Source organism: Platalea leucorodia (genome assembly GCF_965183815.1).
Source record: "Platalea leucorodia genome assembly, contig: HAP1_HAP1_SCAFFOLD_314, whole genome shotgun sequence".
Taxonomy (NCBI): domain Eukaryota; kingdom Metazoa; phylum Chordata; class Aves; order Pelecaniformes; family Threskiornithidae; genus Platalea; species Platalea leucorodia.
In genome coordinates, this window is record NW_028121262.1 from 613 (window position 1) to 66,424 (window position 65,812).

At 60.6% G+C, this 65,812-nt stretch overlaps 11 protein-coding genes across 11 annotated transcripts; all 11 read left to right on the forward strand.

The window, feature by feature from the left end:
• Positions 1-1,459: 1,459 nt before the first annotated feature.
• LOC309604042 (protocadherin beta-15-like) lies at positions 1,460-3,916 on the forward strand (the record flags this gene model as incomplete). Its single annotated transcript, XM_082338969.1, has 1 exon — positions 1,460-3,916. Exon 1 carries the CDS (start codon positions 1,475-1,477, stop codon positions 3,914-3,916), a length of 2,442 nt encoding a protein of 813 aa, XP_082195095.1. The 5' UTR covers positions 1,460-1,474.
• A 3,735-nt stretch (positions 3,917-7,651) lies between these two features.
• Positions 7,652-10,108, forward strand: LOC309604037 (protocadherin beta-15-like; the record flags this gene model as incomplete). The annotated part of the gene is made up of 1 exon (XM_082338964.1): positions 7,652-10,108. The coding sequence occupies exon 1, from the start codon at positions 7,667-7,669 to the stop codon at positions 10,106-10,108; it is 2,442 nt and encodes an 813-aa protein (XP_082195090.1). The 5' UTR covers positions 7,652-7,666.
• Positions 10,109-13,839: 3,731 nt separating this feature from the next.
• On the forward strand, positions 13,840-16,311 carry LOC309604043 (protocadherin beta-15-like). The gene has a single exon (XM_082338970.1). The coding sequence runs from the start codon at positions 13,855-13,857 to the stop codon at positions 16,294-16,296; it is 2,442 nt and encodes an 813-aa protein (XP_082195096.1). The 5' UTR covers positions 13,840-13,854; the 3' UTR covers positions 16,297-16,311.
• A 3,717-nt stretch (positions 16,312-20,028) lies between these two features.
• LOC309604038 (protocadherin beta-15-like) lies at positions 20,029-22,485 on the forward strand (the record flags this gene model as incomplete). Its single annotated transcript, XM_082338965.1, has 1 exon — positions 20,029-22,485. Exon 1 carries the CDS (start codon positions 20,044-20,046, stop codon positions 22,483-22,485), a length of 2,442 nt encoding a protein of 813 aa, XP_082195091.1. The 5' UTR covers positions 20,029-20,043.
• Positions 22,486-26,199: 3,714 nt separating this feature from the next.
• On the forward strand, positions 26,200-28,671 carry LOC309604047 (protocadherin beta-15-like). Its single transcript, XM_082338973.1, has one exon. The coding sequence runs from the start codon at positions 26,215-26,217 to the stop codon at positions 28,654-28,656; it is 2,442 nt and encodes an 813-aa protein (XP_082195099.1). The 5' UTR covers positions 26,200-26,214; the 3' UTR covers positions 28,657-28,671.
• A 3,712-nt stretch (positions 28,672-32,383) lies between these two features.
• Positions 32,384-34,855, forward strand: LOC309604039 (protocadherin beta-15-like). The gene has a single exon (XM_082338966.1). The coding sequence runs from the start codon at positions 32,399-32,401 to the stop codon at positions 34,838-34,840; it is 2,442 nt and encodes an 813-aa protein (XP_082195092.1). The 5' UTR covers positions 32,384-32,398; the 3' UTR covers positions 34,841-34,855.
• A 3,712-nt stretch (positions 34,856-38,567) lies between these two features.
• Positions 38,568-41,039, forward strand: LOC309604048 (protocadherin beta-15-like). The gene has a single exon (XM_082338974.1). The coding sequence runs from the start codon at positions 38,583-38,585 to the stop codon at positions 41,022-41,024; it is 2,442 nt and encodes an 813-aa protein (XP_082195100.1). The 5' UTR covers positions 38,568-38,582; the 3' UTR covers positions 41,025-41,039.
• Positions 41,040-44,738: 3,699 nt separating this feature from the next.
• Positions 44,739-47,210, forward strand: LOC309604046 (protocadherin beta-15-like). Its single transcript, XM_082338972.1, has one exon. It carries the CDS (start codon positions 44,754-44,756, stop codon positions 47,193-47,195), a length of 2,442 nt encoding a protein of 813 aa, XP_082195098.1. The 5' UTR covers positions 44,739-44,753; the 3' UTR covers positions 47,196-47,210.
• A 3,704-nt stretch (positions 47,211-50,914) lies between these two features.
• On the forward strand, positions 50,915-53,419 carry LOC309604036 (protocadherin beta-15-like). The gene has a single exon (XM_082338963.1). It carries the CDS (start codon positions 50,930-50,932, stop codon positions 53,369-53,371), a length of 2,442 nt encoding a protein of 813 aa, XP_082195089.1. The 5' UTR covers positions 50,915-50,929; the 3' UTR covers positions 53,372-53,419.
• A 3,680-nt stretch (positions 53,420-57,099) lies between these two features.
• On the forward strand, positions 57,100-59,571 carry LOC309604035 (protocadherin beta-15-like). Its single transcript, XM_082338962.1, has one exon. The coding sequence runs from the start codon at positions 57,115-57,117 to the stop codon at positions 59,554-59,556; it is 2,442 nt and encodes an 813-aa protein (XP_082195088.1). The 5' UTR covers positions 57,100-57,114; the 3' UTR covers positions 59,557-59,571.
• A 3,708-nt stretch (positions 59,572-63,279) lies between these two features.
• On the forward strand, positions 63,280-65,784 carry LOC309604040 (protocadherin beta-15-like). The gene has a single exon (XM_082338967.1). It carries the CDS (start codon positions 63,295-63,297, stop codon positions 65,734-65,736), a length of 2,442 nt encoding a protein of 813 aa, XP_082195093.1. The 5' UTR covers positions 63,280-63,294; the 3' UTR covers positions 65,737-65,784.
• The last annotated feature ends 28 nt before the right edge of the window (positions 65,785-65,812 follow it).

The window sequence follows — 65,812 nt, forward strand, 5'->3', positions numbered from 1 at the left end:
TCTCTATGCCAGCCTCTTCCTGTAGTGTGAGCTGTAACAGAGGGAGTTGTGAAGGACATCTTAGAGAGTCGGCGTGTCTCTCTTACTGAGATCTCAAGGAGCCAGCATCTCCGGGTGTAAAGCTGCTGCTTCTCAGGTTGCTGCAAGTCGAGGGTCTGGGTGTCTGATGCGGGTGATAACTAGATGGTTTATTGTGGTTTTTCCCCTGTGAGAGGGGGAGGCTGTTTCCCGTATCAGAGGGCCGGAACACGCTGCGGAGCTTTCCCGAGGGGCTCGTCGGAGGTGCCGTTTAGGAAGCAATGCGGTGGGCAGGACTTGTCAGAGAGCCTCTCCTGAACGCATGCATGTCCCGCGAATCCGTCAGCACCGTTCTGAGGGATGCTGGCAAGCGCGGGGCTGCAGCAGGCGCTGTTGGCTGAGCAGGAGTGGGAAGCCGGCAAGGCGGAGGGCCGCTTCCCGGCGCCGGAGCGCTGCAGGTGCTGTGTGCGGCTGCGAGTATCGCTGTTGGCCTCTGCAAAGGCGTGAGGTGGGGGCAGTGACCTTTGCAACTGACCCAAGAGCTCCAGCTGCGCTGAGGCGGGCGAGGACGAAGAAGCGCTGTGCAGCTGGCAGCCCGCTGGCGAGAGGGAAGGCAACGCGGGCCGCACGGCCCCTCCCGCCGTTGAGCCGGCGGAGTGGCCGGCCGGCAGGCGCGTCCACGCCTGAGCCTCGCCGGGAGCCGCCTGCGTTCCCCGTCGTCAGCCTGAGATTCCCGAGGAGCCGTAGTGCCGTGCTGGGCTGCTACCTGCGGAGGCTCTCGCCCGGCTGCTCGACCGGGGAGCGCGGCTCGGTGCCGCCGGGCTGAGCCTCCGCCCCACGGCGCCGTGGGAAACGGGTTGTGCTCGTCTCGCCGCCGTGTTTCTCCAAGGGCGCGGACTGGCGTCCCGGCAGCCAAGCGCGCCCGCCTGCCCGCGGGCTCCGGGCAGCGGGGAGCGGGGCAGGACGCGGGGCAGCTGCCGGCGCCGCCCGTGCGCTCGGACTCGAGCGGCGGCCCCGCAGGGCTCTCGGCGCTCCTTCCCGGCGCTTCCCGCCCCGGCGCGGTGTGCGCGCGGGTCCGTGCGCCGGGGCGAGCCGGCAGCGCGGGCAGCGGGCGGCGGCGGGCGCAGTGCCGCCGCGGGCCGCAGGGTGGTGCTCCCGGCCAAGGCGGCGCCGAGCGGCTGCGGGCGGGGAGGCGGCCGAGCCCAGCCCGGCCGAGCGCAGCCCGGCCCAGACGAGCCGGGCAGCGGCGGCGAGCGGCGGCGAGCGGCGGCGAGCGGTGCCCCGTGCAATCCGCTGCCGGGCCACGGCGGCCGCGCTCCGGGCCGCCGGCCGCACTCAGCGAGAGGGAGGGCGCCCGCCCGCCGCCCCGCCGCGCCGCCGCGCCGCCGCCGGGCGCCGCTTTCGGCGGAGGACCGCGCGGGCGATCGGCGAGGCGGAGGCTGTCCGCCGCCGCGACATGGCGATCGCAAGGCAAGTGCTCTGTCTCTCTGCTTTCCTCTCCCTGCCGCACGCTCGCTCCGAGCCCCTCCGCTACTCCGTAGCCGAGGAGGCGGAGAGCGGCTCCGTGGTAGCCAACGTGGCGGAGGACGCGGGGCTGGCCCCGGCGCAGCTCGCGGCTCGCCGCGCCCGCCTGGCCTCGGACGACGGCCGGCAGCACTTTCGCTTAGACCGCGGCACCGGCCGCCTCGTAGTGGCGGACAGGCTGGACCGGGAGGAGCTGTGCGGGCAGTCCGCTACCTGCACGCTCCCCTTCGAGCTCCTGCTGGCGAACCCCCTGCAGTTCTTTCGGGTCGAGGTGGCGGTGCAGGACGTCAACGACCATTCGCCCGTTTTCCCGGAGGAACGAGTCACTTTTAAGATCCCGGAAAGGAGCGACCCGGGCTCGCGTTTCCCGCTGGAGGGGGCTCGGGACCTGGATGTTGGCAGCAACAGCATCCAGGCTTACAGCATCTCTCCCGACAACGAGTACTTTAGTGTCTCCTTTGGCAGTCAGAGTGAGGACGACAAATATGTGGAACTGGTCTTGGAAAAGCCTCTAGACAGAGAGGAGCAGGCGGAGGTGGGTTTCAGCCTCATCGCCATGGACGGAGGCTCTCCGCCGAGGAGTGGGACCACCCAAATCCACATTGTCGTTCTAGATGTAAATGACAACACTCCTGTCTTCAGCCAGAAAGTCTACGTTGGTCAGGTCTTGGAAAATGCACCGGAGGGCTCTGTGGTCCTCAGCGTGGTGGCAACCGATCGGGACATGGGCATCAACGGGGACATCACCTATCAGTTCAGCCAAGCAGTGGGCCAGAGCCACTCGGCATTCGCACTTGACCCCACCAGCGGTGAAATTAAAGTCACAAAGCCTCTGGACTTTGAGGCAGCACAGAATCACGAGCTCAGCGTGCGGGCCACAGATGGCGGGGGCCTCTCGTCAATCTGCAAGGTGTTGGTGGAGGTGGTGGATGTGAATGACAATGCACCAGAGCTGGTGGTCAATTCCTTCAGCAGCCCCCTCCCCGAGAACGCGTTACCCGGGACGGTGGTCGCCCTCTTTACTGTCAGGGACCGAGATGCCGGTGCCAACGGGAAGATCACCTGTGCCCTTGAAGACCAGCTGTCGTTCTCCCTGCGGCCGGCCTATAAGAATTACTACGAGCTGGTGACCGTGAGCACTCTGGACAGGGAGGAGACGGCACGGTACATCCTCACTGTCACAGCAGCAGACGCGGGGTCACCTCCTCTCACGACCACCCAGACCTTCACGGTGGACATCTCCGATGTCAACGACAATGCACCTGTCTTCAACCAGACGTCGTACACCATGCATGTGCGTGAGAACAATGCCCCCACGGTGCTCGTCGGAGCCGTCAGTGCCGCGGATGCCGACGTGGGGCCCAATGCCAAGGTGACCTATTCCCTGGCACCAGCCCACCCCGCAGAGCAGCCTCCCTGCTCCTGCATCTCTGTGAACTCTGAGAACGGGCAGGTGTTTGTGCTGCGGCCTCTGGACTATGAGCAGGTGAGGCAGATGGAAGTCTTGGTGAGCGCCTCCGATGCGGGCTCTCCTCGCCTTAGTGCCAACGTCACCGTCCGCCTTGTCGTGGTGGATGAGAATGACAATGCGCCGCTGGTGCTGTACCCGTCGCACGACAGCAGCCCACCATCCAGCGAGCTGGTGCCCATGTCGGCTGAGGCAGGGTACCTCATCACCAAAGTGGTGGCCGTGGATGCCGACTCGGGGCAGAACTCGTGGCTCTCGTACCACCTGCTGAGGGCCACCGACCCCGGGCTGTTTGTGGTGGGTGCGCAGAGTGGGGAGGTGCGGCTGAGGAGGCCCGTGACAGAGAGAGACACCGTGAAGCAGAAGCTCGTTGTCCTGGTGCGAGACAACGGGCAGCCACCGCTGTCGGCCACCGTGGCACTGAGCGCACTGCTGCTCAGTGACTTCTCAGACATGCGCCTACCGCACAGCAGCCTGGCCACGGAGGATGACAGCGGCTCCCTGACAACCTATTTAATCATTTCATTGGTCTGTGTCTCGCTCCTCTTCCTCACGTCCACGGCAGCCTTCGTCGCTCGCAAGATGTGCAAGAGAAAGGAGCTGAAGGGTGGGCATGTGGTTTACGGCGCTGGCAACTTGCAGAGCGGCCTGGCTGATTCAGCTGCTGCGGGGACCCTGTCCCACGCCTATTGCTACGAGATCAACCTCACGACAGGCTCGGGCAACAGCGAGTTCAAGTTCCTGAAGCCCATCCTCCCCAGCCTGCCACCACAGCACTGTGGCACGAGCGGGGACACTGACGGCGAACGAGATTTCCCCCGTGGCCCTATCACCACGGAGGACATGGCACCAGACAACGCCGGCATGCTCTCTGCAGAAGAGTTCAATAGTCTTTCCTTTAACTAGCATGGAGTCAGCCCAGCCAGAGGCTTCATGCCTCCTGATCGGAAGGGAGCTGGGCTACAACACGGGGCAATGGTTCCTCCAGACTAAATCTGCATTTGCAATTGGTGTCACTGATTTCCCTCCAATTCTAAGTCAGAAGAAAGGTTGTCTCCCCCTCCAAACAAACAAACAAAGAAAGAAAGAAAGAAAGAAAGAAAGAAAGAAAGAAAAAACCTAAAGGCTCCCTCTCTCAGGCAATAATATCTTTCAGCTCTGCTGCAGCCATTTCTGAAATGCTTTGAGAGTGGGGTTAGTCCCAGGAGCCCCCGGCTAAGTTCTTGCCTCACTTTTTTTTTTTTTTTATTCTGTGCTGTGTTGCGATGGCAAGGTCAGGCAGACAAATCACATGCTCAGTGAAATGCACGTAGCTCTTGTTCCTTGTCAGAAAAGCAAGGAAGTTGTGAGTACCGTGTTACAATGTGTTGCAAGCGTGGGGCTCTTTCTTCTGTGGGTTTGGGATGCGTCTGTCTGAGCTGTGTGGGCTCTGTGTGTTTTGCCCCCTGGTCATTATGTCTGTCCGGACAGCCGTTGTGTGTCTGCCTATGCTGCACAAAGGCTGCCCGCTGAAGCAGGGAGTAGCTCACATCCAGCCGTTGCGATGCACGCAATTGCAGCTCAGCAGGCAAGAAGGCTGTGTTGACCCTTTGAATACAGAAGTCTCATGTTCTCTGAGGGAGAGCAGCAAAACGCACAACAAGATCTTCCTTTGGCCCATAAGGGGAGGGTTGCGTGGGCTGTCTCCTTGGGATTGCCTTGGAAATATGGCAGCACTAACGGTGTTGGGATAGGCTGTAACCGTGCAGAGCTGTGAGAACATGTTCATTGTCGTTGGGTGCACTGTATGAAAACGCCACGAGGTGCTTCAAAGGACTGTGTCTGAAGGTCGAATCGAGATGAACTTGGAAAAGGGCCCTTGACTTTGGTCTCATGCTTGTTGTTCCGGAATTCAGAGGCTTCTTGATGGGAGTGGAAAGGTGTCCCGATATGATTTTCTGGGTTTGTGTTAGAGCATTTGCATCCTCCTTTTTGCCCTTTCTCCTTCTACCCTGCAGACTGCCTTTGAGCATTGTCTTACCTATTCCTCTTGAGAAGGACTGTCACCCCATGTGTAATAACGGATTGCTTGACTGCAGGCAGTGTGGCAGGGAATAGCTGGAAAGCTTCACGCTGTGTTGTGCTGCAGTTAGAAACTGTACCGTTGTAAACCGGGATACCCTTGTGTGTAAAAGTGAAATAAAGAGAGCAGCTGAATGCCTTGTGTGGAGAGAGTCTTTGTGGAGATGTTCTTTCTGGGGAAGCTCTGTCCAAGTTTTCAAAAGGCCGGGAGGCTTTTTTTTCTCATTTTGTCCCTTGGCTGAGGTGAAGTTGAAGGGGTCCATTTCCTCGCTTTGGAGACGCAGCCGACAGAGCATTCAGTAAAACTGTGGGGATCACGGATTTGCTGGCAGGCCTGTATGGGTCTTGTGAGCCCTGATCTTCTGGCTGCAGCAGGGCCCGGTTCGATCGAGGTCAGGGGAAACTGGCGGCTACCCTAGCAGGGGCCCTGGGTGTGCAAAGGCCTCTGCAAAGGCATGAGGTGGGGGCAGTGACCTGTCCAACTCTCCCAAGAGCTCCAGCTGCAGATGGCAACTGTAAGGCGTTCAAGCACAAAGTGTTTTGATTCTAAAGGCTTTGGGGGATGGACGGCACAAAGACAGGATACACGTTCCTTTGGGGAAGTATTTGGGGGAGCCCCAGGAGGTGGGCAATTGGTGGGTGAAAACCACTACCAGGGAGAGGATTCGCTCTTGGGAAATGCAGAGGACTACAGTTGTCCCTTCCGCAAAGGCCCCGATAAAAAGGTAAGTCCAGAGGACAAGCTGGTATAGTAATGCTGACTGGAAGACCGCTGTAGCTCGAGGACTGAGTGATCCACAGTCCCGTTAATCTGGGAAGGCACGCGCCTGTGCCGTGCTCTGCTGTGCTGTGCTGCATAAATCCCTGGTCAGCAGGACAAACTCAGCTCTCACTCAGGGGTGATGAGACAGCTGCCTGCAAGCAAGAAGTCCGCATGCGAACGTCTTTTACTGTGACAGTAGAAATGATGAATAGAATTGCTGTCTTGCAGGGAAGTCCTAAAACAGTGAGGACACTCTTTCAATTCTATGATGGGGGTCTGCGTGGCACGCTGTGTGTGGCTGGAGTTCTGTGTGAAGCTACTCTGCTCAGGGTTCTCCGCATCTAAAGGGACGAAGGATTCTCTATGCCAGCCTCTTCCTGTAGTGTGAGCTGTAACAGAGGGAGTTGTGAAGGACATCTTAGAGAGTCGGCGTGTCTCTCTTACTGAGATCTCAAGGAGCCAGCATCTCCGGGTGTAAAGCTGCTGCTTCTCAGGTTGCTGCAAGTCGAGGGTCTGGGTGTCTGATGCGGGTGATAACTAGATGGTTTATTGTGGTTTTTCCCCTGTGAGAGGGGGAGGCTGTTTCCCGTATCAGAGGGCCGGAACACGCTGCGGAGCTTTCCCGAGGGGCTCGTCGGAGGTGCCGTTTAGGAAGCAATGCGGTGGGCAGGACTTGTCAGAGAGCCTCTCCTGAACGCATGCATGTCCCGCGAATCCGTCAGCACCGTTCTGAGGGATGCTGGCAAGCGCGGGGCTGCAGCAGGCGCTGTTGGCTGAGCAGGAGTGGGAAGCCGGCAAGGCGGAGGGCCGCTTCCCGGCGCCGGAGCGCTGCAGGTGCTGTGTGCGGCTGCGAGTATCGCTGTTGGCCTCTGCAAAGGCGTGAGGTGGGGGCAGTGACCTTTGCAACTGACCCAAGAGCTCCAGCTGCGCTGAGGCGGGCGAGGACGAAGAAGCGCTGTGCAGCTGGCAGCCCGCTGGCGAGAGGGAAGGCAACGCGGGCCGCACGGCCCCTCCCGCCGTTGAGCCGGCGGAGTGGCCGGCCGGCAGGCGCGTCCACGCCTGAGCCTCGCCGGGAGCCGCCTGCGTTCCCCGTCGTCAGCCTGAGATTCCCGAGGAGCCGTAGTGCCGTGCTGGGCTGCTACCTGCGGAGGCTCTCGCCCGGCTGCTCGACCGGGGAGCGCGGCTCGGTGCCGCCGGGCTGAGCCTCCGCCCCACGGCGCCGTGGGAAACGGGTTGTGCTCGTCTCGCCGCCGTGTTTCTCCAAGGGCGCGGACTGGCGTCCCGGCAGCCAAGCGCGCCCGCCTGCCCGCGGGCTCCGGGCAGCGGGGAGCGGGGCAGGACGCGGGGCAGCTGCCGGCGCCGCCCGTGCGCTCGGACTCGAGCGGCGGCCCCGCAGGGCTCTCGGCGCTCCTTCCCGGCGCTTCCCGCCCCGGCGCGGTGTGCGCGCGGGTCCGTGCGCCGGGGCGAGCCGGCAGCGCGGGCAGCGGGCGGCGGCGGGCGCAGTGCCGCCGCGGGCCGCAGGGTGGTGCTCCCGGCCAAGGCGGCGCCGAGCGGCTGCGGGCGGGGAGGCGGCCGAGCCCAGCCCGGCCGAGCGCAGCCCGGCCCAGACGAGCCGGGCAGCGGCGGCGAGCGGCGGCGAGCGGCGGCGAGCGGTGCCCCGTGCAATCCGCTGCCGGGCCACGGCGGCCGCGCTCCGGGCCGCCGGCCGCACTCGGCGAGAGGGAGGGCGCCCGCCCGCCGCCCCGCCGCGCCGCCGCGCCGCCGCCGGGCGCCGCTTTCGGCGGAGGACCGCGCGGGCGATCGGCGAGGCGGAGGCTGTCCGCCGCCGCGACATGGCGATCGCAAGGCAAGTGCTCTGTCTCTCTGCTTTCCTCTCCCTGCCGCACGCTCGCTCCGAGCCCCTCCGCTACTCCGTAGCCGAGGAGGCGGAGAGCGGCTCCGTGGTAGCCAACGTGGCGGAGGACGCGGGGCTGGCCCCGGCGCAGCTCGCGGCTCGCCGCGCCCGCCTGGCCTCGGACGACGGCCGGCAGCACTTTCGCTTAGACCGCGGCACCGGCCGCCTCGTAGTGGCGGACAGGCTGGACCGGGAGGAGCTGTGCGGGCAGTCCGCTACCTGCACGCTCCCCTTCGAGCTCCTGCTGGCGAACCCCCTGCAGTTCTTTCGGGTCGAGGTGGCGGTGCAGGACGTCAACGACCATTCGCCCGTTTTCCCGGAGGAACGAGTCACTTTTAAGATCCCGGAAAGGAGCGACCCGGGCTCGCGTTTCCCGCTGGAGGGGGCTCGGGACCTGGATGTTGGCAGCAACAGCATCCAGGCTTACAGCATCTCTCCCGACAACGAGTACTTTAGTGTCTCCTTTGGGAGTCGGAGTAAGGGGAAGAAGTATGTGGAACTGGTCTTGGAAAAGCCTCTAGACAGAGAGGAGCAGGCGGAGGTGGGTTTCAGCCTCATCGCTGTGGACGGAGGCTCTCCGCCGAGGAGTGGGACCACCCAAATCCACATTGTCGTTCTAGATGTAAATGACAACGCTCCTGTCTTCACAGAGGAGCTGTATGTTGGTCAGGTCTTGGAAAATGCACCGGAGGGCTCTGTGGTCCTCAGCGTGGTGGCAACCGATCGGGACGTGGGAATCAACGGGGACATCACCTATCAGTTCAGCCAAGCAGTGAGCCAGAGCCACTCGGCATTCGCACTTGACCCCACCAGCGGTGAAATTAAAGTCACAAAGCCTCTGGACTTTGAGGCAGCACAGAATCACGAGCTCAGCGTGCGGGCCACAGATGGCGGGGGCCTCTCGTCAATCTGCAAGGTGTTGGTGGAGGTGGTGGATGTGAATGACAATGCACCAGAGCTGGTGGTCAATTCCTTCAGCAGCCCCCTCCCCGAGAACGCGTTACCCGGGACGGTGGTCGCCCTCTTTACTGTCAGGGACCGAGATGCCGGTGCCAACGGGAAGATCACCTGTGCCCTTGAAGACCAGCTGTCGTTCTCCCTGCGGCCGGCCTATAAGAATTACTACGAGCTGGTGACCGTGAGCACTCTGGACAGGGAGGAGACGGCACGGTACATCCTCACTGTCACAGCAGCAGACGCGGGGTCACCTCCTCTCACGACCACCCAGACCTTCACGGTGGACATCTCCGATGTCAACGACAATGCACCTGTCTTCAACCAGACGTCGTACACCATGCATGTGCGTGAGAACAATGCCCCCACGGTGCTCGTCGGAGCCGTCAGTGCCGCGGATGCCGACGTGGGGCCCAATGCCAAGGTGACCTATTCCCTGGCACCAGCCCACCCCGCAGAGCAGCCTCCCTGCTCCTGCATCTCTGTGAACTCTGAGAACGGGCAGGTGTTTGTGCTGCGGCCTCTGGACTATGAGCAGGTGAGGCAGATGGAAGTCTTGGTGAGCGCCTCCGATGCGGGCTCTCCTCGCCTTAGTGCCAACGTCACCGTCCGCCTTGTCGTGGTGGATGAGAATGACAATGCGCCGCTGGTGCTGTACCCGTCGCACGACAGCAGCCCACCATCCAGCGAGCTGGTGCCCATGTCGGCTGAGGCAGGGTACCTCATCACCAAAGTGGTGGCCGTGGATGCCGACTCGGGGCAGAACTCGTGGCTCTCGTACCACCTGCTGAGGGCCACCGACCCCGGGCTGTTTGTGGTGGGTGCGCAGAGTGGGGAGGTGCGGCTGAGGAGGCCCGTGACAGAGAGAGACACCGTGAAGCAGAAGCTCGTTGTCCTGGTGCGAGACAACGGGCAGCCACCGCTGTCGGCCACCGTGGCACTGAGCGCACTGCTGCTCAGTGACTTCTCAGACATGCGCCTACCGCACAGCAGCCTGGCCACGGAGGATGACAGCGGCTCCCTGACAACCTATTTAATCATTTCATTGGTCTGTGTCTCGCTCCTCTTCCTCACGTCCACGGCAGCCTTCGTCGCTCGCAAGATGTGCAAGAGAAAGGAGCTGAAGGGTGGGCATGTGGTTTACGGCGCTGGCAACTTGCAGAGCGGCCTGGCTGATTCAGCTGCTGCGGGGACCCTGTCCCACGCCTATTGCTACGAGATCAACCTCACGACAGGCTCGGGCAACAGCGAGTTCAAGTTCCTGAAGCCCATCCTCCCCAGCCTGCCACCACAGCACTGTGGCACGAGCGGGGACACTGACGGCGAACGAGATTTCCCCCGTGGCCCTATCACCACGGAGGACATGGCACCAGACAACGCCGGCATGCTCTCTGCAGAAGAGTTCAATAGTCTTTCCTTTAACTAGCATGGAGTCAGCCCAGCCAGAGGCTTCATGCCTCCTGATCGGAAGGGAGCTGGGCTACAACACGGGGCAATGGTTCCTCCAGACTAAATCTGCATTTGCAATTGGTGTCACTGATTTCCCTCCAATTCTAAGTCAGAAGAAAGGTTGTCTCCCCCTCCAAACAAACAAACAAACAAAGAAAGAAAGAAAGAAAGAAAGAAAGAAAAAACCTAAAGGCTCCCTCTCTCAGGCAATAATATCTTTCAGCTCTGCTGCAGCCATTTCTGAAATGCTTTGAGAGTGGGGTTAGTCCCAGGAGCCCCCGGCTAAGTTCTTGCCTCACTTTTTTTTTTTTTTTATTCTGTGCTGTGTTGCGATGGCAAGGTCAGGCAGACAAATCACATGCTCAGTGAAATGCACGTAGCTCTTGTTCCTTGTCAGAAAAGCAAGGAAGTTGTGAGTACCGTGTTACAATGTGTTGCAAGCGTGGGGCTCTTTCTTCTGTGGGTTTGGGATGCGTCTGTCTGAGCTGTGTGGGCTCTGTGTGTTTTGCCCCCTGGTCATTATGTCTGTCCGGACAGCCGTTGTGTGTCTGCCTATGCTGCACAAAGGCTGCCCGCTGAAGCAGGGAGTAGCTCACATCCAGCCGTTGCGATGCACGCAATTGCAGCTCAGCAGGCAAGAAGGCTGTGTTGACCCTTTGAATACAGAAGTCTCATGTTCTCTGAGGGAGAGCAGCAAAACGCACAACAAGATCTTCCTTTGGCCCATAAGGGGAGGGTTGCGTGGGCTGTCTCCTTGGGATTGCCTTGGAAATATGGCAGCACTAACGGTGTTGGGATAGGCTGTAACCGTGCAGAGCTGTGAGAACATGTTCATTGTCGTTGGGTGCACTGTATGAAAACGCCACGAGGTGCTTCAAAGGACTGTGTCTGAAGGTCGAATCGAGATGAACTTGGAAAAGGGCCCTTGACTTTGGTCTCATGCTTGTTGTTCCGGAATTCAGAGGCTTCTTGATGGGAGTGGAAAGGTGTCCCGATATGATTTTCTGGGTTTGTGTTAGAGCATTTGCATCCTCCTTTTTGCCCTTTCTCCTTCTACCCTGCAGACTGCCTTTGAGCATTGTCTTACCTATTCCTCTTGAGAAGGACTGTCACCCCATGTGTAATAACGGATTGCTTGACTGCAGGCAGTGTGGCAGGGAATAGCTGGAAAGCTTCACGCTGTGTTGTGCTGCAGTTAGAAACTGTACCGTTGTAAACCGGGATACCCTTGTGTGTAAAAGTGAAATAAAGAGAGCAGCTGAATGCCTTGTGTGGAGAGAGTCTTTGTGGAGATGTTCTTTCTGGGGAAGCTCTGTCCAAGTTTTCAAAAGGCCGGGAGGCTTTTTTTTCTCATTTTGTCCCTTGGCTGAGGTGAAGTTGAAGGGGTCCATTTCCTCGCTTTGGAGACGCAGCCGACAGAGCATTCAGTAAAACTGTGGGGATCACGGATTTGCTGGCAGGCCTGTATGGGTCTTGTGAGCCCTGATCTTCTGGCTGCAGCAGGGCCCGGTTCGATCGAGGTCAGGGGAAACTGGCGGCTACCCTAGCAGGGGCCCTGGGTGTGCAAAGGCCTCTGCAAAGGCGTGAGGTGGGGGCAGTGACCTGTCCAACTCTCCCAAGAGCTCCAGCTGCAGATGGCAACTGTAAGGCGTTCAAGCACAAAGTGTTTTGATTCTAAAGGCTTTGGGGGATGGACGGCACAAAGACAGGATACACGTTCCTTTGGGGAAGTATTTGGGGGAGCCCCAGGAGGTGGGCAATTGGTGGGTGAAAACCACTACCAGGGAGAGGATTCGCTCTTGGGAAATGCAGAGGACTACAGTTGTCCCTTCCGCAAAGGCCCCGATAAAAAGGTAAGTCCAGAGGACAAGCTGGTATAGTGATGCTGACTGGAAGACCGCTGTAGCTCGAGGACTGAGTGATCCACAGTCCCGTTAATCTGGGAAGGCACGCGCCTGTGCCGTGCTCTGCTGTGCTGTGCTGCATAAATCCCTGGTCAGCAGGACAAACTCAGCTCTCACTCAGGGGTGATGAGACAGCTGCCTGCAAGCAAGAAGTCCGCATGCGAACGTCTTTTACTGTGACAGTAGAAATGATGAATAGAATTGCTGTCTTGCAGGGAAGTCCTAAAACAGTGAGGACACTCTTTCAATTCTATGATGGGGGTCTGCGTGGCACGCTGTGTGTGGCTGGAGTTCTGTGTGAAGCTACTCTGCTCAGGGTTCTCCGCATCTAAAGGGACGAAGGATTCTCTATGCCAGCCTCTTCCTGTAGTGTGAGCTGTAACAGAGGGAGTTGTGAAGGACATCTTAGAGAGTCGGCGTGTCTCTCTTACTGAGATCTCAAGGAGCCAGCATCTCCGGGTGTAAAGCTGCTGCTTCTCAGGTTGCTGCAAGTCGAGGGTCTGGGTGTCTGATGCGGGTGATAACTAGATGGTTTATTGTGGTTTTTCCCCTGTGAGAGGGGGAGGCTGTTTCCCGTATCAGAGGGCCGGAACACGCTGCGGAGCTTTCCCGAGGGGCTCGTCAGAGGTGCCGTTTAGGAAGCAATGCGGTGGGCAGGACTTGTCAGAGAGCCTCTCCTGAACGCATGCATGTCCCGCGAATCCGTCAGCACCGTTCTGAGGGATGCTGGCAAGCGCGGGGCTGCAGCAGGCGCTGTTGGCTGAGCAGGAGTGGGAAGCCGGCAAGGCGGAGGGCCGCTTCCCGGCGCCGGAGCGCTGCAGGTGCTGTGTGCGGCTGCGAGTATCGCTGTTGGCCTCTGCAAAGGCGTGAGGTGGGGGCAGTGACCTTTGCAACTGACCCAAGAGCTCCAGCTGCGCTGAGGCGGGCGAGGACGAAGAAGCGCTGTGCAGCTGGCAGCCCGCTGGCGAGAGGGAAGGCAACGCGGGCCGCACGGCCCCTCCCGCCGTTGAGCCGGCGGAGTGGCCGGCCGGCAGGCGCGTCCACGCCTGAGCCTCGCCGGGAGCCGCCTGCGTTCCCCGTCGTCAGCCTGAGATTCCCGAGGAGCCGTAGTGCCGTGCTGGGCTGCTACCTGCGGAGGCTCTCGCCCGGCTGCTCGACCGGGGAGCGCGGCTCGGTGCCGCCGGGCTGAGCCTCCGCCCCACGGCGCCGTGGGAAACGGGTTGTGCTCGTCTCGCCGCCGTGTTTCTCCAAGGGCGCGGACTGGCGTCCCGGCAGCCAAGCGCGCCCGCCTGCCCGCGGGCTCCGGGCAGCGGGGAGCGGGGCAGGACGCGGGGCAGCTGCCGGCGCCGCCCGTGCGCTCGGACTCGAGCGGCGGCCCCGCAGGGCTCTCGGCGCTCCTTCCCGGCGCTTCCCGCCCCGGCGCGGTGTGCGCGCGGGTCCGTGCGCCGGGGCGAGCCGGCAGCGCGGGCAGCGGGCGGCGGCGGGCGCAGTGCCGCCGCGGGCCGCAGGGTGGTGCTCCCGGCCAAGGCGGCGCCGAGCGGCTGCGGGCGGGGAGGCGGCCGAGCCCAGCCCGGCCGAGCGCAGCCCGGCCCAGACGAGCCGGGCAGCGGCGGCGAGCGGCGGCGAGCGGCGGCGAGCGGTGCCCCGTGCAATCCGCTGCCGGGCCACGGCGGCCGCGCTCCGGGCCGCCGGCCGCACTCGGCGAGAGGGAGGGCGCCCGCCCGCCGCCCCGCCGCGCCGCCGCGCCGCCGCCGGGCGCCGCTTTCGGCGGAGGACCGCGCGGGCGATCGGCGAGGCGGAGGCTGTCCGCCGCCGCGACATGGCGATCGCAAGGCAAGTGCTCTGTCTCTCTGCTTTCCTCTCCCTGCCGCACGCTCGCTCCGAGCCCCTCCGCTACTCCGTAGCCGAGGAGGCGGAGAGCGGCTCCGTGGTAGCCAACGTGGCGGAGGACGCGGGGCTGGCCCCGGCGCAGCTCGCGGCTCGCCGCGCCCGCCTGGCCTCGGACGACGGCCGGCAGCACTTTCGCTTAGACCGCGGCACCGGCCGCCTCGTAGTGGCGGACAGGCTGGACCGGGAGGAGCTGTGCGGGCAGTCCGCTACCTGCACGCTCCCCTTCGAGCTCCTGCTGGCGAACCCCCTGCAGTTCTTTCGGGTCGAGGTGGCGGTGCAGGACGTCAACGACCATTCCCCCGTTTTCCCGGAGGAACGAGTCACTTTTAAGATCCCGGAAACGAGCGACCCGGGCTCGCGTTTCCCGCTGGAGGGGGCTCGGGACCTGGATGTTGGCAGCAACAGCATCCAGGCTTACAGCATCTCTCCCGACAACGAGTACTTTAGTGTCTCCTTTGGGAGTCGGAGTAAGGGAGACAAATATGTGGAACTGGTCTTGGAAAAGCCGCTAGACAGAGAGGAGCAGGCGGAGGTGGGTTTCAGCCTCATCGCCATGGACGGAGGCTCTCCGCCGAGGAGTGGGACCACCCAAATCCACATTGTCGTTCTAGATGTAAATGACAATGCTCCTGTCTTCACAGAGGAGCGGTACCTTGGTCAGGTTTTGGAAAATGCACCGGAGGGCTCTGTGGTCCTCAGCGTGGTGGCAACCGATCGGGACATGGGAATCAACGGGGACATCACCTATCAGTTCAGCCAAGCAGTGGGCCAGAGCCACTCGGCATTCGCACTTGACCCCACCAGCGGTGAAATTAAAGTCACAAAGCCTCTGGACTTTGAGGCAGCACAGAATCACGAGCTCAGCGTGCGGGCCACAGATGGCGGGGGCCTCTCGTCAATCTGCAAGGTGTTGGTGGAGGTGGTGGATGTGAATGACAATGCACCAGAGCTGGTGGTCAATTCCTTCAGCAGCCCCCTCCCCGAGAACGCGTTACCCGGGACGGTGGTCGCCCTCTTTACTGTCAGGGACCGAGATGCCGGTGCCAACGGGAAGATCACCTGTGCCCTTGAAGACCAGCTGTCGTTCTCCCTGCGGCCGGCCTATAAGAATTACTACGAGCTGGTGACCGTGAGCACTCTGGACAGGGAGGAGACGGCACGGTACATCCTCACTGTCACAGCAGCAGACGCGGGGTCACCTCCTCTCACGACCACCCAGACCTTCACGGTGGACATCTCCGATGTCAACGACAATGCACCTGTCTTCAACCAGACGTCGTACACCATGCATGTGCGTGAGAACAATGCCCCCACGGTGCTCGTCGGAGCCGTCAGTGCCGCGGATGCCGACGTGGGGCCCAATGCCAAGGTGACCTATTCCCTGGCACCAGCCCACCCCGCAGAGCAGCCTCCCTGCTCCTGCATCTCTGTGAACTCTGAGAACGGGCAGGTGTTTGTGCTGCGGCCTCTGGACTATGAGCAGGTGAGGCAGATGGAAGTCTTGGTGAGCGCCTCCGATGCGGGCTCTCCTCGCCTTAGTGCCAACGTCACCGTCCGCCTTGTCGTGGTGGATGAGAATGACAATGCGCCACTGGTGCTGTACCCGTCGCACGACAGCAGCCCACCATCCAGCGAGCTGGTGCCCATGTCGGCTGAGGCAGGGTACCTCATCACCAAAGTGGTGGCCGTGGATGCCGACTCGGGGCAGAACTCGTGGCTCTCGTACCACCTGCTGAGGGCCACCGACCCCGGGCTGTTTGTGGTGGGTGCGCAGAGTGGGGAGGTGCGGCTGAGGAGGCCCGTGACAGAGAGAGACACCGTGAAGCAGAAGCTCGTTGTCCTGGTGCGAGACAACGGGCAGCCACCGCTGTCGGCCACCGTGGCGCTGAGCGCACTGCTGCTCAGTGACTTCTCAGACATGCGCCTACCGCACAGCAGCCTGGCCACGGAGGATGACAGCGGCTCCCTGACAACCTATTTAATCATTTCATTGGTCTGTGTCTCGCTCCTCTTCCTCACGTCCACGGCAGCCTTCGTCGCTCGCAAGATGTGCAAGAGAAAGGAGCTGAAGGGTGGGCATGTGGTTTACGGCGCTGGCAACTTGCAGAGCGGCCTGGCTGATTCAGCTGCTGCGGGGACCCTGTCCCACGCCTATTGCTACGAGATCAACCTCACGACAGGCTCGGGCAACAGCGAGTTCAAGTTCCTGAAGCCCATCCTCCCCAGCCTGCCACCACAGCACTGTGGCACGAGCGGGGGCACTGACGGCGAACGAGATTTCCCCCGTGGCCCTATCACCACGGAGGACATGGCACCAGACAACGCCGGCATGCTCTCTGCAGAAGAGTTCAATAGTCTTTCCTTTAACTAGCATGGAGTCAGCCCAGCCAGAGGCTTCATGCCTCCTGATCGGAAGGGAGCTGGGCTACAACACGGGGCAATGGTTCCTCCAGACTAAATCTGCATTTGCAATTGGTGTCACTGATTTCCCTCCAATTCTAAGTCAGAAGAAAGGTTGTCTCCCCCTCCAAACCAACCAACCAACCAACCAACCAAACAAACAAACAAACAAAGAAAAAACCTAAAGGCTCCCTCTCTCAGGCAATAATATCTTTCAGCTCTGCTGCAGCCATTTCTGAAATGCTTTGAGAGTGGGGTTAGTCCCAGGAGCCCCCGGCTAAGTTCTTGCCTCACTTTTTTTTTTTTTTTATTCTGTGCTGTGTTGCGATGGCAAGGTCAGGCAGACAAATCACATGCTCAGTGAAATGCACGTAGCTCTTGTTCCTTGTCAGAAAAGCAAGGAAGTTGTGAGTACCGTGTTACAATGTGTTGCAAGCGTGGGGCTCTTTCTTCTGTGGGTTTGGGATGCGTCTGTCTGAGCTGTGTGGGCTCTGTGTGTTTTGCCCCCTGGTCATTATGTCTGTCCGGACAGCCGTTGTGTGTCTGCCTATGCTGCACAAAGGCTGCCCGCTGAAGCAGGGAGTAGCTCACATCCAGCCGTTGCGATGCACGCAATTGCAGCTCAGCAGGCAAGAAGGCTGTGTTGACCCTTTGAATACAGAAGTCTCATGTTCTCTGAGGGAGAACAGCAAAACGCACAACAAGATCTTCCTTTGGCCCATAAGGGGAGGGTTGCGTGGGCTGTCTCCTTGGGATTGCCTTGGAAATATGGCAGCACTAACGGTGTTGGGATAGGCTGTAACCGTGCAGAGCTGTGAGAACATGTTCATTGTCGTTGGGTGCACTGTATGAAAACGCCACGAGGTGCTTCAAAGGACTGTGTCTGAAGGTCGAATCGAGATGAACTTGGAAAAGGGCCCTTGACTTTGGTCTCATGCTTGTTGTTCTGGAATTCAGAGGCTTCTTGATGGGAGTGGAAAGGTGTCCCGATATGATTTTCTGGGTTTGTGTTAGAGCATTTGCATCCTCCTTTTTGCCCTTTCTCCTTCTACCCTGCAGACTGCCTTTGAGCATTGTCTTACCTATTCCTCTTGAGAAGGACTGTCACCCCATGTGTAATAACGGATTGCTTGACTGCAGGCAGTGTGGCAGGGAATAGCTGGAAAGCTTCACGCTGTGTTGTGCTGCAGTTAGAAACTGTACCGTTGTAAACCGGGATACCCTTGTGTGTAAAAGTGAAATAAAGAGAGCAGCTGAATGCCTTGTGTGGAGAGAGTCTTTGTGGAGATGTTCTTTCTGGGGAAGCTCTGTCCAAGTTTTCAAAAGGCCGGGAGGCTTTTTTTTCTCATTTTGTCCCTTGGCTGAGGTGAAGTTGAAGGGGTCCATTTCCTCGCTTTGGAGACGCAGCCGACAGAGCATTCAGTAAAACTGTGGGGATCACGGATTTGCTGGCAGGCCTGTATGGGTCTTGTGAGCCCTGATCTTCTGGCTGCAGCAGGGCCCGGTTCGATTGAGGTCAGGGGAAACTGGCGGCTACCCTAGCAGGGGCCCTGGGTGTGCAAAGGCCTCTGCAAAGGCGTGAGGTGGGGGCAGTGACCTGTCCAACTCTCCCAAGAGCTCCAGCTGCAGATGGCAACTGTAAGGCGTTCAAGCACAAAGTGTTTTGATTCTAAAGGCTTTGGGGGATGGACGGCACAAAGACAGGATACACGTTCCTTTGGGGAAGTATTTGGGGGAGCCCCAGGAGGTGGGCAATTGGTGGGTGAAAACCACTACCAGGGAGAGGATTCGCTCTTGGGAAATGCAGAGGACTACAGTTGTCCCTTCCGCAAAGGCCCCGATAAAAAGGTAAGTCCAGAGGACAAGCTGGTATAGTGATGCTGACTGGAAGACCGCTGTAGCTCGAGGACTGAGTGATCCACAGTCCCGTTAATCTGGGAAGGCACGCGCCTGTGCCGTGCTCTGCTGTGCTGTGCTGCATAAATCCCTGGTCAGCAGGACAAACTCAGCTCTCACTCAGGGGTGATGAGACAGCTGCCTGCAAGCAAGAAGTCCGCATGCGAACGTCTTTTACTGTGACAGTAGAAATGATGAATAGAATTGCTGTCTTGCAGGGAAGTCCTAAAACGGTGAGGACACTCTTTCAATTCTATGATGGGGGTCTGCGTGGCACGCTGTGTGTGGCTGGAGTTCTGTGTGAAGCTACTCTGCTCAGGGTTCTCCGCATCTAAAGGGACGAAGGATTCTCTATGCCAGCCTCTTCCTGTAGTGTGAGCTGTAACAGAGGGAGTTGTGAAGGACATCTTAGAGAGTCGGCGTGTCTCTCTTACTGAGATCTCAAGGAGCCAGCATCTCCGGGTGTAAAGCTGCTGCTTCTCAGGTTGCTGCAAGTCGAGGGTCTGGGTGTCTGATGCGGGTGATAACTAGATGGTTTATTGTGGTTTTTCCCCTGTGAGAGGGGGAGGCTGTTTCCCGTATCAGAGGGCCGGAACACGCTGCGGAGCTTTCCCGAGGGGCTCGTCGGAGGTGCCGTTTAGGAAGCAATGCGGTGGGCAGGACTTGTCAGAGAGCCTCTCCTGAACGCATGCATGTCCCGCGAATCCGTCAGCACCGTTCTGAGGGATGCTGGCAAGCGCGGGGCTGCAGCAGGCGCTGTTGGCTGAGCAGGAGTGGGAAGCCGGCAAGGCGGAGGGCCGCTTCCCGGCGCCGGAGCGCTGCAGGTGCTGTGTGCGGCTGCGAGTATCGCTGTTGGCCTCTGCAAAGGCGTGAGGTGGGGGCAGTGACCTTTGCAACTGACCCAAGAGCTCCAGCTGCGCTGAGGCGGGCGAGGACGAAGAAGCGCTGTGCAGCTGGCAGCCCGCTGGCGAGAGGGAAGGCAACGCGGGCCGCACGGCCCCTCCCGCCGTTGAGCCGGCGGAGTGGCCGGCCGGCAGGCGCGTCCACGCCTGAGCCTCGCCGGGAGCCGCCTGCGTTCCCCGTCGTCAGCCTGAGATTCCCGAGGAGCCGTAGTGCCGTGCTGGGCTGCTACCTGCGGAGGCTCTCGCCCGGCTGCTCGACCGGGGAGCGCGGCTCGGTGCCGCCGGGCTGAGCCTCCGCCCCACGGCGCCGTGGGAAACGGGTTGTGCTCGTCTCGCCGCCGTGTTTCTCCAAGGGCGCGGACTGGCGTCCCGGCAGCCAAGCGCGCCCGCCTGCCCGCGGGCTCCGGGCAGCGGGGAGCGGGGCAGGACGCGGGGCAGCTGCCGGCGCCGCCCGTGCGCTCGGACTCGAGCGGCGGCCCCGCAGGGCTCTCGGCGCTCCTTCCCGGCGCTTCCCGCCCCGGCGCGGTGTGCGCGCGGGTCCGTGCGCCGGGGCGAGCCGGCAGCGCGGGCAGCGGGCGGCGGCGGGCGCAGTGCCGCCGCGGGCCGCAGGGTGGTGCTCCCGGCCAAGGCGGCGCCGAGCGGCTGCGGGCGGGGAGGCGGCCGAGCCCAGCCCGGCCGAGCGCAGCCCGGCCCAGACGAGCCGGGCAGCGGCGGCGAGCGGCGGCGAGCGGCGGCGAGCGGTGCCCCGTGCAATCCGCTGCCGGGCCACGGCGGCCGCGCTCCGGGCCGCCGGCCGCACTCGGCGAGAGGGAGGGCGCCCGCCCGCCGCCCCGCCGCGCCGCCGCGCCGCCGCCGGGCGCCGCTTTCGGCGGAGGACCGCGCGGGCGATCGGCGAGGCGGAGGCTGTCCGCCGCCGCGACATGGCGATCACAAGGCAAGTGCTCTGTCTCTCTGCTTTCCTCTCCCTGCCGCACGCTCGCTCCGAGCCCCTCCGCTACTCCGTAGCCGAGGAGGCGGAGAGCGGCTCCGTGGTAGCCAACGTGGCGGAGGACGCGGGGCTGGCCCCGGCGCAGCTCGCGGCTCGCCGCGCCCGCCTGGCCTCGGACGACGGCCGGCAGCACTTTCGCTTAGACCGCGGCACCGGCCGCCTCGTAGTGGCGGACAGGCTGGACCGGGAGGAGCTGTGCGGGCAGTCCGCTACCTGCACGCTCCCCTTCGAGCTCCTGCTGGCGAACCCCCTGCAGTTCTTTCGGGTCGAGGTGGCGGTGCAGGACGTCAACGACCATTCGCCCGTTTTCCCGGAGGAACGAGTCACTTTTAAGATCCTGGAAACGAGCGACCCGGGCTCGCGTTTCCCGCTGGAGGGGGCTCGGGACCTGGATGTTGGCAGCAACAGCATCCAGGCTTACAGCATCTCTCCCGACAACGAGTACTTTAGTGTCTCCTTTGGCAGTCAGAGTGAGGACGACAAATATGTGGAACTGGTCTTGGAAAAGCCTCTAGACAGAGAGGAGCAGGCGGAGGTGGGTTTCAGCCTCATCGCCATGGACGGAGGCTCTCCGCCGAGGAGTGGGACCACCCAAATCCACATTGTCGTTCTAGATGTAAATGACAACACTCCTGTCTTCAGCCAGAAAGTCTACGTTGGTCAGGTCTTGGAAAATGCACCGGAGGGCTCTGTGGTCCTCAGCGTGGTGGCAACCGATCGGGACATGGGCATCAACGGGGACATCACCTATCAGTTCAGCCAAGCAGTGGGCCAGAGCCACTCGGCATTCGCACTTGACCCCACCAGCGGTGAAATTAAAGTCACAAAGCCTCTGGACTTTGAGGCAGCACAGAATCACGAGCTCAGCGTGCGGGCCACAGATGGCGGGGGCCTCTCGTCAATCTGCAAGGTGTTGGTGGAGGTGGTGGATGTGAATGACAATGCACCAGAGCTGGTGGTCAATTCCTTCAGCAGCCCCCTCCCCGAGAACGCGTTACCCGGGACGGTGGTCGCCCTCTTTACTGTCAGGGACCGAGATGCCGGTGCCAACGGGAAGATCACCTGTGCCCTTGAAGACCAGCTGTCGTTCTCCCTGCGGCCGGCCTATAAGAATTACTACGAGCTGGTGACCGTGAGCACTCTGGACAGGGAGGAGACGGCACGGTACATCCTCACTGTCACAGCAGCAGACGCGGGGTCACCTCCTCTCACGACCACCCAGACCTTCACGGTGGACATCTCCGATGTCAACGACAATGCACCTGTCTTCAACCAGACGTCGTACACCATGCATGTGCGTGAGAACAATGCCCCCACGGTGCTCGTCGGAGCCGTCAGTGCCGCGGATGCCGACGTGGGGCCCAATGCCAAGGTGACCTATTCCCTGGCACCAGCCCACCCCGCAGAGCAGCCTCCCTGCTCCTGCATCTCTGTGAACTCTGAGAACGGGCAGGTGTTTGTGCTGCGGCCTCTGGACTATGAGCAGGTGAGGCAGATGGAAGTCTTGGTGAGCGCCTCCGATGCGGGCTCTCCTCGCCTTAGTGCCAACGTCACCGTCCGCCTTGTCGTGGTGGATGAGAATGACAATGCGCCGCTGGTGCTGTACCCGTTGCACGACAGCAGCCCACCATCCAGCGAGCTGGTGCCCATGTCGGCTGAGGCAGGGTACCTCATCACCAAAGTGGTGGCCGTGGATGCCGACTCGGGGCAGAACTCGTGGCTCTCGTACCACCTGCTGAGGGCCACCGACCCCGGGCTGTTTGTGGTGGGTGCGCAGAGTGGGGAGGTGCGGCTGAGGAGGCCCGTGACAGAGAGAGACACCGTGAAGCAGAAGCTCGTTGTCCTGGTGCGAGAGAACGGGCAGCCACCGCTGTCGGCCACCGTGGCGCTGAGCGCACTGCTGCTCAGTGACTTCTCAGACATGCGCCTACCGCACAGCAGCCTGGCCACGGAGGATGACAGCGGCTCCCTGACAACCTATTTAATCATTTCATTGGTCTGTGTCTCGCTCCTCTTCCTCACGTCCACGGCAGCCTTCGTCGCTCGCAAGATGTGCAAGAGAAAGGAGCTGAAGGGTGGGCATGTGGTTTACGGCGCTGGCAACTTGCAGAGCGGCCTGGCTGATTCAGCTGCTGCGGGGACCCTGTCCCACGCCTATTGCTACGAGATCAACCTCACGACAGGCTCGGGCAACAGCGAGTTCAAGTTCCTGAAGCCCATCCTCCCCAGCCTGCCACCACAGCACTGTGGCACGAGCGGGGACACTGACGGCGAACGAGATTTCCCCCGTGGCCCTATCACCACGGAGGACGTGGCACCAGACAACGCCGGCATGCTCTCTGCAGAAGAGTTCAATAGTCTTTCCTTTAACTAGCATGGAGTCAGCCCAGCCAGAGGCTTCATGCCTCCTGATCGGAAGGGAGCTGGGCTACAACACGGGGCAATGGTTCCTCCAGACTAAATCTGCATTTGCAATTGGTGTCACTGATTTCCCTCCAATTCTAAGTCAGAAGAAAGGTTGTCTCCCCCTCCAAACAAACAAACAAACAAACAAACAAACAAAGAAAAAACCTAAAGGCTCCCTCTCTCAGGCAATAATATCTTTCAGCTCTGCTGCAGCCATTTCTGAAATGCTTTGAGAGTGGGGTTAGTCCCAGGAGCCCCCGGCTAAGTTCTTGCCTCACTTTTTTTTTTTTTTTATTCTGTGCTGTGTTGCGATGGCAAGGTCAGGCAGACAAATCACATGCTCAGTGAAATGCACGTAGCTCTTGTTCCTTGTCAGAAAAGCAAGGAAGTTGTGAGTACCGTGTTACAATGTGTTGCAAGCGTGGGGCTCTTTCTTCTGTGGGTTTGGGATGCGTCTGTCTGAGCTGTGTGGGCTCTGTGTGTTTTGCCCCCTGGTCATTATGTCTGTCCGGACAGCCGTTGTGTGTCTGCCTATGCTGCACAAAGGCTGCCCGCTGAAGCAGGGAGTAGCTCACATCCAGCCGTTGCGATGCACGCAATTGCAGCTCAGCAGGCAAGAAGGCTGTGTTGACCCTTTGAATACAGAAGTCTCATGTTCTCTGAGGGAGAGCAGCAAAACGCACAACAAGATCTTCCTTTGGCCCATAAGGGGAGGGTTGCGTGGGCTGTCTCCTTGGGATTGCCTTGGAAATATGGCAGCACTAACGGTGTTGGGATAGGCTGTAACCGTGCAGAGCTGTGAGAACATGTTCATTGTCGTTGGGTGCACTGTATGAAAACGCCACGAGGTGCTTCAAAGGACTGTGTCTGAAGGTCGAATCGAGATGAACTTGGAAAAGGGCCCTTGACTTTGGTCTCATGCTTGTTGTTCCGGAATTCAGAGGCTTCTTGATGGGAGTGGAAAGGTGTCCCGATATGATTTTCTGGGTTTGTGTTAGAGCATTTGCATCCTCCTTTTTGCCCTTTCTCCTTCTACCCTGCAGACTGCCTTTGAGCATTGTCTTACCTATTCCTCTTGAGAAGGACTGTCACCCCATGTGTAATAACGGATTGCTTGACTGCAGGCAGTGTGGCAGGGAATAGCTGGAAAGCTTCACGCTGTGTTGTGCTGCAGTTAGAAACTGTACCGTTGTAAACCGGGATACCCTTGTGTGTAAAAGTGAAATAAAGAGAGCAGCTGAATGCCTTGTGTGGAGAGAGTCTTTGTGGAGATGTTCTTTCTGGGGAAGCTCTGTCCAAGTTTTCAAAAGGCCGGGAGGCTTTTTTTTCTCATTTTGTCCCTTGGCTGAGGTGAAGTTGAAGGGGTCCATTTCCTCGCTTTGGAGACGCAGCCGACGGAGCATTCAGTAAAACTGTGGGGATCACGGATTTGCTGGCAGGCCTGTATGGGTCTTGTGAGCCCTGATCTTCTGGCTGCAGCAGGGCCCGGTTCGATCGAGGTCAGGGGAAACTGGCGGCTACCCTAGCAGGGGCCCTGGGTGTGCAAAGGCCTCTGCAAAGGCGTGAGGTGGGGGCAGTGACCTGTCCAACTCTCCCAAGAGCTCCAGCTGCAGATGGCAACTGTAAGGCGTTCAAGCACAAAGTGTTTTGATTCTAAAGGCTTTGGGGGATGGACGGCACAAAGACAGGATACACGTTCCTTTGGGGAAGTATTTGGGGGAGCCCCAGGAGGTGGGCAATTGGTGGGTGAAAACCACTACCAGGGAGAGGATTCGCTCTTGGGAAATGCAGAGGACTACAGTTGTCCCTTCCGCAAAGGCCCCGATAAAAAGGTAAGTCCAGAGGACAAGCTGGTATAGTGATGCTGACTGGAAGACCGCTGTAGCTCGAGGACTGAGTGATCCACAGTCCCGTTAATCTGGGAAGGCACGCGCCTGTGCCGTGCTGTGCTGTGCTGCATAAATCCCTGGTCAGCAGGATAAACTCAGCTCTCACTCAGGGGTGGTGAGACAGCTGCCTGCAAGCAAGAAGTCCGCATGCGAACGTCTTTTACTGTGACAGTAGAAATGATGAATAGAATTGCTGTCTTGCAGGGAAGTCCTAAAACGGTGAGGACACTCTTTCAATTCTATGATGGGGGTCTGCGTGGCACGCTGTGTGTGGCTGGAGTTCTGTGTGAAGCTACTCTGCTCAGGGTTCTCCGCATCTAAAGGGACGAAGGATTCTCTATGCCAGCCTCTTCCTGTAGTGTGAGCTGTAACAGAGGGAGTTGTGAAGGACATCTTAGAGAGTCGGCGTGTCTCTCTTACTGAGATCTCAAGGAGCCAGCATCTCCGGGTGTAAAGCTGCTGCTTCTCAGGTTGCTGCAAGTCGAGGGTCTGGGTGTCTGATGCGGGTGATAACTAGATGGTTTATTGTGGTTTTTCCCCTGTGAGAGGGGGAGGCTGTTTCCCGTATCAGAGGGCCGGAACACACTGCGGAGCTTTCCCGAGGGGCTCGTCGGAGGTGCCGTTTAGGAAGCAATGCGGTGGGCAGGACTTGTCAGAGAGCCTCTCCTGAACGCATGCATGTCCCGCGAATCCGTCAGCACCGTTCTGAGGGATGCTGGCAAGCGCGGGGCTGCAGCAGGCGCTGTTGGCTGAGCAGGAGTGGGAAGCCGGCAAGGCGGAGGGCCGCTTCCCGGCGCCGGAGCGCTGCAGGTGCTGTGTGCGGCTGCGAGTATCGCTGTTGGCCTCTGCAAAGGCGTGAGGTGGGGGCAGTGACCTTTGCAACTGACCCAAGAGCTCCAGCTGCGCTGAGGCGGGCGAGGACGAAGAAGCGCTGTGCAGCTGGCAGCCCGCTGGCGAGAGGGAAGGCAACGCGGGCCGCACGGCCCCTCCCGCCGTTGAGCCGGCGGAGTGGCCGGCCGGCAGGCGCGTCCACGCCTGAGCCTCGCCGGGAGCCGCCTGCGTTCCCCGTCGTCAGCCTGAGATTCCCGAGGAGCCGTAGTGCCGTGCTGGGCTGCTACCTGCGGAGGCTCTCGCCCGGCTGCTCGACCGGGGAGCGCGGCTCGGTGCCGCCGGGCTGAGCCTCCGCCCCACGGCGCCGTGGGAAACGGGTTGTGCTCGTCTCGCCGCCGTGTTTCTCCAAGGGCGCGGACTGGCGTCCCGGCAGCCAAGCGCGCCCGCCTGCCCGCGGGCTCCGGGCAGCGGGGAGCGGGGCAGGACGCGGGGCAGCTGCCGGCGCCGCCCGTGCGCTCGGACTCGAGCGGCGGCCCCGCAGGGCTCTCGGCGCTCCTTCCCGGCGCTTCCCGCCCCGGCGCGGTGTGCGCGCGGGTCCGTGCGCCGGGGCGAGCCGGCAGCGCGGGCAGCGGGCGGCGGCGGGCGCAGTGCCGCCGCGGGCCGCAGGGTGGTGCTCCCGGCCAAGGCGGCGCCGAGCGGCTGCGGGCGGGGAGGCGGCCGAGCCCAGCCCGGCCGAGCGCAGCCCGGCCCAGACGAGCCGGGCAGCGGCGGCGAGCGGCGGCGAGCGGCGGCGAGCGGTGCCCCGTGCAATCCGCTGCCGGGCCACGGCGGCCGCGCTCCGGGCCGCCGGCCGCACTCGGCGAGAGGGAGGGCGCCCGCCCGCCGCCCCGCCGCGCCGCCGCGCCGCCGCCGGGCGCCGCTTTCGGCGGAGGACCGCGCGGGCGATCGGCGAGGCGGAGGCTGTCCGCCGCCGCGACATGGCGATCGCAAGGCAAGTGCTCTGTCTCTCTGCTTTCCTCTCCCTGCCGCACGCTCGCTCCGAGCCCCTCCGCTACTCCGTAGCCGAGGAGGCGGAGAGCGGCTCCGTGGTAGCCAACGTGGCGGAGGACGCGGGGCTGGCCCCGGCGCAGCTCGCGGCTCGCCGCGCCCGCCTGGCCTCGGACGACGGCCGGCAGCACTTTCGCTTAGACCGCGGCACCGGCCGCCTCGTAGTGGCGGACAGGCTGGACCGGGAGGAGCTGTGCGGGCAGTCCGCTACCTGCACGCTCCCCTTCGAGCTCCTGCTGGCGAACCCCCTGCAGTTCTTTCGGGTCGAGGTGGCGGTGCAGGACGTCAACGACCATTCCCCCGTTTTCCCGGAGGAACGAGTCACTTTTAAGATCCCGGAAACGAGCGACCCGGGCTCGCGTTTCCCGCTGGAGGGGGCTCGGGACCTGGATGTTGGCAGCAACAGCATCCAGGCTTACAGCATCTCTCCCGACAACGAGTACTTTAGTGTCTCCTTTGGGAGTCGGAGTAAGGGAGACAAATATGTGGAACTGGTCTTGGAAAAGCCGCTAGACAGAGAGGAGCAGGCGGAGGTGGGTTTCAGCCTCATCGCCATGGACGGAGGCTCTCCGCCGAGGAGTGGGACCACCCAAATCCACATTGTCGTTCTAGATGTAAATGACAATGCTCCTGTCTTCACAGAGGAGCGGTACCTTGGTCAGGTTTTGGAAAATGCACCGGAGGGCTCTGTGGTCCTCAGCGTGGTGGCAACCGATCGGGACATGGGAATCAACGGGGACATCACCTATCAGTTCAGCCAAGCAGTGGGCCAGAGCCACTCGGCATTCGCACTTGACCCCACCAGCGGTGAAATTAAAGTCACAAAGCCTCTGGACTTTGAGGCAGCACAGAATCACGAGCTCAGCGTGCGGGCCACAGATGGCGGGGGCCTCTCGTCAATCTGCAAGGTGTTGGTGGAGGTGGTGGATGTGAATGACAATGCACCAGAGCTGGTGGTCAATTCCTTCAGCAGCCCCCTCCCCGAGAACGCGTTACCCGGGACGGTGGTCGCCCTCTTTACTGTCAGGGACCGAGATGCCGGTGCCAACGGGAAGATCACCTGTGCCCTTGAAGACCAGCTGTCGTTCTCCCTGCGGCCGGCCTATAAGAATTACTACGAGCTGGTGACCGTGAGCACTCTGGACAGGGAGGAGACGGCACGGTACATCCTCACTGTCACAGCAGCAGACGCGGGGTCACCTCCTCTCACGACCACCCAGACCTTCACGGTGGACATCTCCGATGTCAACGACAATGCACCTGTCTTCAACCAGACGTCGTACACCATGCATGTGCGTGAGAACAATGCCCCCACGGTGCTCGTCGGAGCCGTCAGTGCCGCGGATGCCGACGTGGGGCCCAATGCCAAGGTGACCTATTCCCTGGCACCAGCCCACCCCGCAGAGCAGCCTCCCTGCTCCTGCATCTCTGTGAACTCTGAGAACGGGCAGGTGTTTGTGCTGCGGCCTCTGGACTATGAGCAGGTGAGGCAGATGGAAGTCTTGGTGAGCGCCTCCGATGCGGGCTCTCCTCGCCTTAGTGCCAACGTCACCGTCCGCCTTGTCGTGGTGGATGAGAATGACAATGCGCCACTGGTGCTGTACCCGTCGCACGACAGCAGCCCACCATCCAGCGAGCTGGTGCCCATGTCGGCTGAGGCAGGGTACCTCATCACCAAAGTGGTGGCCGTGGATGCCGACTCGGGGCAGAACTCGTGGCTCTCGTACCACCTGCTGAGGGCCACCGACCCCGGGCTGTTTGTGGTGGGTGCGCAGAGTGGGGAGGTGCGGCTGAGGAGGCCCGTGACAGAGAGAGACACCGTGAAGCAGAAGCTCGTTGTCCTGGTGCGAGACAACGGGCAGCCACCGCTGTCGGCCACCGTGGCGCTGAGCGCACTGCTGCTCAGTGACTTCTCAGACATGCGCCTACCGCACAGCAGCCTGGCCACGGAGGATGACAGCGGCTCCCTGACAACCTATTTAATCATTTCATTGGTCTGTGTCTCGCTCCTCTTCCTCACGTCCACGGCAGCCTTCGTCGCTCGCAAGATGTGCAAGAGAAAGGAGCTGAAGGGTGGGCATGTGGTTTACGGCGCTGGCAACTTGCAGAGCGGCCTGGCTGATTCAGCTGCTGCGGGGACCCTGTCCCACGCCTATTGCTACGAGATCAACCTCACGACAGGCTCGGGCAACAGCGAGTTCAAGTTCCTGAAGCCCATCCTCCCCAGCCTGCCACCACAGCACTGTGGCACGAGCGGGGGCACTGACGGCGAACGAGATTTCCCCCGTGGCCCTATCACCACGGAGGACATGGCACCAGACAACGCCGGCATGCTCTCTGCAGAAGAGTTCAATAGTCTTTCCTTTAACTAGCATGGAGTCAGCCCAGCCAGAGGCTTCATGCCTCCTGATCGGAAGGGAGCTGGGCTACAACACGGGGCAATGGTTCCTCCAGACTAAATCTGCATTTGCAATTGGTGTCACTGATTTCCCTCCAATTCTAAGTCAGAAGAAAGGTTGTCTCCCCCTCCAAACCAACCAACCAACCAACCAACCAAACAAACAAACAAACAAAGAAAAAACCTAAAGGCTCCCTCTCTCAGGCAATAATATCTTTCAGCTCTGCTGCAGCCATTTCTGAAATGCTTTGAGAGTGGGGTTAGTCCCAGGAGCCCCCGGCTAAGTTCTTGCCTCACTTTTTTTTTTTTTTTATTCTGTGCTGTGTTGCGATGGCAAGGTCAGGCAGACAAATCACATGCTCAGTGAAATGCACGTAGCTCTTGTTCCTTGTCAGAAAAGCAAGGAAGTTGTGAGTACCGTGTTACAATGTGTTGCAAGCGTGGGGCTCTTTCTTCTGTGGGTTTGGGATGCGTCTGTCTGAGCTGTGTGGGCTCTGTGTGTTTTGCCCCCTGGTCATTATGTCTGTCCGGACAGCCGTTGTGTGTCTGCCTATGCTGCACAAAGGCTGCCCGCTGAAGCAGGGAGTAGCTCACATCCAGCCGTTGCGATGCACGCAATTGCAGCTCAGCAGGCAAGAAGGCTGTGTTGACCCTTTGAATACAGAAGTCTCATGTTCTCTGAGGGAGAGCAGCAAAACGCACAACAAGATCTTCCTTTGGCCCATAAGGGGAGGGTTGCGTGGGCTGTCTCCTTGGGATTGCCTTGGAAATATGGCAGCACTAACGGTGTTGGGATAGGCTGTAACCGTGCAGAGCTGTGAGAACATGTTCATTGTCGTTGGGTGCACTGTATGAAAACGCCACGAGGTGCTTCAAAGGACTGTGTCTGAAGGTCGAATCGAGATGAACTTGGAAAAGGGCCCTTGACTTTGGTCTCATGCTTGTTGTTCCGGAATTCAGAGGCTTCTTGATGGGAGTGGAAAGGTGTCCCGATATGATTTTCTGGGTTTGTGTTAGAGCATTTGCATCCTCCTTTTTGCCCTTTCTCCTTCTACCCTGCAGACTGCCTTTGAGCATTGTCTTACCTATTCCTCTTGAGAAGGACTGTCACCCCATGTGTAATAACGGATTGCTTGACTGCAGGCAGTGTGGCAGGGAATAGCTGGAAAGCTTCACGCTGTGTTGTGCTGCAGTTAGAAACTGTACCGTTGTAAACCGGGATACCCTTGTGTGTAAAAGTGAAATAAAGAGAGCAGCTGAATGCCTTGTGTGGAGAGAGTCTTTGTGGAGATGTTCTTTCTGGGGAAGCTCTGTCCAAGTTTTCAAAAGGCCGGGAGGCTTTTTTTTCTCATTTTGTCCCTTGGCTGAGGTGAAGTTGAAGGGGTCCATTTCCTCGCTTTGGAGACGCAGCCGACGGAGCATTCAGTAAAACTGTGGGGATCACGGATTTGCTGGCAGGCCTGTATGGGTCTTGTGAGCCCTGATCTTCTGGCTGCAGCAGGGCCCGGTTCGATCGAGGTCAGGGGAAACTGGCGGCTACCCTAGCAGGGGCCCTGGGTGTGCAAAGGCCTCTGCAAAGGCGTGAGGTGGGGGCAGTGACCTGTCCAACTCTCCCAAGAGCTCCAGCTGCAGATGGCAACTGTAAGGCGTTCAAGCACAAAGTGTTTTGATTCTAAAGGCTTTGGGGGATGGACGGCACAAAGACAGGATACACGTTCCTTTGGGGAAGTATTTGGGGGAGCCCCAGGAGGTGGGCAATTGGTGGGTGAAAACCACTACCAGGGAGAGGATTCGCTCTTGGGAAATGCAGAGGACTACAGTTGTCCCTTCCGCAAAGGCCCCGATAAAAAGGTAAGTCCAGAGGACAAGCTGGTATAGTGATGCTGACTGGAAGACCGCTGTAGCTCGAGGACTGAGTGATCCACAGTCCCGTTAATCTGGGAAGGCACGCGCCTGTGCCGTGCTCTGCTGTGCTGCATAAATCCCTGGTCAGCAGGATAAACTCAGCTCTCACTCAGGGGTGGTGAGACAGCTGCCTGCAAGCAAGAAGTCCGCATGCGAACGTCTTTTACTGTGACAGTAGAAATGATGAATAGAATTGCTGTCTTGCAGGGAAGTCCTAAAACGGTGAGGACACTCTTTCAATTCTATGATGGGGGTCTGCGTGGCACGCTGTGTGTGGCTGGAGTTCTGTGTGAAGCTACTCTGCTCAGGGTTCTCCGCATCTAAAGGGACGAAGGATTCTCTATGCCAGCCTCTTCCTGTAGTGTGAGCTGTAACAGAGGGAGTTGTGAAGGACATCTTAGAGAGTCGGCGTGTCTCTCTTACTGAGATCTCAAGGAGCCAGCATCTCCGGGTGTAAAGCTGCTGCTTCTCAGGTTGCTGCAAGTCGAGGGTCTGGGTGTCTGATGCGGGTGATAACTAGATGGTTTATTGTGGTTTTTCCCCTGTGAGAGGGGGAGGCTGTTTCCCGTATCAGAGGGCCGGAACACACTGCGGAGCTTTCCCGAGGGGCTCGTCGGAGGTGCCGTTTAGGAAGCAATGCGGTGGGCAGGACTTGTCAGAGAGCCTCTCCTGAACGCATGCATGTCCCGCGAATCCGTCAGCACCGTTCTGAGGGATGCTGGCAAGCGCGGGGCTGCAGCAGGCGCTGTTGGCTGAGCAGGAGTGGGAAGCCGGCAAGGCGGAGGGCCGCTTCCCGGCGCCGGAGCGCTGCAGGTGCTGTGTGCGGCTGCGAGTATCGCTGTTGGCCTCTGCAAAGGCGTGAGGTGGGGGCAGTGACCTTTGCAACTGACCCAAGAGCTCCAGCTGCGCTGAGGCGGGCGAGGACGAAGAAGCGCTGTGCAGCTGGCAGCCCGCTGGCGAGAGGGAAGGCAACGCGGGCCGCACGGCCCCTCCCGCCGTTGAGCCGGCGGAGTGGCCGGCCGGCAGGCGCGTCCACGCCTGAGCCTCGCCGGGAGCCGCCTGCGTTCCCCGTCGTCAGCCTGAGATTCCCGAGGAGCCGTAGTGCCGTGCTGGGCTGCTACCTGCGGAGGCTCTCGCCCGGCTGCTCGACCGGGGAGCGCGGCTCGGTGCCGCCGGGCTGAGCCTCCGCCCCACGGCGCCGTGGGAAACGGGTTGTGCTCGTCTCGCCGCCGTGTTTCTCCAAGGGCGCGGACTGGCGTCCCGGCAGCCAAGCGCGCCCGCCTGCCCGCGGGCTCCGGGCAGCGGGGAGCGGGGCAGGACGCGGGGCAGCTGCCGGCGCCGCCCGTGCGCTCGGACTCGAGCGGCGGCCCCGCAGGGCTCTCGGCGCTCCTTCCCGGCGCTTCCCGCCCCGGCGCGGTGTGCGCGCGGGTCCGTGCGCCGGGGCGAGCCGGCAGCGCGGGCAGCGGGCGGCGGCGGGCGCAGTGCCGCCGCGGGCCGCAGGGTGGTGCTCCCGGCCAAGGCGGCGCCGAGCGGCTGCGGGCGGGGAGGCGGCCGAGCCCAGCCCGGCCGAGCGCAGCCCGGCCCAGACGAGCCGGGCAGCGGCGGCGAGCGGCGGCGAGCGGCGGCGAGCGGTGCCCCGTGCAATCCGCTGCCGGGCCACGGCGGCCGCGCTCCGGGCCGCCGGCCGCACTCGGCGAGAGGGAGGGCGCCCGCCCGCCGCCCCGCCGCGCCGCCGCGCCGCCGCCGGGCGCCGCTTTCGGCGGAGGACCGCGCGGGCGATCGGCGAGGCGGAGGCTGTCCGCCGCCGCGACATGGCGATCGCAAGGCAAGTGCTCTGTCTCTCTGCTTTCCTCTCCCTGCCGCACGCTCGCTCCGAGCCCCTCCGCTACTCCGTAGCCGAGGAGGCGGAGAGCGGCTCCGTGGTAGCCAACGTGGCGGAGGACGCGGGGCTGGCCCCGGCGCAGCTCGCGGCTCGCCGCGCCCGCCTGGCCTCGGACGACGGCCGGCAGCACTTTCGCTTAGACCGCGGCACCGGCCGCCTCGTAGTGGCGGACAGGCTGGACCGGGAGGAGCTGTGCGGGCAGTCCGCTACCTGCACGCTCCCCTTCGAGCTCCTGCTGGCGAACCCCCTGCAGTTCTTTCGGGTCGAGGTGGCGGTGCAGGACGTCAACGACCATTCCCCCGTTTTCCCGGAGGAACGAGTCACTTTTAAGATCCCGGAAACGAGCGACCCGGGCTCGCGTTTCCCGCTGGAGGGGGCTCGGGACCTGGATGTTGGCAGCAACAGCATCCAGGCTTACAGCATCTCTCCCGACAACGAGTACTTTAGTGTCTCCTTTGGGAGTCGGAGTAAGGGAGACAAATATGTGGAACTGGTCTTGGAAAAGCCGCTAGACAGAGAGGAGCAGGCGGAGGTGGGTTTCAGCCTCATCGCCATGGACGGAGGCTCTCCGCCGAGGAGTGGGACCACCCAAATCCACATTGTCGTTCTAGATGTAAATGACAATGCTCCTGTCTTCACAGAGGAGCGGTACCTTGGTCAGGTTTTGGAAAATGCACCGGAGGGCTCTGTGGTCCTCAGCGTGGTGGCAACCGATCGGGACATGGGAATCAACGGGGACATCACCTATCAGTTCAGCCAAGCAGTGGGCCAGAGCCACTCGGCATTCGCACTTGACCCCACCAGCGGTGAAATTAAAGTCACAAAGCCTCTGGACTTTGAGGCAGCACAGAATCACGAGCTCAGCGTGCGGGCCACAGATGGCGGGGGCCTCTCGTCAATCTGCAAGGTGTTGGTGGAGGTGGTGGATGTGAATGACAATGCACCAGAGCTGGTGGTCAATTCCTTCAGCAGCCCCCTCCCCGAGAACGCGTTACCCGGGACGGTGGTCGCCCTCTTTACTGTCAGGGACCGAGATGCCGGTGCCAACGGGAAGATCACCTGTGCCCTTGAAGACCAGCTGTCGTTCTCCCTGCGGCCGGCCTATAAGAATTACTACGAGCTGGTGACCGTGAGCACTCTGGACAGGGAGGAGACGGCACGGTACATCCTCACTGTCACAGCAGCAGACGCGGGGTCACCTCCTCTCACGACCACCCAGACCTTCACGGTGGACATCTCCGATGTCAACGACAATGCACCTGTCTTCAACCAGACGTCGTACACCATGCATGTGCGTGAGAACAATGCCCCCACGGTGCTCGTCGGAGCCGTCAGTGCCGCGGATGCCGACGTGGGGCCCAATGCCAAGGTGACCTATTCCCTGGCACCAGCCCACCCCGCAGAGCAGCCTCCCTGCTCCTGCATCTCTGTGAACTCTGAGAACGGGCAGGTGTTTGTGCTGCGGCCTCTGGACTATGAGCAGGTGAGGCAGATGGAAGTCTTGGTGAGCGCCTCCGATGCGGGCTCTCCTCGCCTTAGTGCCAACGTCACCGTCCGCCTTGTCGTGGTGGATGAGAATGACAATGCGCCACTGGTGCTGTACCCGTCGCACGACAGCAGCCCACCATCCAGCGAGCTGGTGCCCATGTCGGCTGAGGCAGGGTACCTCATCACCAAAGTGGTGGCCGTGGATGCCGACTCGGGGCAGAACTCGTGGCTCTCGTACCACCTGCTGAGGGCCACCGACCCCGGGCTGTTTGTGGTGGGTGCGCAGAGTGGGGAGGTGCGGCTGAGGAGGCCCGTGACAGAGAGAGACACCGTGAAGCAGAAGCTCGTTGTCCTGGTGCGAGACAACGGGCAGCCACCGCTGTCGGCCACCGTGGCGCTGAGCGCACTGCTGCTCAGTGACTTCTCAGACATGCGCCTACCGCACAGCAGCCTGGCCACGGAGGATGACAGCGGCTCCCTGACAACCTATTTAATCATTTCATTGGTCTGTGTCTCGCTCCTCTTCCTCACGTCCACGGCAGCCTTCGTCGCTCGCAAGATGTGCAAGAGAAAGGAGCTGAAGGGTGGGCATGTGGTTTACGGCGCTGGCAACTTGCAGAGCGGCCTGGCTGATTCAGCTGCTGCGGGGACCCTGTCCCACGCCTATTGCTACGAGATCAACCTCACGACAGGCTCGGGCAACAGCGAGTTCAAGTTCCTGAAGCCCATCCTCCCCAGCCTGCCACCACAGCACTGTGGCACGAGCGGGGGCACTGACGGCGAACGAGATTTCCCCCGTGGCCCTATCACCACGGAGGACATGGCACCAGACAACGCCGGCATGCTCTCTGCAGAAGAGTTCAATAGTCTTTCCTTTAACTAGCATGGAGTCAGCCCAGCCAGAGGCTTCATGCCTCCTGATCGGAAGGGAGCTGGGCTACAACACGGGGCAATGGTTCCTCCAGACTAAATCTGCATTTGCAATTGGTGTCACTGATTTCCCTCCAATTCTAAGTCAGAAGAAAGGTTGTCTCCCCCTCCAAACCAACCAACCAACCAACCAACCAAACAAACAAACAAACAAAGAAAAAACCTAAAGGCTCCCTCTCTCAGGCAATAATATCTTTCAGCTCTGCTGCAGCCATTTCTGAAATGCTTTGAGAGTGGGGTTAGTCCCAGGAGCCCCCGGCTAAGTTCTTGCCTCACTTTTTTTTTTTTTTTATTCTGTGCTGTGTTGCGATGGCAAGGTCAGGCAGACAAATCACATGCTCAGTGAAATGCACGTAGCTCTTGTTCCTTGTCAGAAAAGCAAGGAAGTTGTGAGTACCGTGTTACAATGTGTTGCAAGCGTGGGGCTCTTTCTTCTGTGGGTTTGGGATGCGTCTGTCTGAGCTGTGTGGGCTCTGTGTGTTTTGCCCCCTGGTCATTATGTCTGTCCGGACAGCCGTTGTGTGTCTGCCTATGCTGCACAAAGGCTGCCCGCTGAAGCAGGGAGTAGCTCACATCCAGCCGTTGCGATGCACGCAATTGCAGCTCAGCAGGCAAGAAGGCTGTGTTGACCCTTTGAATACAGAAGTCTCATGTTCTCTGAGGGAGAGCAGCAAAACGCACAACAAGATCTTCCTTTGGCCCATAAGGGGAGGGTTGCGTGGGCTGTCTCCTTGGGATTGCCTTGGAAATATGGCAGCACTAACGGTGTTGGGATAGGCTGTAACCGTGCAGAGCTGTGAGAACATGTTCATTGTCGTTGGGTGCACTGTATGAAAACGCCACGAGGTGCTTCAAAGGACTGTGTCTGAAGGTCGAATCGAGATGAACTTGGAAAAGGGCCCTTGACTTTGGTCTCATGCTTGTTGTTCCGGAATTCAGAGGCTTCTTGATGGGAGTGGAAAGGTGTCCCGATATGATTTTCTGGGTTTGTGTTAGAGCATTTGCATCCTCCTTTTTGCCCTTTCTCCTTCTACCCTGCAGACTGCCTTTGAGCATTGTCTTACCCATTCCTCTTGAGAAGGACTGTCACCCCATGTGTAATAACGGATTGCTTGACTGCAGGCAGTGTGGCAGGGAATAGCTGGAAAGCTTCACGCTGTGTTGTGCTGCAGTTAGAAACTGTACCGTTGTAAACCGGGATACCCTTGTGTGTAAAAGTGAAATAAAGAGAGCAGCTGAATGCCTTGTGTGGAGAGAGTCTTTGTGGAGATGTTCTTTCTGGGGAAGCTCTGTCCAAGTTTTCAAAAGGCCGGGAGGCTTTTTTTTCTCATTTTGTCCCTTGGCTGAGGTGAAGTTGAAGGGGTCCATTTCCTCGCTTTGGAGACGCAGCCGACGGAGCATTCAGTAAAACTGTGGGGATCACGGATTTGCTGGCAGGCCTGTATGGGTCTTGTGAGCCCTGATCTTCTGGCTGCAGCAGGGCCCGGTTCGATCGAGGTCAGGGGAAACTGGCGGCTACCCTAGCAGGGGCCCTGGGTGTGCAAAGGCCTCTGCAAAGGCGTGAGGTGGGGGCAGTGACCTGTCCAACTCTCCCAAGAGCTCCAGCTGCAGATGGCAACTGTAAGGCATTCAAGCACAAAGTGTTTTGATTCTAAAGGCTTTGGGGGATGGACGGCACAAAGACAGGATACACGTTCCTTTGGGGAAGTATTTGGGGGAGCCCCAGGAGGTGGGCAATTGGTGGGTGAAAACCACTACCAGGGAGAGGATTCGCTCTTGGGAAATGCAGAGGACTACAGTTGTCCCTTCCGCAAAGGCCCCGATAAAAAGGTAAGTCCAGAGGACAAGCTGGTATAGTGATGCTGACTGGAAGACCGCTGTAGCTCGAGGACTGAGTGATCCACAGTCCCGTTAATCTGGGAAGGCACGCGCCTGTGCCGTGCTCTGCTGTGCTGCATAAATCCCTGGTCAGCAGGATAAACTCAGCTCTCACTCAGGGGTGGTGAGACAGCTGCCTGCAAGCAAGAAGTCCGCATGCGAACGTCTTTTACTGTGACAGTAGAAATGATGAATAGAATTGCTGTCTTGCAGGGAAGTCCTAAAACGGTGAGGACACTCTTTCAATTCTATGATGGGGGTCTGCGTGGCACGCTGTGTGTGGCTGGAGTTCTGTGTGAAGCTACTCTGCTCAGGGTTCTCCGCATCTAAAGGGACGAAGGATTCTCTATGCCAGCCTCTTCCTGTAGTGTGAGCTGTAACAGAGGGAGTTGTGAAGGACATCTTAGAGAGTCGGCGTGTCTCTCTTACTGAGATCTCAAGGAGCCAGCATCTCCGGGTGTAAAGCTGCTGCTTCTCAGGTTGCTGCAAGTCGAGGGTCTGGGTGTCTGATGCGGGTGATAACTAGATGGTTTATTGTGGTTTTTCCCCTGTGAGAGGGGGAGGCTGTTTCCCGTATCAGAGGGCCGGAACACACTGCGGAGCTTTCCCGAGGGGCTCGTCGGAGGTGCCGTTTAGGAAGCAATGCGGTGGGCAGGACTTGTCAGAGAGCCTCTCCTGAACGCATGCATGTCCCGCGAATCCGTCAGCACCGTTCTGAGGGATGCTGGCAAGCGCGGGGCTGCAGCAGGCGCTGTTGGCTGAGCAGGAGTGGGAAGCCGGCAAGGCGGAGGGCCGCTTCCCGGCGCCGGAGCGCTGCAGGTGCTGTGTGCGGCTGCGAGTATCGCTGTTGGCCTCTGCAAAGGCGTGAGGTGGGGGCAGTGACCTTTGCAACTGACCCAAGAGCTCCAGCTGCGCTGAGGCGGGCGAGGACGAAGAAGCGCTGTGCAGCTGGCAGCCCGCTGGCGAGAGGGAAGGCAACGCGGGCCGCACGGCCCCTCCCGCCGTTGAGCCGGCGGAGTGGCCGGCCGGCAGGCGCGTCCACGCCTGAGCCTCGCCGGGAGCCGCCTGCGTTCCCCGTCGTCAGCCTGAGATTCCCGAGGAGCCGTAGTGCCGTGCTGGGCTGCTACCTGCGGAGGCTCTCGCCCGGCTGCTCGACCGGGGAGCGCGGCTCGGTGCCGCCGGGCTGAGCCTCCGCCCCACGGCGCCGTGGGAAACGGGTTGTGCTCGTCTCGCCGCCGTGTTTCTCCAAGGGCGCGGACTGGCGTCCCGGCAGCCAAGCGCGCCCGCCTGCCCGCGGGCTCCGGGCAGCGGGGAGCGGGGCAGGACGCGGGGCAGCTGCCGGCGCCGCCCGTGCGCTCGGACTCGAGCGGCGGCCCCGCAGGGCTCTCGGCGCTCCTTCCCGGCGCTTCCCGCCCCGGCGCGGTGTGCGCGCGGGTCCGTGCGCCGGGGCGAGCCGGCAGCGCGGGCAGCGGGCGGCGGCGGGCGCAGTGCCGCCGCGGGCCGCAGGGTGGTGCTCCCGGCCAAGGCGGCGCCGAGCGGCTGCGGGCGGGGAGGCGGCCGAGCCCAGCCCGGCCGAGCGCAGCCCGGCCCAGACGAGCCGGGCAGCGGCGGCGAGCGGCGGCGAGCGGCGGCGAGCGGTGCCCCGTGCAATCCGCTGCCGGGCCACGGCGGCCGCGCTCCGGGCCGCCGGCCGCACTCGGCGAGAGGGAGGGCGCCCGCCCGCCGCCCCGCCGCGCCGCCGCGCCGCCGCCGGGCGCCGCTTTCGGCGGAGGACCGCGCGGGCGATCGGCGAGGCGGAGGCTGTCCGCCGCCGCGACATGGCGATCGCAAGGCAAGTGCTCTGTCTCTCTGCTTTCCTCTCCCTGCCGCACGCTCGCTCCGAGCCCCTCCGCTACTCCGTAGCCGAGGAGGCGGAGAGCGGCTCCGTGGTAGCCAACGTGGCGGAGGACGCGGGGCTGGCCCCGGCGCAGCTCGCGGCTCGCCGCGCCCGCCTGGCCTCGGACGACGGCCGGCAGCACTTTCGCTTAGACCGCGGCACCGGCCGCCTCGTAGTGGCGGACAGGCTGGACCGGGAGGAGCTGTGCGGGCAGTCCGCTACCTGCACGCTCCCCTTCGAGCTCCTGCTGGCGAACCCCCTGCAGTTCTTTCGGGTCGAGGTGGCGGTGCAGGACGTCAACGACCATTCGCCCGTTTTCCCGGAGGAACGAGTCACTTTTAAGATCCCGGAAAGGAGCGACCCGGGCTCGCGTTTCCCGCTGGAGGGGGCTCGGGACCTGGATGTTGGCAGCAACAGCATCCAGGCTTACAGCATCTCTCCCGACAACGAGTACTTTAGTGTCTCCTTTGGGAGTCGGAGTAAGGGAGACAAATATGTGGAACTGGTCTTGGAAAAGCCGCTAGACAGAGAGGAGCAGGCGGAGGTGGGTTTCAGCCTCATCGCCATGGACGGAGGCTCTCCGCCGAGGAGTGGGACCACCCAAATCCACATTGTCGTTCTAGATGTAAATGACAATGCTCCTGTCTTCACAGAGGAGCGGTACCTTGGTCAGGTTTTGGAAAATGCACCGGAGGGCTCTGTGGTCCTCAGCGTGGTGGCAACCGATCGGGACATGGGAATCAACGGGGACATCACCTATCAGTTCAGCCAAGCAGTGGGCCAGAGCCACTCGGCATTCGCACTTGACCCCACCAGCGGTGAAATTAAAGTCACAAAGCCTCTGGACTTTGAGGCAGCACAGAATCACGAGCTCAGCGTGCGGGCCACAGATGGCGGGGGCCTCTCGTCAATCTGCAAGGTGTTGGTGGAGGTGGTGGATGTGAATGACAATGCACCAGAGCTGGTGGTCAATTCCTTCAGCAGCCCCCTCCCCGAGAACGCGTTACCCGGGACGGTGGTCGCCCTCTTTACTGTCAGGGACCGAGATGCCGGTGCCAACGGGAAGATCACCTGTGCCCTTGAAGACCAGCTGTCGTTCTCCCTGCGGCCGGCCTATAAGAATTACTACGAGCTGGTGACCGTGAGCACTCTGGACAGGGAGGAGACGGCACGGTACATCCTCACTGTCACAGCAGCAGACGCGGGGTCACCTCCTCTCACGACCACCCAGACCTTCACGGTGGACATCTCCGATGTCAACGACAATGCACCTGTCTTCAACCAGACGTCGTACACCATGCATGTGCGTGAGAACAATGCCCCCACGGTGCTCGTCGGAGCCGTCAGTGCCGCGGATGCCGACGTGGGGCCCAATGCCAAGGTGACCTATTCCCTGGCACCAGCCCACCCCGCAGAGCAGCCTCCCTGCTCCTGCATCTCTGTGAACTCTGAGAACGGGCAGGTGTTTGTGCTGCGGCCTCTGGACTATGAGCAGGTGAGGCAGATGGAAGTCTTGGTGAGCGCCTCCGATGCGGGCTCTCCTCGCCTTAGTGCCAACGTCACCGTCCGCCTTGTCGTGGTGGATGAGAATGACAATGCGCCACTGGTGCTGTACCCGTCGCACGACAGCAGCCCACCATCCAGCGAGCTGGTGCCCATGTCGGCTGAGGCAGGGTACCTCATCACCAAAGTGGTGGCCGTGGATGCCGACTCGGGGCAGAACTCGTGGCTCTCGTACCACCTGCTGAGGGCCACCGACCCCGGGCTGTTTGTGGTGGGTGCGCAGAGTGGGGAGGTGCGGCTGAGGAGGCCCGTGACAGAGAGAGACACCGTGAAGCAGAAGCTCGTTGTCCTGGTGCGAGACAACGGGCAGCCACCGCTGTCGGCCACCGTGGCGCTGAGCGCACTGCTGCTCAGTGACTTCTCAGACATGCGCCTACCGCACAGCAGCCTGGCCACGGAGGATGACAGCGGCTCCCTGACAACCTATTTAATCATTTCATTGGTCTGTGTCTCGCTCCTCTTCCTCACGTCCACGGCAGCCTTCGTCGCTCGCAAGATGTGCAAGAGAAAGGAGCTGAAGGGTGGGCATGTGGTTTACGGCGCTGGCAACTTGCAGAGCGGCCTGGCTGATTCAGCTGCTGCGGGGACCCTGTCCCACGCCTATTGCTACGAGATCAACCTCACGACAGGCTCGGGCAACAGCGAGTTCAAGTTCCTGAAGCCCATCCTCCCCAGCCTGCCACCACAGCACTGTGGCACGAGCGGGGGCACTGACGGCGAACGAGATTTCCCCCGTGGCCCTATCACCACGGAGGACATGGCACCAGACAACGCCGGCATGCTCTCTGCAGAAGAGTTCAATAGTCTTTCCTTTAACTAGCATGGAGTCAGCCCAGCCAGAGGCTTCATGCCTCCTGATCGGAAGGGAGCTGGGCTACAACACGGGGCAATGGTTCCTCCAGACTAAATCTGCATTTGCAATTGGTGTCACTGATTTCCCTCCAATTCTAAGTCAGAAGAAAGGTTGTCTCCCCCTCCAACCAACCAACCAAACAAACAAACAAACAAAGAAAAAACCTAAAGGCTCCCTCTCTCAGGCAATAATATCTTTCAGCTCTGCTGCAGCCATTTCTGAAATGCTTTGAGAGTGGGGTTAGTCCCAGGAGCCCCCGGCTAAGTTCTTGCCTCACTTTTTTTTTTTTTTTATTCTGTGCTGTGTTGCGATGGCAAGGTCAGGCAGACAAATCACATGCTCAGTGAAATGCACGTAGCTCTTGTTCCTTGTCAGAAAAGTAAGGAAGTTGTGAGTACCGTGTTACAATGTGTTGCAAGCGTGGGGCTCTTTCTTCTGTGGGTTTGGGATGCGTCTGTCTGAGCTGTGTGGGCTCTGTGTGTTTTGCCCCCTGGTCATTATGTCTGTCCGGACAGCCGTTGTGTGTCTGCCTATGCTGCACAAAGGCTGCCCGCTGAAGCAGGGAGTAGCTCACATCCAGCCGTTGCGATGCACGCAATTGCAGCTCAGCAGGCAAGAAGGCTGTGTTGACCCTTTGAATACAGAAGTCTCATGTTCTCTGAGGGAGAGCAGCAAAACGCACAACAAGATCTTCCTTTGGCCCATAAGGGGAGGGTTGCGTGGGCTGTCTCCTTGGGATTGCCTTGGAAATATGGCAGCACTAACGGTGTTGGGATAGGCTGTAACCGTGCAGAGCTGTGAGAACATGTTCATTGTCGTTGGGTGCACTGTATGAAAACGCCACGAGGTGCTTCAAAGGACTGTGTCTGAAGGTCGAATCGAGATGAACTTGGAAAAGGGCCCTTGACTTTGGTCTCATGCTTGTTGTTCCGGAATTCAGAGGCTTCTTGATGGGAGTGGAAAGGTGTCCCGATATGATTTTCTGGGTTTGTGTTAGAGCATTTGCATCCTCCTTTTTGCCCTTTCTCCTTCTACCCTGCAGACTGCCTTTGAGCATTGTCTTACCTATTCCTCTTGAGAAGGACTGTCACCCCATGTGTAATAACGGATTGCTTGACTGCAGGCAGTGTGGCAGGGAATAGCTGGAAAGCTTCACGCTGTGTTGTGCTGCAGTTAGAAACTGTACCGTTGTAAACCGGGATACCCTTGTGTGTAAAAGTGAAATAAAGAGAGCAGCTGAATGCCTTGTGTGGAGAGAGTCTTTGTGGAGATGTTCTTTCTGGGGAAGCTCTGTCCAAGTTTTCAAAAGGCCGGGAGGCTTTTTTTTCTCATTTTGTCCCTTGGCTGAGGTGAAGTTGAAGGGGTCCATTTCCTCGCTTTGGAGACGCAGCCGACGGAGCATTCAGTAAAACTGTGGGGATCACGGATTTGCTGGCAGGCCTGTATGGGTCTTGTGAGCCCTGATCTTCTGGCTGCAGCAGGGCCCGGTTCGATCGAGGTCAGGGGAAACTGGCGGCTACCCTAGCAGGGGCCCTGGGTGTGCAAAGGCCTCTGCAAAGGCGTGAGGTGGGGGCAGTGACCTGTCCAACTCTCCCAAGAGCTCCAGCTGCAGATGGCAACTGTAAGGCGTTCAAGCACAAAGTGTTTTGATTCTAAAGGCTTTGGGGGATGGACGGCACAAAGACAGGATACACGTTCCTTTGGGGAAGTATTTGGGGGAGCCCCAGGAGGTGGGCAATTGGTGGGTGAAAACCACTACCAGGGAGAGGATTCGCTCTTGGGAAATGCAGAGGACTACAGTTGTCCCTTCCGCAAAGGCCCCGATAAAAAGGTAAGTCCAGAGGACAAGCTGGTATAGTGATGCTGACTGGAAGACCGCTGTAGCTCGAGGACTGAGTGATCCACAGTCCCGTTAATCTGGGAAGGCACGCGCCTGTGCCGTGCTCTGCTGTGCTGCATAAATCCCTGGTCAGCAGGATAAACTCAGCTCTCACTCAGGGGTGGTGAGACAGCTGCCTGCAAGCAAGAAGTCCGCATGCGAACGTCTTTTACTGTGACAGTAGAAATGATGAATAGAATTGCTGTCTTGCAGGGAAGTCCTAAAACGGTGAGGACACTCTTTCAATTCTATGATGGGGGTCTGCGTGGCACGCTGTGTGTGGCTGGAGTTCTGTGTGAAGCTACTCTGCTCAGGGTTCTCCGCATCTAAAGGGACGAAGGATTCTCTATGCCAGCCTCTTCCTGTAGTGTGAGCTGTAACAGAGGGAGTTGTGAAGGACATCTTAGAGAGTCGGCGTGTCTCTCTTACTGAGATCTCAAGGAGCCAGCATCTCCGGGTGTAAAGCTGCTGCTTCTCAGGTTGCTGCAAGTCGAGGGTCTGGGTGTCTGATGCGGGTGATAACTAGATGGTTTATTGTGGTTTTTCCCCTGTGAGAGGGGGAGGCTGTTTCCCGTATCAGAGGGCCGGAACACACTGCGGAGCTTTCCCGAGGGGCTCGTCGGAGGTGCCGTTTAGGAAGCAATGCGGTGGGCAGGACTTGTCAGAGAGCCTCTCCTGAACGCATGCATGTCCCGCGAATCCGTCAGCACCGTTCTGAGGGATGCTGGCAAGCGCGGGGCTGCAGCAGGCGCTGTTGGCTGAGCAGGAGTGGGAAGCCGGCAAGGCGGAGGGCCGCTTCCCGGCGCCGGAGCGCTGCAGGTGCTGTGTGCGGCTGCGAGTATCGCTGTTGGCCTCTGCAAAGGCGTGAGGTGGGGGCAGTGACCTTTGCAACTGACCCAAGAGCTCCAGCTGCGCTGAGGCGGGCGAGGACGAAGAAGCGCTGTGCAGCTGGCAGCCCGCTGGCGAGAGGGAAGGCAACGCGGGCCGCACGGCCCCTCCCGCCGTTGAGCCGGCGGAGTGGCCGGCCGGCAGGCGCGTCCACGCCTGAGCCTCGCCGGGAGCCGCCTGCGTTCCCCGTCGTCAGCCTGAGATTCCCGAGGAGCCGTAGTGCCGTGCTGGGCTGCTACCTGCGGAGGCTCTCGCCCGGCTGCTCGACCGGGGAGCGCGGCTCGGTGCCGCCGGGCTGAGCCTCCGCCCCACGGCGCCGTGGGAAACGGGTTGTGCTCGTCTCGCCGCCGTGTTTCTCCAAGGGCGCGGACTGGCGTCCCGGCAGCCAAGCGCGCCCGCCTGCCCGCGGGCTCCGGGCAGCGGGGAGCGGGGCAGGACGCGGGGCAGCTGCCGGCGCCGCCCGTGCGCTCGGACTCGAGCGGCGGCCCCGCAGGGCTCTCGGCGCTCCTTCCCGGCGCTTCCCGCCCCGGCGCGGTGTGCGCGCGGGTCCGTGCGCCGGGGCGAGCCGGCAGCGCGGGCAGCGGGCGGCGGCGGGCGCAGTGCCGCCGCGGGCCGCAGGGTGGTGCTCCCGGCCAAGGCGGCGCCGAGCGGCTGCGGGCGGGGAGGCGGCCGAGCCCAGCCCGGCCGAGCGCAGCCCGGCCCAGACGAGCCGGGCAGCGGCGGCGAGCGGCGGCGAGCGGCGGCGAGCGGTGCCCCGTGCAATCCGCTGCCGGGCCACGGCGGCCGCGCTCCGGGCCGCCGGCCGCACTCGGCGAGAGGGAGGGCGCCCGCCCGCCGCCCCGCCGCGCCGCCGCGCCGCCGCCGGGCGCCGCTTTCGGCGGAGGACCGCGCGGGCGATCGGCGAGGCGGAGGCTGTCCGCCGCCGCGACATGGCGATCGCAAGGCAAGTGCTCTGTCTCTCTGCTTTCCTCTCCCTGCCGCACGCTCGCTCCGAGCCCCTCCGCTACTCCGTAGCCGAGGAGGCGGAGAGCGGCTCCGTGGTAGCCAACGTGGCGGAGGACGCGGGGCTGGCCCCGGCGCAGCTCGCGGCTCGCCGCGCCCGCCTGGCCTCGGACGACGGCCGGCAGCACTTTCGCTTAGACCGCGGCACCGGCCGCCTCGTAGTGGCGGACAGGCTGGACCGGGAGGAGCTGTGCGGGCAGTCCGCTACCTGCACGCTCCCCTTCGAGCTCCTGCTGGCGAACCCCCTGCAGTTCTTTCGGGTCGAGGTGGCGGTGCAGGACGTCAACGACCATTCCCCCGTTTTCCCGGAGGAACGAGTCACTTTTAAGATCCCGGAAAGGAGCGACCCGGGCTCGCGTTTCCCGCTGGAGGGGGCTCGGGACCTGGATGTTGGCAGCAACAGCATCCAGGCTTACAGCATCTCTCCCGACAACGAGTACTTTAGTGTCTCCTTTGGGAGTCGGAGTAAGGGAGACAAATATGTGGAACTGGTCTTGGAAAAGCCGCTAGACAGAGAGGAGCAGGCGGAGGTGGGTTTCAGCCTCATCGCCATGGACGGAGGCTCTCCGCCGAGGAGTGGGACCACCCAAATCCACATTGTCGTTCTAGATGTAAATGACAATGCTCCTGTCTTCACAGAGGAGCGGTACCTTGGTCAGGTTTTGGAAAATGCACCGGAGGGCTCTGTGGTCCTCAGCGTGGTGGCAACCGATCGGGACATGGGAATCAACGGGGACATCACCTATCAGTTCAGCCAAGCAGTGGGCCAGAGCCACTCGGCATTCGCACTTGACCCCACCAGCGGTGAAATTAAAGTCACAAAGCCTCTGGACTTTGAGGCAGCACAGAATCACGAGCTCAGCGTGCGGGCCACAGATGGCGGGGGCCTCTCGTCAATCTGCAAGGTGTTGGTGGAGGTGGTGGATGTGAATGACAATGCACCAGAGCTGGTGGTCAATTCCTTCAGCAGCCCCCTCCCCGAGAACGCGTTACCCGGGACGGTGGTCGCCCTCTTTACTGTCAGGGACCGAGATGCCGGTGCCAACGGGAAGATCACCTGTGCCCTTGAAGACCAGCTGTCGTTCTCCCTGCGGCCGGCCTATAAGAATTACTACGAGCTGGTGACCGTGAGCACTCTGGACAGGGAGGAGACGGCACGGTACATCCTCACTGTCACAGCAGCAGACGCGGGGTCACCTCCTCTCACGACCACCCAGACCTTCACGGTGGACATCTCCGATGTCAACGACAATGCACCTGTCTTCAACCAGACGTCGTACACCATGCATGTGCGTGAGAACAATGCCCCCACGGTGCTCGTCGGAGCCGTCAGTGCCGCGGATGCCGACGTGGGGCCCAATGCCAAGGTGACCTATTCCCTGGCACCAGCCCACCCCGCAGAGCAGCCTCCCTGCTCCTGCATCTCTGTGAACTCTGAGAACGGGCAGGTGTTTGTGCTGCGGCCTCTGGACTATGAGCAGGTGAGGCAGATGGAAGTCTTGGTGAGCGCCTCCGATGCGGGCTCTCCTCGCCTTAGTGCCAACGTCACCGTCCGCCTTGTCGTGGTGGATGAGAATGACAATGCGCCACTGGTGCTGTACCCGTCGCACGACAGCAGCCCACCATCCAGCGAGCTGGTGCCCATGTCGGCTGAGGCAGGGTACCTCATCACCAAAGTGGTGGCCGTGGATGCCGACTCGGGGCAGAACTCGTGGCTCTCGTACCACCTGCTGAGGGCCACCGACCCCGGGCTGTTTGTGGTGGGTGCGCAGAGTGGGGAGGTGCGGCTGAGGAGGCCCGTGACAGAGAGAGACACCGTGAAGCAGAAGCTCGTTGTCCTGGTGCGAGACAACGGGCAGCCACCGCTGTCGGCCACCGTGGCGCTGAGCGCACTGCTGCTCAGTGACTTCTCAGACATGCGCCTACCGCACAGCAGCCTGGCCACGGAGGATGACAGCGGCTCCCTGACAACCTATTTAATCATTTCATTGGTCTGTGTCTCGCTCCTCTTCCTCACGTCCACGGCAGCCTTCGTCGCTCGCAAGATGTGCAAGAGAAAGGAGCTGAAGGGTGGGCATGTGGTTTACGGCGCTGGCAACTTGCAGAGCGGCCTGGCTGATTCAGCTGCTGCGGGGACCCTGTCCCACGCCTATTGCTACGAGATCAACCTCACGACAGGCTCGGGCAACAGCGAGTTCAAGTTCCTGAAGCCCATCCTCCCCAGCCTGCCACCACAGCACTGTGGCACGAGCGGGGGCACTGACGGCGAACGAGATTTCCCCCGTGGCCCTATCACCACGGAGGACATGGCACCAGACAACGCCGGCATGCTCTCTGCAGAAGAGTTCAATAGTCTTTCCTTTAACTAGCATGGAGTCAGCCCAGCCAGAGGCTTCATGCCTCCTGATCGGAAGGGAGCTGGGCTACAACACGGGGCAATGGTTCCTCCAGACTAAATCTGCATTTGCAATTGGTGTCACTGATTTCCCTCCAATTCTAAGTCAGAAGAAAGGTTGTCTCCCCCTCCAACCAACCAACCAAACAAACAAACAAACAAAGAAAAAACCTAAAGGCTCCCTCTCTCAGGCAATAATATCTTTCAGCTCTGCTGCAGCCATTTCTGAAATGCTTTGAGAGTGGGGTTAGTCCCAGGAGCCCCCGGCTAAGTTCTTGCCTCACTTTTTTTTTTTTTTTATTCTGTGCTGTGTTGCGATGGCAAGGTCAGGCAGACAAATCACATGCTCAGTGAAATGCACGTAGCTCTTGTTCCTTGTCAGAAAAGTAAGGAAGTTGTGAGTACCGTGTTACAATGTGTTGCAAGCGTGGGGCTCTTTCTTCTGTGGGTTTGGGATGCGTCTGTCTGAGCTGTGTGGGCTCTGTGTGTTTTGCCCCCTGGTCATTATGTCTGTCCGGACAGCCGTTGTGTGTCTGCCTATGCTGCACAAAGGCTGCCCGCTGAAGCAGGGAGTAGCTCACATCCAGCCGTTGCAATGCACGCAATTGCAGCTCAGCAGGCAAGAAGGCTGTGTTGACCCTTTGAATACAGAAGTCTCATGTTCTCTGAGGGAGAGCAGCAAAACGCACAACAAGATCTTCCTTTGGCCCATAAGGGGAGGGTTGCGTGGGCTGTCTCCTTGGGATTGCCTTGGAAATATGGCAGCACTAACGGTGTTGGGATAGGCTGTAACCGTGCAGAGCTGTGAGAACATGTTCATTGTCGTTGGGTGCACTGTATGAAAACGCCACGAGGTGCTTCAAAGGACTGTGTCTGAAGGTCGAATCGAGATGAACTTGGAAAAGGGCCCTTAACTTTGGTCTCATGCTTGTTGTTCCGGAATTCAGAGGCTTCTTGATGGGAGTGGAAAGGTGTCCCGATATGATTTTCTGGGTTTGTGTTAGAGCATTTGCATCCTCCTTTTTGCCCTTTCTCCTTCTACCCTGCAGACTGCCTTTGAGCATTGTCTTACCTATTCCTCTTGAGAAGGACTGTCACCCCATGTGTAATAACGGATTGCTTGACTGCAGGCAGTGTGGCAGGGAATAGCTGGAAAGCTTCACGCTGTGTTGTGCTGCAGTTAGAAACTGTACCGTTGTAAACCGGGATACCCTTGTGTGTAAAAGTGAAATAAAGAGAGCAGCTGAATGCCTTGTGTGGAGAGAGTCTTTGTGGAGATGTTCTTTCTGGGGAAGCTCTGTCCAAGTTTTCAAAAGGCCGGGAGGCTTTTTTTTCTCATTTTGTCCCTTGGCTGAGGTGAAGTTGAAGGGGTCCATTTCCTCGCTTTGGAGACGCAGCCGACGGAGCATTCAGTAAAACTGTGGGGATCACGGATTTGCTGGCAGGCCTGTATGGGTCTTGTGAGCCCTGATCTTCTGGCTGCAGCAGGGCCCGGTTCGATCGAGGTCAGGGGAAACTGGCGGCTACCCTAGCAGGGGCCCTGGGTGTGCAAAGGCCTCTGCAAAGGCGTGAGGTGGGGGCAGCGACCTGTCCAACTCTCCCAAGAGCTCCAGCTGCAGATGGCAACTGTAAGGCATTCAAGCACAAAGTGTTTTGATTCTAAAGGCTTTGGGGGATGGACGGCACAAAGACAGGATACACGTTCCTTTGGGGAAGTATTTGGGGGAGCCCCAGGAGGTGGGCAATTGGTGGGTGAAAACCACTACCAGGGAGAGGATTCGCTCTTGGGAAATGCAGAGGACTACAGTTGTCCCTTCCGCAAAGGCCCCGATAAAAAGGTAAGTCCAGAGGACAAGCTGGTATAGTGATGCTGACTGGAAGACCGCTGTAGCTCGAGGACTGAGTGATCCACAGTCCCGTTAATCTGGGAAGGCACGCGCCTGTGCCGTGCTCTGCTGTGCTGTGCTGCATAAATCCCTGGTCAGCAGGACAAACTCAGCTCTCACTCAGGGGTGATGAGACAGCTGCCTGCAAGCAAGAAGTCCGCATGCGAACGTCTTTTACTGTGACAGTAGAAATGATGAATAGAATTGCTGTCTTGCAGGGAAGTCCTAAAACGGTGAGGACACTCTTTCAATTCTATGATGGGGGTCTGCGTGGCACGCTGTGTGTGGCTGGAGTTCTGTGTGAAGCTACTCTGCTCAGGGTTCTCCGCATCTAAAGGGACGAAGGATTCTCTATGCCAGCCTCTTCCTGTAGTGTGAGCTGTAACAGAGGGAGTTGTGAAGGACATCTTAGAGAGTCGGCGTGTCTCTCTTACTGAGATCTCAAGGAGCCAGCATCTCCGGGTGTAAAGCTGCTGCTTCTCAGGTTGCTGCAAGTCGAGGGTCTGGGTGTCTGATGCGGGTGATAACTAGATGGTTTATTGTGGTTTTTCCCCTGTGAGAGGGGGAGGCTGTTTCCCGTATCAGAGGGCCGGAACACACTGCGGAGCTTTCCCGAGGGGCTCGTCGGAGGTGCCGTTTAGGAAGCAATGCGGTGGGCAGGACTTGTCAGAGAGCCTCTCCTGAACGCATGCATGTCCCGCGAATCCGTCAGCACCGTTCTGAGGGATGCTGGCAAGCGCGGGGCTGCAGCAGGCGCTGTTGGCTGAGCAGGAGTGGGAAGCCGGCAAGGCGGAGGGCCGCTTCCCGGCGCCGGAGCGCTGCAGGTGCTGTGTGCGGCTGCGAGTATCGCTGTTGGCCTCTGCAAAGGCGTGAGGTGGGGGCAGTGACCTTTGCAACTGACCCAAGAGCTCCAGCTGCGCTGAGGCGGGCGAGGACGAAGAAGCGCTGTGCAGCTGGCAGCCCGCTGGCGAGAGGGAAGGCAACGCGGGCCGCACGGCCCCTCCCGCCGTTGAGCCGGCGGAGTGGCCGGCCGGCAGGCGCGTCCACGCCTGAGCCTCGCCGGGAGCCGCCTGCGTTCCCCGTCGTCAGCCTGAGATTCCCGAGGAGCCGTAGTGCCGTGCTGGGCTGCTACCTGCGGAGGCTCTCGCCCGGCTGCTCGACCGGGGAGCGCGGCTCGGTGCCGCCGGGCTGAGCCTCCGCCCCACGGCGCCGTGGGAAACGGGTTGTGCTCGTCTCGCCGCCGTGTTTCTCCAAGGGCGCGGACTGGCGTCCCGGCAGCCAAGCGCGCCCGCCTGCCCGCGGGCTCCGGGCAGCGGGGAGCGGGGCAGGACGCGGGGCAGCTGCCGGCGCCGCCCGTGCGCTCGGACTCGAGCGGCGGCCCCGCAGGGCTCTCGGCGCTCCTTCCCGGCGCTTCCCGCCCCGGCGCGGTGTGCGCGCGGGTCCGTGCGCCGGGGCGAGCCGGCAGCGCGGGCAGCGGGCGGCGGCGGGCGCAGTGCCGCCGCGGGCCGCAGGGTGGTGCTCCCGGCCAAGGCGGCGCCGAGCGGCTGCGGGCGGGGAGGCGGCCGAGCCCAGCCCGGCCGAGCGCAGCCCGGCCCAGACGAGCCGGGCAGCGGCGGCGAGCGGCGGCGAGCGGCGGCGAGCGGTGCCCCGTGCAATCCGCTGCCGGGCCACGGCGGCCGCGCTCCGGGCCGCCGGCCGCACTCGGCGAGAGGGAGGGCGCCCGCCCGCCGCCCCGCCGCGCCGCCGCGCCGCCGCCGGGCGCCGCTTTCGGCGGAGGACCGCGCGGGCGATCGGCGAGGCGGAGGCTGTCCGCCGCCGCGACATGGCGATCGCAAGGCAAGTGCTCTGTCTCTCTGCTTTCCTCTCCCTGCCGCACGCTCGCTCCGAGCCCCTCCGCTACTCCGTAGCCGAGGAGGCGGAGAGCGGCTCCGTGGTAGCCAACGTGGCGGAGGACGCGGGGCTGGCCCCGGCGCAGCTCGCGGCTCGCCGCGCCCGCCTGGCCTCGGACGACGGCCGGCAGCACTTTCGCTTAGACCGCGGCACCGGCCGCCTCGTAGTGGCGGACAGGCTGGACCGGGAGGAGCTGTGCGGGCAGTCCGCTACCTGCACGCTCCCCTTCGAGCTCCTGCTGGCGAACCCCCTGCAGTTCTTTCGGGTCGAGGTGGCGGTGCAGGACGTCAACGACCATTCGCCCGTTTTCCCGGAGGAACGAGTCACTTTTAAGATCCCGGAAAGGAGCGACCCGGGCTCGCGTTTCCCGCTGGAGGGGGCTCGGGACCTGGATGTTGGCAGCAACAGCATCCAGGCTTACAGCATCTCTCCCGACAACGAGTACTTTAGTGTCTCCTTTGGGAGTCGGAGTAAGGGAGACAAATATGTGGAACTGGTCTTGGAAAAGCCGCTAGACAGAGAGGAGCAGGCGGAGGTGGGTTTCAGCCTCATCGCCATGGACGGAGGCTCTCCGCCGAGGAGTGGGACCACCCAAATCCACATTGTCGTTCTAGATGTAAATGACAATGCTCCTGTCTTCACAGAGGAGCGGTACCTTGGTCAGGTTTTGGAAAATGCACCGGAGGGCTCTGTGGTCCTCAGCGTGGTGGCAACCGATCGGGACATGGGAATCAACGGGGACATCACCTATCAGTTCAGCCAAGCAGTGGGCCAGAGCCACTCGGCATTCGCACTTGACCCCACCAGCGGTGAAATTAAAGTCACAAAGCCTCTGGACTTTGAGGCAGCACAGAATCACGAGCTCAGCGTGCGGGCCACAGATGGCGGGGGCCTCTCGTCAATCTGCAAGGTGTTGGTGGAGGTGGTGGATGTGAATGACAATGCACCAGAGCTGGTGGTCAATTCCTTCAGCAGCCCCCTCCCCGAGAACGCGTTACCCGGGACGGTGGTCGCCCTCTTTACTGTCAGGGACCGAGATGCCGGTGCCAACGGGAAGATCACCTGTGCCCTTGAAGACCAGCTGTCGTTCTCCCTGCGGCCGGCCTATAAGAATTACTACGAGCTGGTGACCGTGAGCACTCTGGACAGGGAGGAGACGGCACGGTACATCCTCACTGTCACAGCAGCAGACGCGGGGTCACCTCCTCTCACGACCACCCAGACCTTCACGGTGGACATCTCCGATGTCAACGACAATGCACCTGTCTTCAACCAGACGTCGTACACCATGCATGTGCGTGAGAACAATGCCCCCACGGTGCTCGTCGGAGCCGTCAGTGCCGCGGATGCCGACGTGGGGCCCAATGCCAAGGTGACCTATTCCCTGGCACCAGCCCACCCCGCAGAGCAGCCTCCCTGCTCCTGCATCTCTGTGAACTCTGAGAACGGGCAGGTGTTTGTGCTGCGGCCTCTGGACTATGAGCAGGTGAGGCAGATGGAAGTCTTGGTGAGCGCCTCCGATGCGGGCTCTCCTCGCCTTAGTGCCAACGTCACCGTCCGCCTTGTCGTGGTGGATGAGAATGACAATGCGCCACTGGTGCTGTACCCGTCGCACGACAGCAGCCCACCATCCAGCGAGCTGGTGCCCATGTCGGCTGAGGCAGGGTACCTCATCACCAAAGTGGTGGCCGTGGATGCCGACTCGGGGCAGAACTCGTGGCTCTCGTACCACCTGCTGAGGGCCACCGACCCCGGGCTGTTTGTGGTGGGTGCGCAGAGTGGGGAGGTGCGGCTGAGGAGGCCCGTGACAGAGAGAGACACCGTGAAGCAGAAGCTCGTTGTCCTGGTGCGAGACAACGGGCAGCCACCGCTGTCGGCCACCGTGGCGCTGAGCGCACTGCTGCTCAGTGACTTCTCAGACATGCGCCTACCGCACAGCAGCCTGGCCACGGAGGATGACAGCGGCTCCCTGACAACCTATTTAATCATTTCATTGGTCTGTGTCTCGCTCCTCTTCCTCACGTCCACGGCAGCCTTCGTCGCTCGCAAGATGTGCAAGAGAAAGGAGCTGAAGGGTGGGCATGTGGTTTACGGCGCTGGCAACTTGCAGAGCGGCCTGGCTGATTCAGCTGCTGCGGGGACCCTGTCCCACGCCTATTGCTACGAGATCAACCTCACGACAGGCTCGGGCAACAGCGAGTTCAAGTTCCTGAAGCCCATCCTCCCCAGCCTGCCACCACAGCACTGTGGCACGAGCGGGGGCACTGACGGCGAACGAGATTTCCCCCGTGGCCCTATCACCACGGAGGACATGGCACCAGACAACGCCGGCATGCTCTCTGCAGAAGAGTTCAATAGTCTTTCCTTTAACTAGCATGGAGTCAGCCCAGCCAGAGGCTTCATGCCTCCTGATCGGAAGGGAGCTGGGCTACAACACGGGGCAATGGTTCCTCCAGACTAAATCTGCATTTGCAATTGGTGTCACTGATTTCCCTCCAATTCTAAGTCAGAAGAAAGGTTGTCTCCCCCTCCAAACCAACCAACCAACCAAACAAACAAACAAACAAACAAAGAAAAAACCTAAAGGCTCCCTCTCTCAGGCAATAATATCTTTCAGCTCTGCTGCAGCCATTTCTGAAATGCTTTGAGAGTGGGGTTAGTCCCAGGAGCCCCCGGCTAAGTTCTTGCCTCACTTTTTTTTTTTTTTTATTCTGTGCTGTGTTGCGATGGCAAGGTCAGGCAGACAAATCACATGCTCAGTGAAATGCACGTAGCTCTTGTTCCTTGTCAGAAAAGCAAGGAAGTTGTGAGTACCGTGTTACAATGTGTTGCAAGCGTGGGGCTCTTTCTTCTGTGGGTTTGGGATGCGTCTGTCTGAGCTGTGTGGGCTCTGTGTGTTTTGCCCCCTGGTCATTATGTCTGTCCGGACAGCCGTTGTGTGTCTGCCTATGCTGCACAAAGGCTGCCCGCTGAAGCAGGGAGTAGCTCACATCCAGCCGTTGCGATGCACGCAATTGCAGCTCAGCAGGCAAGAAGGCTGTGTTGACCCTTTGAATACAGAAGTCTCATGTTCTCTGAGGGAGAGCAGCAAAACGCACAACAAGATCTTCCTTTGGCCCATAAGGGGAGGGTTGCGTGGGCTGTCTCCTTGGGATTGCCTTGGAAATATGGCAGCACTAACGGTGTTGGGATAGGCTGTAACCGTGCAGAGCTGTGAGAACATGTTCATTGTCGTTGGGTGCACTGTATGAAAACGCCACGAGGTGCTTCAAAGGACTGTGTCTGAAGGTCGAATCGAGATGAACTTGGAAAAGGGCCCTTGACTTTGGTCTCATGCTTGTTGTTCCGGAATTCAGAGGCTTCTTGATGGGAGTGGAAAGGTGTCCCGATATGATTTTCTGGGTTTGTGTTAGAGCATTTGCATCCTCCTTTTTGCCCTTTCTCCTTCTACCCTGCAGACTGCCTTTGAGCATTGTCTTACCCATTCCTCTTGAGAAGGACTGTCACCCCATGTGTAATAACGGATTGCTTGACTGCAGGCAGTGTGGCAGGGAATAGCTGGAAAGCTTCACGCTGTGTTGTGCTGCAGTTAGAAACTGTACCGTTGTAAACCGGGATACCCTTGTGTGTAAAAGTGAAATAAAGAGAGCAGCTGAATGCCTTGTGTGGAGAGAGTCTTTGTGGAGATGTTCTTTCTGGGGAAGCTCTGTCCAAGTTTTCAAAAGGCCGGGAGGCTTTTTTTTCTCATTTTGTCCCTTGGCTGAGGTGAAGTTGAAGGGGTCCATTTCCTCGCTTTGGAGACGCAGCCGACGGAGCATTCAGTAAAACTGTGGGGATCACGGATTTGCTGGCAGGCCTGTATGGGTCTTGTGAGCCCTGATCTTCTGGCTGCAGCAGGGCCCGGTTCGATCGAGGTCAGGGGAAACTGGCGGCTACCCTAGCAGGGGCCCTGGGTGTGCAAAGGCCTCTGCAAAGGCGTGAGGTGGGGGCAGTGACCTGTCCAACTCTCCCAAGAGCTCCAGCTGCAGATGGCAACTGTAAGGCATTCAAGCACAAAGTGTTTTGATTCTAAAGGCTTTGGGGGATGGACGGCACAAAGACAGGATACACGTTCCTTTGGGGAAGTATTTGGGGGAGCCCCAGGAGGTGGGCAATTGGTGGGTGAAAACCACTACCAGGGAGAGGATTCGCTCTTGGGAAATGCAGAGGACTACAGTTGTCCCTTCCGCAAAGGCCCCGATAAAAAGGTAAGTCCAGAGGACAAGCTGGTATAGTGATGCTGACTGGAAGACCGCTGTAGCTCGAGGACTGAGTGATCCACAGTCCCGTTAATCTGGGAAGGCACGCGCCTGTGCCGTGCTCTGCTGTGCTGTGCTGCATAAATCCCTGGTCAGCAGGACAAACTCAGCTCTCACTCAGGGGTGATGAGACAGCTGCCTGCAAGCAAGAAGTCCGCATGCGAACGTCTTTTACTGTGACAGTAGAAATGATGAATAGAATTGCTGTCTTGCAGGGAAGTCCTAAAACGGTGAGGACACTCTTTCAATTCTATGATGGGGGTCTGCGTGGCACGCTGTGTGTGGCTGGAGTTCTGTGTGAAGCTACTCTGCTCAGGGTTCTCCGCATCTAAAGGGACGAAGGATTCTCTATGCCAGCCTCTTCCTGTAGTGTGAGCTGTAACAGAGGGAGTTGTGAAGGACATCTTAGAGAGTCGGCGTGTCTCTCTTACTGAGATCTCAAGGAGCCAGCATCTCCGGGTGTAAAGCTGCTGCTTCTCAGGTTGCTGCAAGTCGAGGGTCTGGGTGTCTGATGCGGGTGATAACTAGATGGTTTATTGTGGTTTTTCCCCTGTGAGAGGGGGAGGCTGTTTCCCGTATCAGAGGGCCGGAACACACTGCGGAGCTTTCCCGAGGGGCTCGTCGGAGGTGCCGTTTAGGAAGCAATGCGGTGGGCAGGACTTGTCAGAGAGCCTCTCCTGAACGCATGCATGTCCCGCGAATCCGTCAGCACCGTTCTGAGGGATGCTGGCAAGCGCGGGGCTGCAGCAGGCGCTGTTGGCTGAGCAGGAGTGGGAAGCCGGCAAGGCGGAGGGCCGCTTCCCGGCGCCGGAGCGCTGCAGGTGCTGTGTGCGGCTGCGAGTATCGCTGTTGGCCTCTGCAAAGGCGTGAGGTGGGGGCAGTGACCTTTGCAACTGACCCAAGAGCTCCAGCTGCGCTGAGGCGGGCGAGGACGAAGAAGCGCTGTGCAGCTGGCAGCCCGCTGGCGAGAGGGAAGGCAACGCGGGCCGCACGGCCCCTCCCGCCGTTGAGCCGGCGGAGTGGCCGGCCGGCAGGCGCGTCCACGCCTGAGCCTCGCCGGGAGCCGCCTGCGTTCCCCGTCGTCAGCCTGAGATTCCCGAGGAGCCGTAGTGCCGTGCTGGGCTGCTACCTGCGGAGGCTCTCGCCCGGCTGCTCGACCGGGGAGCGCGGCTCGGTGCCGCCGGGCTGAGCCTCCGCCCCACGGCGCCGTGGGAAACGGGTTGTGCTCGTCTCGCCGCCGTGTTTCTCCAAGGGCGCGGACTGGCGTCCCGGCAGCCAAGCGCGCCCGCCTGCCCGCGGGCTCCGGGCAGCGGGGAGCGGGGCAGGACGCGGGGCAGCTGCCGGCGCCGCCCGTGCGCTCGGACTCGAGCGGCGGCCCCGCAGGGCTCTCGGCGCTCCTTCCCGGCGCTTCCCGCCCCGGCGCGGTGTGCGCGCGGGTCCGTGCGCCGGGGCGAGCCGGCAGCGCGGGCAGCGGGCGGCGGCGGGCGCAGTGCCGCCGCGGGCCGCAGGGTGGTGCTCCCGGCCAAGGCGGCGCCGAGCGGCTGCGGGCGGGGAGGCGGCCGAGCCCAGCCCGGCCGAGCGCAGCCCGGCCCAGACGAGCCGGGCAGCGGCGGCGAGCGGCGGCGAGCGGCGGCGAGCGGTGCCCCGTGCAATCCGCTGCCGGGCCACGGCGGCCGCGCTCCGGGCCGCCGGCCGCACTCGGCGAGAGGGAGGGCGCCCGCCCGCCGCCCCGCCGCGCCGCCGCGCCGCCGCCGGGCGCCGCTTTCGGCGGAGGACCGCGCGGGCGATCGGCGAGGCGGAGGCTGTCCGCCGCCGCGACATGGCGATCGCAAGGCAAGTGCTCTGTCTCTCTGCTTTCCTCTCCCTGCCGCACGCTCGCTCCGAGCCCCTCCGCTACTCCGTAGCCGAGGAGGCGGAGAGCGGCTCCGTGGTAGCCAACGTGGCGGAGGACGCGGGGCTGGCCCCGGCGCAGCTCGCGGCTCGCCGCGCCCGCCTGGCCTCGGACGACGGCCGGCAGCACTTTCGCTTAGACCGCGGCACCGGCCGCCTCGTAGTGGCGGACAGGCTGGACCGGGAGGAGCTGTGCGGGCAGTCCGCTACCTGCACGCTCCCCTTCGAGCTCCTGCTGGCGAACCCCCTGCAGTTCTTTCGGGTCGAGGTGGCGGTGCAGGACGTCAACGACCATTCGCCCGTTTTCCCGGAGGAACGAGTCACTTTTAAGATCCCGGAAACGAGCGACCCGGGCTCGCGTTTCCCGCTGGAGGGGGCTCGGGACCTGGATGTTGGCAGCAACAGCATCCAGGCTTACAGCATCTCTCCCGACAACGAGTACTTTAGTGTCTCCTTTGGCAGTCGGAGTAAGGGGAAGAAGTATGTGGAACTGGTCTTGGAAAAGCCGCTAGACAGAGAGGAGCAGGCGGAGGTGGGTTTCAGTCTCATCGCTGTGGATGGAGACTCTCCGCCGAGGAGTGGGACCACCCAAATCCACATTGTCATTCTAGATGTAAATGACAATGCTCCTGTCTTCACAGAGGAGCTGTACGTTGGTCAGGTCTTGGAAAATGCACCGGAGGGCTCTGTGGTCCTCAGCGTGGTGGCAACCGATCGGGACGTGGGAATCAACGGGGACATCACCTATCAGTTCAGCCAAGCAGTGGGCCAGAGCCACTCGGCATTCGCACTTGACCCCACCAGCGGTGAAATTAAAGTCACAAAGCCTCTGGACTTTGAGGCAGCACAGAATCACGAGCTCAGCGTGCGGGCCACAGATGGCGGGGGCCTCTCGTCAATCTGCAAGGTGTTGGTGGAGGTGGTGGATGTGAATGACAATGCACCAGAGCTGGTGGTCAATTCCTTCAGCAGCCCCCTCCCCGAGAACGCGTTACCCGGGACGGTGGTCGCCCTCTTTACTGTCAGGGACCGAGATGCCGGTGCCAACGGGAAGATCACCTGTGCCCTTGAAGACCAGCTGTCGTTCTCCCTGCGGCCGGCCTATAAGAATTACTACGAGCTGGTGACCGTGAGCACTCTGGACAGGGAGGAGACGGCACGGTACATCCTCACTGTCACAGCAGCAGACGCGGGGTCACCTCCTCTCACGACCACCCAGACCTTCACGGTGGACATCTCCGATGTCAACGACAATGCACCTGTCTTCAACCAGACGTCGTACACCATGCATGTGCGTGAGAACAATGCCCCCACGGTGCTCGTCGGAGCCGTCAGTGCCGCGGATGCCGACGTGGGGCCCAATGCCAAGGTGACCTATTCCCTGGCACCAGCCCACCCCGCAGAGCAGCCTCCCTGCTCCTGCATCTCTGTGAACTCTGAGAACGGGCAGGTGTTTGTGCTGCGGCCTCTGGACTATGAGCAGGTGAGGCAGATGGAAGTCTTGGTGAGCGCCTCCGATGCGGGCTCTCCTCGCCTTAGTGCCAACGTCACCGTCCGCCTTGTCGTGGTGGATGAGAATGACAATGCGCCGCTGGTGCTGTACCCGTCGCACGACAGCAGCCCACCATCCAGCGAGCTGGTGCCCATGTCGGCTGAGGCAGGGTACCTCATCACCAAAGTGGTGGCCGTGGATGCCGACTCGGGGCAGAACTCGTGGCTCTCGTACCACCTGCTGAGGGCCACCGACCCCGGGCTGTTTGTGGTGGGTGCGCAGAGTGGGGAGGTGCGGCTGAGGAGGCCCGTGACAGAGAGAGACACCGTGAAGCAGAAGCTCGTTGTCCTGGTGCGAGACAACGGGCAGCCACCGCTGTCGGCCACCGTGGCGCTGAGCGCACTGCTGCTCAGTGACTTCTCAGACATGCGCCTACCGCACAGCAGCCTGGCCACGGAGGATGACAGCGGCTCCCTGACAACCTATTTAATCATTTCATTGGTCTGTGTCTCGCTCCTCTTCCTCACGTCCACGGCAGCCTTCGTCGCTCGCAAGATGTGCAAGAGAAAGGAGCTGAAGGGTGGGCATGTGGTTTACGGCGCTGGCAACTTGCAGAGCGGCCTGGCTGATTCAGCTGCTGCGGGGACCCTGTCCCACGCCTATTGCTACGAGATCAACCTCACGACAGGCTCGGGCAACAGCGAGTTCAAGTTCCTGAAGCCCATCCTCCCCAGCCTGCCACCACAGCACTGTGGCACGAGCGGGGGCACTGACGGCGAACGAGATTTCCCCCGTGGCCCTATCACCACGGAGGACATGGCACCAGACAACGCCGGCATGCTCTCTGCAGAAGAGTTCAATAGTCTTTCCTTTAACTAGCATGGAGTCAGCCCAGCCAGAGGCTTCATGCCTCCTGATCGGAAGGGAGCTGGGCTACAACACGGGGCAATGGTTCCTCCAGACTAAATCTGCATTTGCAATTGGTGTCACTGATTTCCCTCCAATTCTAAGTCAGAAGAAAGGTTGTCTCCCCCTCCAAACCAACCAACCAACCAACCAACCAACCAAACAAACAAAGAAAAAACCTAAAGGCTCCCTCTCTCAGGCAATAATATCTTTCAGCTCTGCTGCAGCCATTTCTGAAATGCTTTGAGAGTGGGGTTAGTCCCAGGAGCCCCCGGCTAAGTTCTTGCCTCACTTTTTTTTTTTTTTTATTCTGTGCTGTGTTGCGATGGCAAGGTCAGGCAGACAAATCACATGCTCAGTGAAATGCACGTAGCTCTTGTTCCTTGTCAGAAAAGCAAGGAAGTTGTGAGTACCGTGTTACAATGTGTTGCAAGCGTGGGGCTCTTTCTTCTGTGGGTTTGGGATGCGTCTGTCTGAGCTGTGTGGGCTCTGTGTGTTTTGCCCCCTGGTCATTATGTCTGTCCGGACAGCCGTTGTGTGTCTGCCTATGCTGCACAAAGGCTGCCCGCTGAAGCAGGGAGTAGCTCACATCCAGCCGTTGCGATGCACGCAATTGCAGCTCAGCAGGCAAGAAGGCTGTGTTGACCCTTTGAATACAGAAGTCTCATGTTCTCTGAGGGAGAGCAGCAAAACGCACAACAAGATCTTCCTTTGGCCCATAAGGGGAGGGTTGCGTGGGCTGTCTCCTTGGGATTGCCTTGGAAATATGGCAGCACTAACGGTGTTGGGATAGGCTGTAACCGTGCAGAGCTGTGAGAACATGTTCATTGTCGTTGGGTGCACTGTATGAAAACGCCACGAGGTGCTTCAAAGGACTGTGTCTGAAGGTCGAATCGAGATGAACTTGGAAAAGGGCCCTTGACTTTGGTCTCATGCTTGTTGTTCCGGAATTCAGAGGCTTCTTGATGGGAGTGGAAAGGTGTCCCGATATGATTTTCTGGGTTTGTGTTAGAGCATTTGCATCCTCCTTTTTGCCCTTTCTCCTTCTACCCTGCAGACTGCCTTTGAGCATTGTCTTACCTATTCCTCTTGAGAAGGACTGTCACCCCATGTGTAATAACGGATTGCTTGACTGCAGGCAGTGTGGCAGGGAATAGCTGGAAAGCTTCACGCTGTGTTGTGCTGCAGTTAGAAACTGTACCGTTGTAAACCGGGATACCCTTGTGTGTAAAAGTGAAATAAAGAGAGCAGCTGAATGCCTTGTGTGGAGAGAGTCTTTGTGGAGATGTTCTTTCTGGGGAAGCTCTGTCCAAGTTTTCAAAAGGCCGGGAGGCTTTTTTTTCTCATTTTGTCCCTTGGCTGAGGTGAAGTTGAAGGGGTCCATTTCCTCGCTTTGGAGACGCAGCCGACAGAGCATTCAGTAAAACTGTGGGGATCACGGATTTGCTGGCAGGCCTGTATGGGTCTTGTGAGCCCTGATCTTCTGGCTGCAGCAGGGCCCGGTTCGATCGAGGTCAGGGGAAACTGGCGGCTACCCTAGCAGGGGCCCTGGGTGTGCAAAGGCCTCTGCAAAGGCGTGAGGTGGGGGCAGTGACCTGTCCAACTCTCCCAAGAGCTCCAGCTGCAGATGGCAACTGTAAGGCGTTCAAGCACAAAGTGTTTTGATTCTAAAGGCTTTGGGGGATGGACGGCACAAAGACAGGATACACGTTCCTTTGGGGAAGTATTTGGGGGAGCCCCAGGAGGTGGGCAATTGGTGGGTGAAAACCACTACCAGGGAGAGGATTCGCTCTTGGGAAATGCAGAGGACTACAGTTGTCCCTTCCGCAAAGGCCCCGATAAAAAGGTAAGTCCAGAGGACAAGCTGGTATAGTGATGCTGACTGGAAGACCGCTGTAGCTCGAGGACTGAGTGATCCACAGTCCCGTTAATCTGGGAAGGCACACGCCTGTGCCGTGCTGTGCTGTGCTGCATAAATCCCTGGTCAGCAGGATAAACTCAGCTCTCACTCAGGGGTGGTGAGACAGCTGCCTGCAAGCAAGAAGTCCGCATGCGAACGTCTTTTACTGTGACAGTAGAAATGATGAATAGAATTGCTGTCTTGCAGGGAAGTCCTAAAACGGTGAGGACACTCTTTCAATTCTATGATGGGGGTCTGCGTGGCACGCTGTGTGTGGCTGGAGTTCTGTGTGAAGCTACTCTGCTCAGGGTTCTCCGCATCTAAAGGGACGAAGGATTCTCTATGCCAGCCTCTTCCTGTAGTGTGAGCTGTAACAGAGGGAGTTGTGAAGGACATCTTAGAGAGTCGGCGTGTCTCTCTTACTGAGATCTCAAGGAGCCAGCATCTCCGGGTGTAAAGCTGCTGCTTCTCAGGTTGCTGCAAGTCGAGGGTCTGGGTGTCTGATGCGGGTGATAACTAGATGGTTTATTGTGGTTTTTCCCCTGTGAGAGGGGGAGGCTGTTTCCCGTATCAGAGGGCCGGAACACACTGCGGAGCTTTCCCGAGGGGCTCGTCGGAGGTGCCGTTTAGGAAGCAATGCGGTGGGCAGGACTTGTCAGAGAGCCTCTCCTGAACGCATGCATGTCCCGCGAATCCGTCAGCACCGTTCTGAGGGATGCTGGCAAGCGCGGGGCTGCAGCAGGCGCTGTTGGCTGAGCAGGAGTGGGAAGCCGGCAAGGCGGAGGGCCGCTTCCCGGCGCCGGAGCGCTGCAGGTGCTGTGTGCGGCTGCGAGTATCGCTGTTGGCCTCTGCAAAGGCGTGAGGTGGGGGCAGTGACCTTTGCAACTGACCCAAGAGCTCCAGCTGCGCTGAGGCGGGCGAGGACGAAGAAGCGCTGTGCAGCTGGCAGCCCGCTGGCGAGAGGGAAGGCAACGCGGGCCGCACGGCCCCTCCCGCCGTTGAGCCGGCGGAGTGGCCGGCCGGCAGGCGCGTCCACGCCTGAGCCTCGCCGGGAGCCGCCTGCGTTCCCCGTCGTCAGCCTGAGATTCCCGAGGAGCCGTAGTGCCGTGCTGGGCTGCTACCTGCGGAGGCTCTCGCCCGGCTGCTCGACCGGGGAGCGCGGCTCGGTGCCGCCGGGCTGAGCCTCCGCCCCACGGCGCCGTGGGAAACGGGTTGTGCTCGTCTCGCCGCCGTGTTTCTCCAAGGGCGCGGACTGGCGTCCCGGCAGCCAAGCGCGCCCGCCTGCCCGCGGGCTCCGGGCAGCGGGGAGCGGGGCAGGACGCGGGGCAGCTGCCGGCGCCGCCCGTGCGCTCGGACTCGAGCGGCGGCCCCGCAGGGCTCTCGGCGCTCCTTCCCGGCGCTTCCCGCCCCGGCGCGGTGTGCGCGCGGGTCCGTGCGCCGGGGCGAGCCGGCAGCGCGGGCAGCGGGCGGCGGCGGGCGCAGTGCCGCCGCGGGCCGCAGGGTGGTGCTCCCGGCCAAGGCGGCGCCGAGCGGCTGCGGGCGGGGAGGCGGCCGAGCCCAGCCCGGCCGAGCGCAGCCCGGCCCAGACGAGCCGGGCAGCGGCGGCGAGCGGCGGCGAGCGGCGGCGAGCGGTGCCCCGTGCAATCCGCTGCCGGGCCACGGCGGCCGCGCTCCGGGCCGCCGGCCGCACTCGGCGAGAGGGAGGGCGCCCGCCCGCCGCCCCGCCGCGCCGCCGCGCCGCCGCCGGGCGCCGCTTTCGGCGGAGGACCGCGCGGGCGATCGGCGAGGCGGAGGCTGTCCGCCGCCGCGACATGGCGATCGCAAGGCAAGTGCTCTGTCTCTCTGCTTTCCTCTCCCTGCCGCACGCTCGCTCCGAGCCCCTCCGCTACTCCGTAGCCGAGGAGGCGGAGAGCGGCTCCGTGGTAGCCAACGTGGCGGAGGACGCGGGGCTGGCCCCGGCGCAGCTCGCGGCTCGCCGCGCCCGCCTGGCCTCGGACGACGGCCGGCAGCACTTTCGCTTAGACCGCGGCACCGGCCGCCTCGTAGTGGCGGACAGGCTGGACCGGGAGGAGCTGTGCGGGCAGTCCGCTACCTGCACGCTCCCCTTCGAGCTCCTGCTGGCGAACCCCCTGCAGTTCTTTCGGGTCGAGGTGGCGGTGCAGGACGTCAACGACCATTCGCCCGTTTTCCCGGAGGAACGAGTCACTTTTAAGATCCCGGAAAGGAGCGACCCGGGCTCGCGTTTCCCGCTGGAGGGGGCTCGGGACCTGGATGTTGGCAGCAACAGCATCCAGGCTTACAGCATCTCTCCCGACAACGAGTACTTTAGTGTCTCCTTTGGGAGTCGGAGTAAGGGAGACAAATATGTGGAACTGGTCTTGGAAAAGCCGCTAGACAGAGAGGAGCAGGCGGAGGTGGGTTTCAGCCTCATCGCCATGGACGGAGGCTCTCCGCCGAGGAGTGGGACCACCCAAATCCACATTGTCGTTCTAGATGTAAATGACAATGCTCCTGTCTTCACAGAGGAGCGGTACCTTGGTCAGGTTTTGGAAAATGCACCGGAGGGCTCTGTGGTCCTCAGCGTGGTGGCAACCGATCGGGACATGGGAATCAACGGGGACATCACCTATCAGTTCAGCCAAGCAGTGGGCCAGAGCCACTCGGCATTCGCACTTGACCCCACCAGCGGTGAAATTAAAGTCACAAAGCCTCTGGACTTTGAGGCAGCACAGAATCACGAGCTCAGCGTGCGGGCCACAGATGGCGGGGGCCTCTCGTCAATCTGCAAGGTGTTGGTGGAGGTGGTGGATGTGAATGACAATGCACCAGAGCTGGTGGTCAATTCCTTCAGCAGCCCCCTCCCCGAGAACGCGTTACCCGGGACGGTGGTCGCCCTCTTTACTGTCAGGGACCGAGATGCCGGTGCCAACGGGAAGATCACCTGTGCCCTTGAAGACCAGCTGTCGTTCTCCCTGCGGCCGGCCTATAAGAATTACTACGAGCTGGTGACCGTGAGCACTCTGGACAGGGAGGAGACGGCACGGTACATCCTCACTGTCACAGCAGCAGACGCGGGGTCACCTCCTCTCACGACCACCCAGACCTTCACGGTGGACATCTCCGATGTCAACGACAATGCACCTGTCTTCAACCAGACGTCGTACACCATGCATGTGCGTGAGAACAATGCCCCCACGGTGCTCGTCGGAGCCGTCAGTGCCACGGATGCCGACGTGGGGCCCAATGCCAAGGTGACCTATTCCCTGGCACCAGCCCACCCCGCAGAGCAGCCTCCCTGCTCCTGCATCTCTGTGAACTCTGAGAACGGGCAGGTGTTTGTGCTGCGGCCTCTGGACTATGAGCAGGTGAGGCAGATGGAAGTCTTGGTGAGCGCCTCCGATGCGGGCTCTCCTCGCCTTAGTGCCAACGTCACCGTCCGCCTTGTCGTGGTGGATGAGAATGACAATGCGCCACTGGTGCTGTACCCGTCGCACGACAGCAGCCCACCATCCAGCGAGCTGGTGCCCATGTCGGCTGAGGCAGGGTACCTCATCACCAAAGTGGTGGCCGTGGATGCCGACTCGGGGCAGAACTCGTGGCTCTCGTACCACCTGCTGAGGGCCACCGACCCCGGGCTGTTTGTGGTGGGTGCGCAGAGTGGGGAGGTGCGGCTGAGGAGGCCCGTGACAGAGAGAGACACCGTGAAGCAGAAGCTCGTTGTCCTGGTGCGAGACAACGGGCAGCCACCGCTGTCGGCCACCGTGGCGCTGAGCGCACTGCTGCTCAGTGACTTCTCAGACATGCGCCTACCGCACAGCAGCCTGGCCACGGAGGATGACAGCGGCTCCCTGACAACCTATTTAATCATTTCATTGGTCTGTGTCTCGCTCCTCTTCCTCACGTCCACGGCAGCCTTCGTCGCTCGCAAGATGTGCAAGAGAAAGGAGCTGAAGGGTGGGCATGTGGTTTACGGCGCTGGCAACTTGCAGAGCGGCCTGGCTGATTCAGCTGCTGCGGGGACCCTGTCCCACGCCTATTGCTACGAGATCAACCTCACGACAGGCTCGGGCAACAGCGAGTTCAAGTTCCTGAAGCCCATCCTCCCCAGCCTGCCACCACAGCACTGTGGCACGAGCGGGGGCACTGACGGCGAACGAGATTTCCCCCGTGGCCCTATCACCACGGAGGACATGGCACCAGACAACGCCGGCATGCTCTCTGCAGAAGAGTTCAATAGTCTTTCCTTTAACTAGCATGGAGTCAGCCCAGCCAGAGGCTTCATGCCTCCTGATCGGAAGGGAGCTGGGCTACAACACGGGGCAATGGTTC

Bases quoted from the DNA above. Each gene is read 5' to 3' on its own strand.
- LOC309604043 (XM_082338970.1), top strand. From the start codon at position 13,855: ATGGCGATCGCAAGGCAAGTGCTCTGTCTCTCTGCTTTCCTCTCCCTG.
- LOC309604047 (XM_082338973.1), top strand. From the start codon at position 26,215: ATGGCGATCGCAAGGCAAGTGCTCTGTCTCTCTGCTTTCCTCTCCCTG.
- LOC309604039 (XM_082338966.1), top strand. From the start codon at position 32,399: ATGGCGATCGCAAGGCAAGTGCTCTGTCTCTCTGCTTTCCTCTCCCTG.
- LOC309604048 (XM_082338974.1), top strand. From the start codon at position 38,583: ATGGCGATCGCAAGGCAAGTGCTCTGTCTCTCTGCTTTCCTCTCCCTG.
- LOC309604046 (XM_082338972.1), top strand. From the start codon at position 44,754: ATGGCGATCGCAAGGCAAGTGCTCTGTCTCTCTGCTTTCCTCTCCCTG.
- LOC309604036 (XM_082338963.1), top strand. From the start codon at position 50,930: ATGGCGATCGCAAGGCAAGTGCTCTGTCTCTCTGCTTTCCTCTCCCTG.
- LOC309604035 (XM_082338962.1), top strand. From the start codon at position 57,115: ATGGCGATCGCAAGGCAAGTGCTCTGTCTCTCTGCTTTCCTCTCCCTG.
- LOC309604040 (XM_082338967.1), top strand. From the start codon at position 63,295: ATGGCGATCGCAAGGCAAGTGCTCTGTCTCTCTGCTTTCCTCTCCCTG.